Source organism: Passer montanus, unplaced genomic scaffold, assembly GCF_014805655.1.
Source record: "Passer montanus isolate IOZ18808 unplaced genomic scaffold, ASM1480565v1 scaffold14, whole genome shotgun sequence".
Classification (NCBI taxonomy): domain Eukaryota; kingdom Metazoa; phylum Chordata; class Aves; order Passeriformes; family Passeridae; genus Passer; species Passer montanus.
This window is the reverse complement of record NW_024360941.1, coordinates 14,277,283-14,349,371: the sequence shown is the minus strand read 5'-3', so window position 1 is coordinate 14,349,371 and position 72,089 is coordinate 14,277,283.

Here is a 72,089-nt window from a genome sequence, read left to right as displayed (position 1 = left end):
GACCAATAGGACAATTCCATGAAAAGGAAGTTGTGTAATTAAATATTTGAGATGAAAAACTAAAAACTCTTCAGCTGCTAAATGTCCTGTATTAAAATTTAGAGCTGTAAGTCCCTTCTTCAGGTGAGGAAGTTCTGTGGGTCCAGCTGGAGTCTTGTGAGAGCTGTGGTAGAAGCTGATCTTCCTTGCTAATGGAAAATTTGATTTCTGCCACACACCATTTCTCTTCTGCAAAATCAAAGCTAATGGGTTTTTTTTGAGAAATGTATATTTTATTAATTGTGGTTTGTAAGACTGTTTTTAGACTACAAATCAAATTCTGCAGTTATATTACTATGAACGCAGTCAAAAAATGGAACTTTTCTGTCTTAGTGGATGCTAAAATAATATTTAGTGTTTATAGGTGTGCCAGGAAAAAAAAAATCAACTAGTAAGTTTATCTAGTCTAGTTACATGAATTGGCCCCTTCCTTCTATGATCTACAATCAGAATACCTAGTGATTTTTCAGATACGTAGATGGTCCTGTCTTCTCTCAGCACTTCTGAAAGAGAATACACCTATTTCTCTGTATATGATAATGACTGTTTATATATGTTGAATCTGTAGAGTGTAACTTTTTTTTGTGGTAGATTATTTTTGAAAAATCTGATCCCATAGCAAAAAAAAGCATATACAATAATGTTTTAAGATAAATATCCTCTATAGCAGCTTGCTATGAAAGCTTTAAACTAAAAACATGATGAAAAAATTGAGATAGAAAAATGATTTTTTAGGAAAATTGTTTATGCTCAGAAGGAAATATTACCTGATTTCAGAAATTCTGTTGATGTCTGCTGCATGTGTACATTTCTCATTCCCTATTATAGCTTTCATTCTTTACTTATGTTCAGTTTTTATTATGACTATCATTTGAGACTAATAATACAAAGTAATATTTTTTCTGCAGTTCTTGGAAGTATCACTTTTGATGCCTAAGCCACCTGATTTTTACAGACTGAATATTTTATGCTGGGAATGAAAAAAAAATATGCAGCACTCCCAATAATGAGTTTCTACATAAAATCATTGCCTTAGGTCCAATTTATCTTTTCTGTTTTAAATGTTGCTTTTCTTTGTCTTTGATTACAAATGTTTCTCAAGTTTTTTCAAGGGCTGAAATTGTGCTTCAGAAGTAACAATATAAAGAATGTCAAAGTTATATTTATTAAACAAACAAAGATCTCAAAGAGTTCTACCATTTCCTTTTTTTTTTTTTTTTTAACTTGCTTGGCTAATGCAGTAATACTGGAGATTAGCACAATTTTACTGAAGAAAACCAATTCATAATTGTTTTACTAAGGGAAGTTCCATAACATTACAAATGCTAAAAGCTTACCTAGAACTGTTTTTTTCTCACATAATTATCAGTTAAAAATTTTTATAAATAGTTATTTATGTATAATTAGATACTAGAGACATTTTGAGGACCCCAGATGATAAATTTTAAATTGAACTCTTGGTTTCATTGCCTTTTAGGGGTCCACTACTTTGTGGGTTTGGGCCAAACACAATGCTTGAGATGAATTATGTTATTTCAGAAACAGTAGCTGCTGGTAAAAACAGTGAAAAGTGAAATTCAAGGAACTGTTCAGTGACATAAATACCAATAAACTACAGAATTACAGCCCATTCCTCTGAGACTCTATGCACCAACAGTTAGTCTTAAGTGATTCAGTCGTGACTAATTCCGTATTACCAGTCCTGATCTTTAACACTTCAATCAACCTTTAGTTGTGCTGTTTATAATTTGTCTCTGTTTATGGCTTTATGTGATAACTGTGCCAATCTGCATTTCATTAAAATTGACGTGGAGGTGATGGAGGCTTTCTCACATAATTTTTTTTTTAGGTGCATCTCTTTCTTTGCTCTACCTCTTCATTTTTGCTCTGCAGATTATTTTACTGACAGCCCCATAGTTCAGTGGCTTTTGTTGAGTTGCTGTGAGGGAAAAAGGGGAAACCAAACATCTCTGCAGTCCAAACATGACCAGTTGCATTGGACAGCCTGGAGCAGTGTGAAGTGCTGAAGTGCAGGATGTAGATGTCACCAGCAGCAGGACAATGGACACTGCAGCCATATCAGCCTTATGCTGTATTTGAGCTTATGCTGTATGCTGAGAGGCAGGGTTTGAGTATTTTAGCTCAGTGTTATTGTGACAGTGCTTTCTGAGGTTTGGGAAAAGATTACATTGTGCTTCCCTAGCCCTCTGAAACATGCCAGGCTTTTGGAGACTGCTCTGGGATCTGTGGATCATCTTCATGTTGTGGAGCTGGCTCACTCTTCAACCACCAAATCCATGGATGTGAATTCTACATATGGAGTCCTCATAGATGTAGATGGGAAGAGCAAGATACCACACAGGGACACCAAAAAAGCCACTAACAGAAGGGGGGATTTTCAAAAACTAGTAACACCAAATGCATTATTAAATGGATTCTCTGAACTACAAAATCAGAATTGGGCGCTTTCTTGCAGGTGGGAATCCTCAGACAGGGTTGCCCCTCTTGGAATTAATCTTCTAAAGCATATCTGCCTTTTTTCAGTAGTCCATGGCCTAGAGAGCAAAAATTTATGTTTCTTCTTGTGGGCAGTATCTCTTTAAGTTCATGATTTGTTCATGATCTCTAGCTTTTGGCTGTGGTTTGTGCAGGTAGTATCCTTTGCATCCTTAATAATGTCACAATTCCACACTTGTTTTGGTGATATATCTATATATATCGGTGATATATCAGCCGATAGATATAATGTACTAAAAGTGTTTGGAGTATACTGACAAATTCAGACTTTTTTTTGATGACTAATGATCTCTAGCTTTTGGCTGTGGTTTGTGCAGGTAGTATCCTTTGCATCCTTAATAATGTCACAATTCCACACTTGTTTTGGTGAGGCTCATAGATATAATGTACTAAAAGTGTTTGGAGTATACTGACAAATTCAGACTTTTTTTTGATGACGTAGCTGTTTCTAGTTCAGTCAAACATTTAGAGGGGCCTCTGGGCTGTCAGTTTAATACACAGTTTAGTACGCACTAAAAGTGTTTGGAGTATACTGACAAATTCAGACTTTTTGCTGAGGTAGCTGTTTCTAGTTCAGTCAAACATTTAGAGGCGCCTCTAGGCTGTCAGTTTAATACAGAATAACACACAGAGAATATTCTGAGTTGGAAGGGACCCACAAGGATCATTGAATCCAACTCTTAAGAGAATTGATTTCTTCTATGGCACGACACAGTTTATTTTTTGTGGGAAAGGATGCTTTAAAAACACCAGACAGCAGCAACAGAGTGGTTTAGGTATGTTGGGGTATAGCACTGAGTCAGGACAATCCTGAGTTGAAATCTTTTGTTTGACTTCAATCACATTTTCTTTCATTTGTGGGTACAAAACTGGCTCTTGTTTATTCTGGACAGAAATTGCTGAGTGGCCTGCTATGATGACTGCTTTTGGCAGCATAAATCTCATAATGCAGGTGTTAAACTTCGCTGTTTAAGCAATTTTGTACTGTGCTCTCTCCCTATTCATGAACTGGTGTCTTGGATCTCTGCTTGTTTAGGGATCTCTGTGCTGCAGTCCATTTCATAACACAGAGGTGCTGTCAGGATTGTCTGTCTCTGCAAATCCAGCCCAGCATGACTCTTTAAAACATTAAGTCCTTATGTACAGCCAAACCTTTGGGTTAGATCCCTTTTAGAATCAACAGTATCAGCTGTGAATATGTCAGCTGGAGGATGAACCCTGAAGTCATGTGCTGCATGTTTCAGGCTGAATTTGAGTTTAATTGCATGTGGGGAAAAAAAGAAACAAGAAACATTTTCAATTTTCTGACCACAAAGATAACCTCCCACTAGAGGTCAAAACCATGCTCATTAATCCATGTTTATATACTTGAGTCATTGTTCTTGATTTTAAAATATCTTCTAAATCATCAGCTCTAATGAAAATGGTTGGCTATTGAGAATTTCCAGATGTACTCTGCAATGTAGTTTTCTGGTGATAGGTCTGATATCCTTAAGAAAAAAATAGCCTATGTTTTTTGCTGGCTTTGACTGTGAAATTGCAAATTTCTTTTTAAAGAAATTTCAAGAATTTTTTAAAAGAAATTTATCAGTAATCATACGGTAACAATTTACTTGAAGTAAAATGTTACCGTATGATTACTGATAAAAACATTTCTGATTGTGTTGGGGATAGAATCACAAAATGCTTTCTACTTGGGAGTAACTCATGGTTTCTAAGGTTGTTCTAAAACCAGTGTGTTTTGACCTCATGAGCTGTTTAAGCCAAATGACTCTCAGCTTTGACTTAGCAAGAGATAGGAAATTATTCCCTTGTGTAAAAAATGATATGGGATCCTGCAAGCAATGCATTTTGAGGTGTTAAAATAATTTCTTAAAAGCAGTAGTTTGTGATTGAGCAGATCTGTCAACTGCTGCTTTTGTGTGAAGGGAGCTTATTTTAGGTTGCTTTCACTTCCACATCCCTGGCCAAATTGCTGTGCTGAAGAAATGCAGGAAGCAAATTGTGGTGCTCGACTTCCCAAGAATCTCTTGGACCTTTCTACTGGCCTTTCAAATTGTAGCAAAACTGCAGCAGGGCAGCACTAATTTTTTCTTCAGCATTTTACATTTATTAATACTAGACTGTACGTCCATATTTTTAGAGTAATATGAATTTAGCTGCTGAAGTAGCCGGTTGTTTTTAGAAATACCAGAGATGAGTACTAAATGCCGCAGCATACCAACTTTTAATTTCTTTTTCTTATGCATAACTTACTGAAAGAAGTAGTACATAATCTTTGGATCTTAAGCTACATTTATTTTCCTTCAAAAAAGAGATATTGATACATTTTGCATATATGGGAAAAGAGATAAAACACGTTGTAAACAGTCTTCATTAACCTTCATCACAGTCTGTAATAGTTGGTTAGGGTGTCAAGTTATAGAAAAATGCATTTTGTTTAAACTGATTTTATTTGACTAAAGAATTTCATCCTGTGGTAACCAAGTGAATGTGTAAGAACTTATTTTTGCAGGGAAAGTGGGAATCTGTTAGAAATTATCTCTAGATAAGGTGCATGAGCTGTGTAATGAAATGCTTTCAATACCAGACAACATTTGCTTTTAATATAAAAGTAGTTGGATATGAGAATTGTCTCCCTAAAGTAGTTCTTGCACAAGTGATTTCCTGCCAGTAAAAATGTTTTCTAAATTTTTATTGAATTAGTTTCCGGTTCCTGCAAACTAGTTATTATAAGATATGAAAATCAATTCTGACATTTTCATTTTTAACATTTACTTTAGTGTCTATTTTGTAAAGAGGAAACTAGCAAATTGTTCATGCAGATCTCTAAAAGTTGTACCTGGATGTGGTGAGTAGTGGATGCTTAGGAAAATAAATGAGAAGCAAGACTGGTGTGGATTTGCTTTGGCCTAGCAACTTCTGGCAAACAGGGGGAGATGGCAGGCACACCATTCTTTTGGATAGCCACCAGTAGACATGCTATTCATAAAGTTGTCTTGCCTTTCTTATAACGCATGTCAATATTTTCCACAAAGTTCTTTGGCAATGAGTTTTGCTATGGAGTGCAGGTGATGGGTGATGAACTCGTATTTCCATTTATTTGCTTGTCCTTGAGTGCTCTGTATGTTTTGCTGAAGAATGAAAGTTGTTCTCTGTTCACTTTCTCTGCACTACTCATGGATTAGTAGTCTTCCTCCCTATTCACTCTTCATTAGTTTTCTGTCTAATAAATATAAGAACATTAATCATTATGGGAAAAGGAAATGAGAAGACTCAGAGCATGCAGTGTAGTGCTTTGGGTTTGGAAAAAAAATTAGAATATTCTGGTGAGCAGTATAACAAAACACCCCACAGCTGACCGTAAAATCTACTTGTGTTGTCTTTACTGAGGTAATTTCTTGCAATATTAGATTTGACTGATATTGGTCTGTAATTGTAGTGCCATTGTTTTCTTAGTAATTTTAATCACATAGAAATGTTTTGAGAGACTGGTAAATTTGGAAAATTGTCTCTTTTCATATGAGACTGAGAAACAGAGGTTTCAACTGGCAACAGAAGTTGCCTGTTTAGAGTGAATGCATTTAAAAACCTCCACTATGCAGCCTACCAGACTTCACTAGAGAAGAATCCTAGGCCAGATCCAAAAATTCCATAATTGCCCCCAGAAGGACACTGAGTTAAAAAAGACCAGACTCAAACAGATTCGCTTCTCAGTCCTGCAGGGACTTATCATGAAAAACTTTCAAAAAGTCTTGCTCAGAACTGAACTAACAAACCTTGAAGTGTTGCAAAATTAAGCACAGTAAAAAGGACTATTCAGGTAAGGACAATATTTTTAATAAATTAATTTATTACCTAAATTAATCTCCTGATAGGAGTTTTAAAAAACTAATATAAAAGACAAAAAAATCCTCCCTCATGAATCTTTGAGATTTTGTATTTAAATGCAATCTACAATTTTTCTTCCACAATGAATTTATGGCCTTTCTTCTTAAACCAGGAGACCTACATAACAGGAAGGAAGGTCTTCCCTGTTAGTAAACTAGTACCTTTGCTGGTGACCTAAGTTGAGTTCGTGCTAGCATCCTTCTAACACACATGTTACAAATCCACTAGGATTTCTTGACCACCAGTCACTTCCTGATAGTCTACAAATAACTCTCCACACAGATATTCGGACTTTTAGACTTTCTTTTTGTATTACATCAGTCTCTATTTGGATGGTATGTCTCAGAATATGAATCTTAAGTCTTCATCAACCTGGAGAGTCAGAACTGTGGTCTAGGTCACTGGCCTAATATTTAATGAGTGCCAGAGTTTACACTCTGGAGTGAAAGCTTCAGGTGAGGTAGAGACTGACCTTTATATTTGAATGCAAATCAATTAAGTTGGGTTAATTTATTCACTTAGACATAGCATGCCCTGTGTTGTTCTGCCCTTAGTTCTCCAGCTAGACTCTTCTGGAGATTCAAACTAGAGTTCCAGGTGCTAGGAAACTTTAAGAAAATTACAGGGATAATAAAATTTTTGTAATCAAACAGCAACATCAAAAAAATTCTGATAAACAATATTTTCTCTAAAATCATTTGGAAACACAATATTTTTCTATTAATGGCTGGGTCTTGAAAGGGATCCATTGTCACTAGAGACCTGATACAGTTAATATCAAGCCCCGTGAAGAGAAAAATGTTGTTTTCAAGTGTATTTGCCTCCAATTTCTTGCCAGGAAGACTGAAAAAAAATCCCCAGCTTCCTGATTCTATCAGACATTCATTGTTTTTCTACCAGCTAGCCTTCAGGGTTGAATGTTGTGTGTCTGTTGAAATCAACAGAATATTCAATGCTTATTAGAGAGCTGCTGTTTTGTTGTATGAATTAATGTCTGTGCAAATAGTGACTTAGTGTTTTGAGTTCTCATGCACAAGAACGAAAGAATAGCTTGGCAGATGGGCTTCTCAGGAGGTACATTCAACAGATAATCAGTACAATACAATTCCTTTTATCTCTGCACATACACAAAAATATAAAACACTGTTCTGATAATGTTTCCTCCCTTTCCTCAGCTCAGCAGCTCTGTGTTTCAATCCAGTGTCCAACCACACAAGCCCCTGGCAAGTGTTGGAATATTTCACTACAGGCTGACACAGCTATTTTAGTGGATTTTTATGCTTGAACTTTAATAATATATAATGATGTTGCTAGAGTGGATAGGAACACAGGAATGTTTTGAATCTCCAAGCCATTGAATCCAGTTTTCTGCTGCTCCAAAAATAATATAATCCAACTGTATCTGATTTGAAGACATTTTGTTTAATCCTACTTCCTTCTTCTGGAAGTTGTCCTGTCAGCTCAGTGTTTAATGGTAAAAAGACTCTTGTCTGCCCTGAGTCTTATTGGTGGTTTGTGGATGGTAGAGTGTCATTGATCCTGACACAGTAGTGCAACTCAATTTTTTCCCCAGTTGTCTCTTGGAAATACCTCTCTTACACATTCCACATTTGACATTCCACATTTGACTGTTGCCATATACAAATAATGTCACCGTTTCACAGTCCTCAAATACTGTATGTTATACTCAGGTCTTTTTCCTTCTTGTGCAGTTTCAAATATAAGATTGACCAGCTTTGAATGAATAAGTATTTCTTATTCATTCAGAACTGTATAACCTTGTGTGTTTTCTTGTTGTATTTAATCCCATATTTCCTTCTCTATTATTCAGTGTAATTCAGTTCTTCCTTTGTGTAATTCAACTCTTCCTTTTTGCCTTTTGGGTATCTTTTTGCATAGGCAAAGTTTCCCTAAGATGTCACCACATCTCCTTGGCAGATTTCTCTCTTATTCCTTTTTGTAACAAATACATTAGTGAAATTATGAAATTAGGAGTGATACCCTAATTACTAACCTAATTATTACCGTACCCTGCTGTATTCTTCTAGCCATATACATCTTATTTTACCAGTATTTCTCACCTCAATAATTTCCATTCTTTTCTCTTCCTTCTTTATTCCATTAATCAGTCTGTTTTCCTGCTAAATTAATTATTATCTAATTTAATTAATAATATCCTCTCTCTGGACTTGGCAGGTATTTGACTTCCAGCTTAATTATTAATTAATTGATAGCTCTACACCATCTCTGATGGGATATGAGTTGACTTATCAAAGAAACTCAGTTTTCCACACAAAGCTTTCAGATGAGGATTATGTGATTAATTTCCAATAGATACTTGCTACCTTCTGTTCATCTAGTGAAGCTGAAGAGAGCTCCTTCAGTTCATCACTTCAATATAGCTCTTACAGATTATGGACAAGCAAGGGGAAATGAAGAGAAGAAAAGACTTGTTAAAACTGAAGAGACATTATACTGAATTCCCCTGTTTTGTATATTATTTATGAATTGCAAACATGATATTTCCCTCTTTTTAAAAATTCGATATTTCATGGACATTTATAGAATGATTGTTGCATTCTTACAGAGTAGAGTCCATTCAGATAGAAATCTACATATATTTTTCTCATCAAGGTGATACAGTCAATGTGTTTTTCTCCTCTGTACTTTGATTTTAAGACATACCAGCCTAAGTAGCTGTGAAGCGTGCAAGTCCTGAAAGTATCACAAGCACAGGATGTTTTCTCAGTAACCTTTAAATGTAGATGGCATTCCTTAGTTTTGGCTTTTCCTTTTCAATCTGCTCTAATTTTTACTTCTGCATAATTATCCTCACATGAAATAATTAGTTTCAGCTGTACTGATCCCTCCTCATATATGAAAAAGCTTCCTGGCTACTGTAAATCTTCATCACCGAGGCTAATTCCCTTACAAGTATGGAGCTTCTGTTTGGATTAAAGCACTGAGCAAAGATTAAACCCATTTATATTTATTCATTCTTTTGACTTCTATATTCCAGTCCAGGAGGCAGCTTTGGAAGGCTGTGACGGTTTTGATAGCCTGCCATTATGTTGTTTTTATCCTCATGTACTTCAGTGCTTAATCTGATTATTATTTATATCAAAACCAGCAAATCATCAGCTTTGTGTTCATGCTTTTAGGACAGCTTTTACAGCCTGATAACTCAGTCGGTATTCATGATTTCCCTCTCCAGAATGCCTTTTCAAGTGCTTATTGAAGGAAAAAAAATGTAATGATAATGGTAAAATTTCTGCTGAGATAAGAGTTCTGGATATGTTTGTTTAATACTTTAAGGTGCTGGACCATGTGACTTGCATAACTCAAGGAGATTTAACACAGCTCCCCAAGAATCCAACACCTTGCAGGACTGGAACCTCAATGAGTGTTTTTGGCTGGCTGTATTAGGCAATTTGTTCTCAAAGTTTTTGTGTTCTTCATGGTCTTCTTGTGTGGATTACCTCACACTGCACTCTCATTCCTCTTTTTTTTTTTTCCATATAAGCATCTGTGCATCTCAGTAAATAATCTATTGACATAATCATGTCAGCTAAGACTCCGAAATTGTGTGATCTCTGAAGCTAACTGGAACTGTTAGAATGAATGTGTTACAACAGAGGAGAGTTAATTTCACAGATATGTGGGGCTTGTGCTGTGATACAAAGCAGCGGAGTTTTCTTGGCATAGTTACAGTCATGCTGAATGTGCTGCCTTGGTATAGGGTATTGTTGTAATTCCTCATCTATAAATTGCAGTGCAGTCATCGTTCTGGTGGTTCTGCCCAAACCAAACAGATTGTCTCCATAATCTGTCAGAAATTACTCCTTCAGTCAAAGCAAAAGGCCCAGAGAATTTTGCAAGCCTGGCTCCCTGAAAAACACCATTCTTTTAAAGACTCATTGATAAAGACACTGAATGTGTCACATCCCAGAACAGATCCCTGTGGTCCTGTTTGTCACTGTCCTCCAGTATGACTCATTAGTCACTGCCTCATGAATTCTACCTTTCCAAATGTACTCCAAAGTCCATGTACAGAAAAAAAACTAAATTCTTGTTTAATTGCAGGGTTTCTGGGAGACCTTGTCCAGTTCAGTTACAAAAGTTTAGGCTAATAAATAAATGTTAATCCATCATGTGTTCTTCATGGCAGATGGAAAGGATCAGAATTACACAATTACACCTACCATTAAGCTGTTCTGCTGGAATGGGACTTGATTCTGAATAATCACTAGTAGCCTCATGTCAGTAGTGAAAGTTGTCACTTCCTAATGTCTTTACTTTTTGCTACCTACCTTAAAGAGGAATGTAGAAAACTAGATTTCATCTTCCTTTGGAAATAGTGTGTGTTTGTAGATGAAGGATGTTTCAGAGAAATGGTTGTATTGTTTAGTCATTGGCATACATCAGGCTGTTCTCTTCAACTTTTGTTTGCCTTTATGACCTCAAAAATCTTAATTTTTGTCTTTATTCCAAAACATTCTATGAAAAAATAGGAATGCTTTTGGCTGCATTTCCTGGGGGAGACTATCCACTGTGGAACATGTTTAAAATATGCATTACATTCTTCTTGACATGTTAGCTGATAAGTGTTGTTTAAGATCAAAGGTGTCTGATTTAGAAAAAAGTCTTGTAAGTGCCCTTGACTGTGGGTTAATGGTACTATCACTTAATGCTACTTGTCAGTGAAGGCAGCCCTAAGGATTTGTAAGAGATGCAACTGACCAAGAATGAAGGCCAGAGTAAATATGTGTGTGGAAATACTTGAAAGATAAACTATCTTTTTGTCATGGGAAAAGAAACAACCTGTTTAGAAGCAAATTGAATAAATCTTCCTTTGTGTCCAGAGAGAGCTTCTAAGATATTTTACTTAGAAAAATATAACAGGTCTGCTCTTTTTGGTTTTCAAGTATAAAGAAAATTAATAATAGGAAGGACATCCTGTTGTTGAAAAGAATCTGGTTATATGGTGCATAGGGTTTATGGTCTAAAATAATGGAGATATATTTAGCTGTTTTATTCCTTTAATTGTAGGATATGCAGGGTTCAGCTGGGATAATATGAATCATGTGGCATAACATTTCTCACTGTTCTCCATGCAGAGTGTCTGGATGTGCTGTCCATTGCTGCAAACTATGGCTGTGAGTAACCTGACAACATGGGCCAGCTCTGTCTCTGGAATAACTCTGCTGAAACTAATACAATCAGCTGTTGGGTGAGCCTTTCCATTGTGTGCAGCCCATACAATTACTTTAAAGGTGATAAGAGCTTAATTAACTCACTTTGAATTTTCAGTGTAATTTCCCTTTCACTTAGAATGCTTTTCTGCTGATTGGTAACATACGTAAACATTGACCATGTATTGTCAAACCCTTTCTCTTTTTCTCTTTGTTGCATGGCATCCCTTTTGTATGATTTAGCAGAAAATCATATATCATTGCTACTAATGTGATCTCTTTGTCCTTTTGTTCCCTCTCACACAACACTTTTGGTACATTCTGTCCTCCAACAGAGAAGTATGAGGCATAAGCATCTTCTTTAGCCTTGATAGGAGAACAAGTAATACCCATTAACATTAAAAGGATTTCAACATATGGCTTGAAGTTTCCCCAGAGATACTATATAAATTTAATTGAAGTCATCATTAATAATGATCCTTTCCTTCACCTAAAACCTTGAGTTAAAACAGCAGAGCCTTCTCTTTGAATGTATGGTTTCTGCAGATGTGTATATTTCAACTGTCTTTTAATTAATTTCTCCCTGATGAAAAAAGTGTGAGTTGCAGGGAATGGGGCAATTTAATCTGAGCTTTTGTAAGGACTGTGTGGCACCCTGGGTAGTCAGCAATTACACTGGAGGTTTAGCTGCAATGATTTGGAACTTCAATGTTTCCAGCTGTCTGTTCTGCCCTTCTGTCAGACACCCCATCTTGGTAGAAGTGGGAGAAAGGGCTATATGCCTGTGTTTTGACTATTCCAGACTACAGTTCAGCACTTCAGGTTGCTTGTGGGCCCTGTTGGACTGGGATGTGTCCTGGTCATGCCAAGGTGCAGTCACATCTGCCTCTCTCAGAGGGAGTTCAGAGTAGTGTAGCTGGAAGCAAGAATAGCTAAGGGCTCTGCCCTGGTCTGCTCTCCTCTCAGACTTTAATGTACAATTCTGAGAGTAAAGAAAAAGGTATTTTCTTAATTTGGGTCAGCCAATCTGAGCTAGATAACTTGAGCAAAACCAGCAGAGTAGATAAAGTTTAGAGTAGAAGTGTTAAAATTGATAGGGGTGTTTTGGGGGAAAAAAGTTTGGCTGCTAGCTGAAATTAAAGCCAAGTTGACCTTTTTTTCATTGCTCTTTTAGCTATTGCTAGTTCACTTGGGTTTTTCAGGAATTTAAAACTACTTGGGTCAAGACTGAGGAAGACTTGTTTAAATATACACCAACATTTGAAGAATTGTATTTTCTTACTTTATGATGCTGAAGTTTTTTTGCCTTTTGTGTAAAAAAAATCTGATTGCCATTGTATAGGTATCTTGGGGCTAGAAAAAGTTTAATATGAGAAAGATCTTTAAAACAGAAGAAAAGTAAAAGCTCAATGAAGAAAGCTGAATAAAACCATTCAAATTAGAGAAATAACTTTAAAGGAAGGGTATAACTACTGGAACAAAATGCTGTGAAAACTGATAGTTTTCATGTCTTGAATCAAAATTGGATTTTTACCTGACAGACAAATTTTATCCCGACAGAAGTTATGTTTATTCCAGTGTGGGTTGTGGACAACATTTTTCATTAAAATAAGCTAATTGGGTAAAATTGAAAGGCCTAGTATGTAGAAAAATTCACAGTACATCATTGACTGAGTTATTTTGACATCATGATCTGTATGTGTGTGAAACTAAGAAAATGGAGCAAAGCAATGAGATAGTAATTACAATTTTATGAATAAACACCTACTTATGTTGTGATAAGCCTCTCAATATATGTGCAGCTGATCTCTTTCTAAGCTCATTTACACCCATTAAATGAACCTGACTTACCCTCTGGTGAAACCAGTGAAAACCCTGTTATTCCCTGCTGATTTTAATGAACAACTCCTACCCTATTGATGTTGTTGATATAATATTGTGTATTAGATAGGCAGGGGGCAGTTGGTACTAGTAGTTTTCAAGTAACACTTCCAGGAAGGCAATTTCAATAAAAAGTAGAGAGTTTGCACACCATGATGAAGGCAGAGCAATCAATATTTATACTTGCTGGTACTTTCCTCTCACTGTTCAATATTTCTGAATTTTCATAGGTCTCTGGCTCATCCAAGATTATACTTATCAGTAATGCCACCACCCCAGATAGTGTTTCATTTTCAACTTTCTGGGTTGTTGGAGTTGACACTTTCTATTTCATTTTTAAAAAAGCATATTTCATCTGATTTCATCCACTGTACCCTGTAGTGTGCTGCTGCTGCCTGGCAAAGCACACAACTGGCTCCTAGATGTGCTCTCTCATCTCCTACAGTGACATTCTTATAATGAAGTAAACATTCCTCAGTGGACAGGTCCTTCTAGTTTCAGTTCCAGAGTGTCACTGGTTGACACATCACAGCTCTGCCTTGGATGCCAGCTGGTGATGAGGCTGGATACTGAAACCCTCACTTGGCTGTAACTCTTACACAGCATGTTGTACAGCATAGGCTGAGATGTGTAGGATATTTTTTATTTACAAACAATAACCAAGTTTGGGTATTTAGTATTTCTAGTGGAATAGCTGTCATCCTTTTCCTTGCTTCATTTTCAGTTGGGTTAAGTGCGCTAATAAATGTAATGCTTGTAATGATTTCTAACTGGTTTGTGTCACATTTTCTGGTCTAAATTTCATGTAAATGTTTATCTATTTAAGAAAAAAATCTATCCTGATATTACAAAAAAAAAAAATCCCTGTTTTCTGAGATTCTGTCTTGAAAATCTGATCTAGTTTTTATAGCATGTTGCTTTGTAAACTTACTCTAAAGTTAATGATTTAGAGACTTGAAAGATCACAATTACATCCTATTTATCAGACAGCTATATCAGATCAAGCAGAAGTCATAGATGAACAGAAATAGTGATCAGCTGACAAAAGCATGGGCCATGCATCAGGCCAGGATAGGACAGCAGTATGCATGAACCTTGTGATTGCAGATGTTGGGAAGGACTTGCAGGTGAGCTCTGGTCAATGAAGTCTGTGGAATTAACCATGCTGTGATTTCGTGCCTGTTTCTGTTCAAGCTACAAATAGAATTTTGTCTGACTGGAGTTTACATTTCTAATTTGGTCCAAAACTCTTTTTTAACTTTCACTTAGCTTTGTGCTTGAAAGAGAAAGATGAAAAGGTAAATCTGATGGCACATTTTTGAAACAAAGGCATTAAATCAGGAAGGAACTGTGCTTTCATTGAATAAAAATATTCAATTTCTAAATCAACAACTAAGTGGAGATGCATCAAGTAAAATTTCAACCTTCCTTGCCTCAATTCAATGTACAGTAGGATAATTCTTTAGAACAAGTTATTTTAAAGGATTTTTGATAGTTTAATGTGATAAAGTGTCTTCTTGTCCATAGTGCACATAAAAATAAATAAAAAGTACTCAATGGGAGTTACCTGATCTAAAAGAAACTGATCTAAATGGTACCAATGGACCATGGTAGCTCTACATTTTTGTCATTAGTGAATCTTCAAAAAGCTTTTATAGCAATGAAAACTGTAGTTTTGCTGCTAGTTGTCCAATAGGAAATGTATTAAAAGGCTGCAACCTTCTGTATGGCCCCAAAACACTAATTTCAAGAGTGATCTTTTTTTTTTTTCTTCCTTGGATAGTGTCAAGCAGCAATGGAGTTAATTTCAAGAGTGATCTTTTTTTTTTTTTCTCCTGTGCATTCGCCTATTCATATTACCATATATCATGGTCCACATCACCATATAATTTAGTAATTAACTGCTTTTTTAGACAAAAATAGGGATATGTTTCTTGACCAAAGGTGTTTCGTTTGAACAGCTTCAAGGACAGTCTTGTATTAGCTGAGCAGGATTTCCCCGTGTCTATGTAGTAAAAACTAATTAACCCTTTTCACAAATGCCAGTAGCCTGCAAGTCTAATAAGTTAACCCTCCAAAAGAAAAAAGTATTTTTTTTAAAGAAGTAAATACCAGGATATTTTTTATTTCATTTGAGTGGCTGCTTTCCAATATTTTGCTGTTTCTGTGTTGAGCTTTAAGGCTATGGATTTTTTTCTTCAAAGAGCCAACAGTCCTTGGAGTGACTGGTTTTATAATAAAATGGCACAAATAATCTTTTATCTCTTGCTAATTTTTCTGATTTTTTTCTGGTGTTGTTGAGATCTGCTGAAGTGCTAATAACTAGTTAGCTGACTTAGCTGCTTTGTCAGCTGCTGCTCTCAGTCTTCACCAATGAGCTTCACTCAAAATGAGAACTGTAAAAATGAGAAAAAAAAATCAGATTATTTCAACAATTGGTTATGGTGAGTAAAATGGTTTAAAATGTCTGTTCTTGCTTCCTCACACACAGCAATCTTACTGTAGGATTTAATGAATAGATGTGAAAACACGCTGTTCTTGCTGCAGAAGTAAGTCTGGACAGGCTGCCAAAAAATGTTGGCAGAAAAAGTCTTTGTCTTTTGTATAGGTCAAAAGTCAATTCTTTTGAACATTGTAACACATTGCAAAAAGCTGCTGTCCTTTAAAATTTCTATTGAAGGACCCTGTTGCCTTAGATGTTTTAATGGTCTGAATAAGTGAGTAATGGCATAATAATTAATTACCTCTTATGTAAGGTATTTCAACCAGAGATTTCAAAGTCATGGTTATGTCAGAACCCAAGTACATTAAACCCCAATGTGGATTCTTTCTTTGAGTGGTAAAGTAGTTTGAAATTACCAAGGCTTAAACTAAGAAGGATTGAGCAGTAGAGAATCAAAGCCACTTTATTTGTCTCTGAGAGTACTGGGAGAAGGATATGTAGTGCATTTTAGCTTGTGCTCTTTAACTGCATACCTGCAGTGATCATATTTTAACACTCCTGAATGCCTTGTGGGACAAAGAAGCAGAATACTGTCTCAAAGTAGGGAGCCTGCTTCTTTTTCATCTGCAGATAATTCTGTAGCAAATTGTAGACAGTAAGCAGTTACATTCATTTTTGGTAGATTTTCTTTTTTGCACTCTCATAAAAAGGTTCTATGATTTAAGACCCATGAGTTTCAGCATGGTTCTAACAGCTGTAGGCTCATGAGGCTTGCTCATGCTAGATTAACTTAAGCAGTTACTAATGCTTTTGTAGAATCATTAGCAATGTGATATTAATAAGAAAATATGGAAATGTCATATTAGTGAGAACGTGAAACAGAATGGGATACATGATATGTGAAATAAAAAATTTCTGATAAAGTCAAAAAGTGTACTTTGGTTCACTTCAATGGTATTTGCTTTTATTCAGCTTAGTAAGTTAAAAATTGCTAAGACTTTAGTAATTCCTGTAAAATATCCTAATTAAAAGAAATAAAGTACTGGAGAAAATATCTTCTAGCTATTAATGGCTACCATGCTTGCCTGATAAGTATACATCAAAATTACACTTTACAACCCATGAGAGGATACATAAATCCATCAAAATTAGGTGAGGATTCATAACTCATCTCCTTATCTTTCTACTTCTGTTCTTTCTGAGAGCAGAAATGAGTCAAATACAAGAAACTAAACACAGAAACATAATTTAAATGCTGTCCTTTAGAATTTCTATTGAAGGACTCTGTTGCCTTAGATGTTTTAATGGTCTGAATAAGTGTTGATCTAAAATGTTTATTATCTCCAGAACATGAGCGTCTCTGAATGTCTGTGGCGAGTTCACCCTGCCTCAATGCCAGCTGCCCACCAAAGCTGCTCTCCCATTGCCCTCTTCAGCTGGACAGGGGAGAGAAAATATAATGAAAGCATTTCAGTTGGACAAAGAGAGATCACTCATCTATTTTGTCCATGATGGTAACTGACTTTACTCAGGGAAATGAGTAATTTGTTCTTAGTCAGTCAGATCAGGATAATAAAATATAAACCCACATCTTGAAAATATCTTCCCCCACCCCTTCCTCCTTCCTAGGTTTATTTTTACTCACAAATTGTCTACTTGTTCACCCCTCCAGTGGCACAAGTGGACAGAGAATTGAGATTCTCAGCTCACTGTTTCTTCTATTCCCTCCTCCTCACGAAGAAGGATTCTTCACACTCTTCCCCTGCTCCAGCACAGGGTCCATCCCATGGGAGACAGTCCTCCATGAACTTATCCAACTTGAGTCTTCGCACAGGGTGCAGTTTATACAAACTGCTCCAGTGTGGGTCCCTTCCATGGGGACACAAGTCCTGCCAACAAATCCGCTCCAGTGTGGGCTCCTCTCTCCACAGATCCTACAAGGAGCCTACTGCAGCGTTGGCTTCCCATGGGATCACAGCTTCCTTTGGGCACCCACCTGATCCAGTGTGGTGTTCTGCACATGGATCTCTGCATCCCTCTGGTCTTCCATATGCTGCAGGGGCACAGCTGCCTCACCATGTATCTGCACCACAGGCTGCAGGAAAATCTCTGCTCTGGTGCCTGGAGCACATCCTCCCCCTCCTTCTGCACTGATCTGGGTGTATGCAGAGCTGTTTTGCTCAGTGTTTTAACTCTTCTCTCTGCCTGCTGCTGCTCAAGTTTTCTTTTCTCCCCCTCTTGTTAACTACATTATCCCAGAGGTGCTGCCACTGTTGCTGATGGGCTCAGCCTTGGCCAGCAGCGGGTCTGTGCTGGAGCCATCTGGCATTGGCCCCATTGGACATAAGGGAAGCTTCTCAGAGCTTCTCAGAGGAGTCAGCCCTGCCCCATTGGACATAAGGGAAGCTTCTCAGAGGAGTCAGCCCTGTAGCACCATCTCTACCAAAACCTTGCCATGCAAATCCAATAGAATGCATAACATGCCTTTTGTAAGGGAAGCATATTTTTGAAGAAAACACATGTTTCTGGGAATACAGGGTTATCCAAGCTTCCCCCGCATAGTGCTGCAAAACAGCTTAGCTTTCTCCCTGAAAATTGTATCCAGCTACTGCCAGTTATCTCTTGGCAGCATTCATGATACTGTGGTGATTTTAAAAGACTGAAACAATATGTAGTATTATGTTTTTTTCTCTGTCCTACTGTGGAGAGACACAATTTTCATATTTGCAGAGAGATTTTTAAACTTACATGTGGAATGCCTGACTTCCTAAAACAGATGATTTGGCTTTCTTTCTGTATAAAACAGAACAATAACATATTAAATCTTTGAGTTTTCTTGAAAGCCAGGTCTAGGTATAATTTGAACATATTTAAGTAGACACTGATACTAAAACATGATGGTCCCATTTAAGGTTGCAGGGCTATAGCTTATTTGAAAGAATAAGAAGTCCATCTCTTTTGATTTTTTTCCACTCTAAAATAATTTTATTTCAGATGCTAAATATATGTGAATCCCATTAAGCTTAACTATGGTTATTCTGTTCAGAACACCATCTTTGCCAGCATAGGTCTTCTCTAGAAATGGAAACCCTGTTTGAAGATAGTTACAGCATGCTTTTTCCCAGCTAATTTGTTAAAAATGCAACCTCCAATATGCAGAGCTATGAGAATTTATGGCAAGTGTATTTGGAAGTGCCTCTGAAAGAATTGCCACAAGGGGTTTCAGATTTGATATTGTTTCAGCCTTTCACTGCCTTGTGTGAAGTTGGCAGTACTGAGACAATGCTGAAGGGATGGGAAGGAAAATGGTATTAATTTGTGTAGTCCTGAATGCAAACTTCCCTGAACACTTTGTAGACAAGTGTATTGACAATTCAAAACTACTTACTTTTGCAAAGTTTTCATGACTGAATATCTGTTGTTTAGGAGCAGAAATCAGTATGACTTGGGAGATGTGTTCACATTCACTATATTTTGCCATTTAAGAGAACACCAGCAGCCTCCTATCAATACTGTATGTGTATTTGCCTACTTGACTCTATCTCTCTTCTTTCTATGTGCTTGTAACCTCTTGGTTGTCCCACGGGGCTCCTCTTTCCTGACACATACACCAACAGATGGAGTGAATAGAGGAGATAGGGTTACCATTGTAGTAACATCCCTTTTTCCCAAAATATATTCAGAACTGTTATATAAAACTTACTGTGAGCACAAACTTCATACTCATGTAGCCTTTCTTCTGAATTATACTTATCTGAAGCAAAGCAGAAAGCAAATTCAGTGGTTTAGCAAAAGGACATTTAATTAAGCATGGATGTTATCTGGTCTCTGTCGGTCTGAATCATGAACAAAGCTGTTCCACTACACCGTACAAAGTTTTCAGCTTTTTTGAAAAACCCAAGATTGATGGTTTTGTTCCTGTCTTAGAACAAGAAAATGTCAGGGTAGATTATTGTTTAGGTTACAGGGGAGAAAAAGTACACATAAAGCTCTTATTTTGATATTTGTTTCTGCTTTAATTCTTCCTTTTATGAATGTCATACTGCAATTAAATAACAAGTATCTGCTGAATTACTGAAGAAATATTGCAGGAACTTGTATTACATCAGTGATTTTCCCACAATTTCTTGATAATCTCAGAAGGCTTTGGAAAATAATCTTTGATATATTATACTAAGTAAAAATTTTGGTGTTTACAAAAAATTAGGTATCAGGGAACTTCACTATGGCAGATACTGACTGCTAGAACCATGTGTTGTTACTCTTGTGGAAGAGCATCAAGATTCTATTTATCCTTAATTTTAAAGCACTTAAAACTTTACCTTTATGCTCCAAGTTCTTCACACTTGAAGGGCACATACAACAGGTAAAGTTAACAGTAAAACAAAGCCTGACACCATATTAGCAAATTCAGGATCAAGGGCCTTCTTTATAAATTGTTATTCAGTCTACTTCCAATGAGATCAATGAGTACTAAAATTATTGTCTTTACAGTGAAAAAGAAAATGTTTTTTTTCCCCTTGGCTTTCTCAAAGCATCATTGTCAAAGAACAGTTCAGGGAATGATGTGGGACGTATACAGGCTTCTTTTTTGTGTTCACTTTAATTGGAGTGTGTTGCAACCTTGAATGCTGCAATGATGAACATGCTACAAAACATGGATATTAGGGGGTTATAGGTTTCCAGTAAATCAGACTTCTGTTTAAGCACTAAATTTGTAGCCTTCCTGCTGGACTGAGTAAAAAAAGCATCTGTTAGTGCGAGCAGAAATCATTTTTGTTTTACCAAAACTTAAGACAGAGTCTAACTAGGCTAAATCAGGAAGCAAACCAAGTTGTCATGTGCTTGCCACACATCAATCAAGAGCTTTTTGTGGTTTTTGAAAGAAGCATTTTTTGTTTTTCTTATAAACCAAGCCATTGTTTTTGGTCTTCTGTAATTCTTCATTTGTATGGATTTCAGAAATCCCAAAATAATATGTATAAGGCTTGACTTGCAATTTTAGTTAGCCTCTGGTAGGAAGCAGTAAAAACCTGATGTAGAGAAAGGGTTCCATTACTTTGATAATTATTAAAGCACACTGGTGAAATATGAACACATCTAGTTGTGCAGGGTACTTAGAGACATTTCAGTCCAGCCTTGGCATTGCAGGTTATTAGCTTTTTATAAAGAAACCCAGTGAATGTATACATCCTATAGACATGTGTCTGATCATAAGTTATTAGCTAAGAATAAAATAGGAAAACAAAAATAGAGGAGCTCTTGGTTTAGTAGCAGGGTTTGAGGAAAGTTTGAGACCTCTTAGGCACTTCCTCACAGAGGAATTTGAAGGAAGATTAGTCACTGGGTTTCCTCTGCAGGAGGGAAAATAAAAGCCCATGAATGGATCATCTGAGTGTAGGCATGCAAGGAACTCTGCAGACAAGGATGACAAAGTAATTTTTAAAACTCTCAAAGCACCAGGCAGTGCAGCTTACCTAGCAGAACCTTTTGAAAACTTGAGGAGAAAACTGAACAGTCAAGGGAATTAGTAAATTAGACTTGTGGGTGAGAAGAGCTAATTTCAGAATTGAAACAGATGATTTCTGATTTCCACCAACCTGTGGTCAAAGAAGAGTTCTCTTGTAAGCTGTTTTTGTGACTGCCAGGAAAAGAAAAACTTTCCTTTGGTGATGATGACTTGTAGTAATGTCTGTTTATAGTAATGTTGTCCCTCTTATGCTGTTTATTCAGACCAAACTGGATCTGCAGCCATTTTCACTTAATTGTTAACCTTGTTATCCTTTTGTGTAGAATAAACTAGTTGGCATACCTGACTCACCAAGGAATGGTACAACATTTCATATTTTTGAAAACTTCTTGAAACATCTTTATTTTCTTGAAAAACCTTCTTGAACAATAAAACAGTATATAGGATTCTTGCTTAATTAGAAATAAAGTTGCAAAAAATCTAGCAGAGTGTAGGGGAGATAAAGTACAACTATTGCTCTCTGGTACTTGAAGAACTAATAGATGAGTTTGGAAATGGTTGTACTCAAAATGAGCAAATTCTGATAACTGTAAAACAATTTTTGTTGGATTTAAGTTGACAATTATCAACTACTCTAACCAGCTCTCCAGCTGAAATGAAGGCTGAGATATTTTAGATGCATCTTGCATTTAAAGTTTACCAGAAATAGAAATACCAAGAAGAAACCAGCTGGGGTATATGACCTGTACATCAGGCATGCCTTGTGAAGTTAAGATTTTTTTCTACTTAATTTTCTTTTACTTTGACTTAACTTGTCCATCTCTGTCAAATCTGTCTACCCATTTGACATAACCTTGTCTCTGATGTATTGGAGGAGCAGACACTGCAGCAGATGATGAGAGTTCCAGTATATTCCCTTAATGCATATCACATTAAAACTCAAGAACTCTTGAGAAACTGCTGAAACTACATGCTTGTCCATGCTGGATCAGAGAGCATATGCAATTTCCTGGCATTGCTCACTCACTCAAAAGAGCAGCACCATTTTCTACTGACAACAGACTAGGTACCTTTTGCTACTCCATTTTCAGTTCATGTGAATTAAATTCTTCAAAGTAAATTGGTAACTGTAAATTAAAAAAAAAAAAGCATATTAGATAATAGTACCAACAGAAATAAAATTCTAGTGATTTATGTGAATTTATTTGTACAAAAGAAATTGCAACTTGAACCATTATATTTTTTGAAAATTATTTTTAAGAAATTAATTCCCCATTTATCATATCCCATTATTTTTCAGTTTTGTGGAGCTTGTAATCTGTCTCTAATAAAGACTGTGTTCATAGAAACTGAAAAATGTCTAGAGAATTTCTATCTCAGATCAAATAGGAAGAAGAATGTGAAATAATTCTCAAAAGGCTTGGGAAATTTCCAGCTCAATTTTTAAACCTTACTGTTTTCATGTGTTTGGATGAACAGTTGGAATTTGGCATTCCAGATGGACCAAACTGTAGTTCTGAACTTTTCTGCAGTTCATTTTCAAGGAACCAGTATTTGGCCCATAGTGTAAACCATGTTTTAATCTTATGAAATATGGATTTTTTTTTCCCTAGCCTTAAAATACATCTTCAGATTGAGAAAACTAAAATGAGATTGAAAAAAATCTAATGTTTTGGGTGGGAGAAGAAATATGTGAGGAAGAAGAAGTGGCTTGATGAGGTGCATTGCATAAAAAATAAATACATTCTTAAAAAAAACAAAGCTAAGATTAATGTTTATATTTAACATCCACATAATAATTGAAACAGTGGTATTTTTAAAGATGTAGGTTTACCATTTTATTCACACATTGTAACATTCCATATCATCAGCTCTACATATCTATGAATATCTCACTTCCGTGTTACAGATAAAATGCTTACACACCATTCATTGAGGAGTTAGTCCTTATTTACAAAAAAGCTCTTTATAAAACCACAAAAATTATACATAGCATTTCTTCACTACCTGGTCTGATTTCACCAAATCTGTTGGTAATTCCTGGCATTCTAAGTGGGTTACTGCTCCTGAAGGGAGCTGGGAAATGGTGCCCAGGAGTAGAAAAATAATATTGTTAAGCTGGCAGTTAATCTATTTTAGTATGCTGATTTTTGAATTTTTCTACCAGACATATATTTCTCATTTAAATAGAGATGGTAGAAAAGTCATAATCTCCCATTCTTCCCTTCACCAGGCAGTATTTATGTGCCTGCTTCTCATTCTCTTTAGGGTGCCCTGCATGTCTCCAAATATTTTGGAGATCAGGTCCTCATTGCCTTCATGCTAGCAATATGGTTTTTGATGAAGGTGCTCTGTAGTCTCAGAGAAGATGACTTCAGTGAGTGGAAGCAGATCCTTATATCACTGCAGCACAAATAAAAATCATAGCTCAAAAAGTGAAATTGGAATCTGTCTAAGGCTGAAATTGTGGTTGTGCCTCACTCTTATTTACAAGCAATACTTTCATTTCCTATATGTTATTAAATAAGATTTTAGTAATCCAAATGTTCTATATGGAACATTACTATGTAATCCATGCTTATGACCTGCTCTGTATTTCATATGTCATAAACAGCTCTACTCCTTTTCTATAAATCACTGAAACTGCAAATAGTGTGGAAGAAAAATGGGTAGCTTGTCTAATTACAGAGCACTAGGAAGATCAGAAGAGAGCAGCTCTTTAAATGAACAGACATAATGCTTAATCCCTGATTGTAACAACGTAGCATGACACACATTTGCCCTTTCCTCCTGGCAGTCATTGTAAAAGGGATGAGAAATTGCAGAATCATCATCAATTCTCATTAAACTGAGTGAACTTCTGTATACTTTCTGTGAGTGCAGTATTCATTCACCTACAAATCATTGCGTCAGCCAATTTAATGTTTGAATGCCAAGTTCAGTAAAGAGATACCTTATTTTAATATGACAAGAAGATGATAATTAAAGAACAACTTTAAGGACACACTTTTTTAAATTTTCCCATTAAAATCTGATTTTCTCAAGAACAATGTAAGAATGGTCTGTCATTTTGTAGAAGATTTGCTGTTACAGAATTGTATGGGAAACTGTAATTCTGTAACATATAATGCTTAGATTGTGATAAAACAAAGAACAGCGGTTTGAAATTGGACTATGACCCATGCTCAGGAATTGCTTGTGGTTAGAAGTAGCTACCTGAAAATGTGAGACTGTTCTAGTAAAAACCCTGAGGGTACTCCCCAGGTTGGAACTTCTCTTGCTTTCTTCCCTCTGGTGCAGAAGAGTTTGTTTTTTCATTGCAGGAAATCAAGTGATCACTTGTATTCCCTACGGAGCCTCAACAAAATTCTGTGGTTTTGTAGTCCTGGAATAACACTGGCTTGAAATGCTTTTTTGTCCAAGTGTAGACCTCTGGCTGCTCTGTATTTGTGAAAAAAGACAAGTGTGGCTGCTCCAGCTGGCTTCCTCTGTGTAAGCAACTCAGGTGCTCTTTAAGTGGAGGGATGCTTAAAAAGGCCTCCAATGTGCAGGTTAAAAAGATTTCTGGAGGCCAATGGTTTAAGCACATAACAAAGATGAAGAAAAATGGGAGAAATAAACAGTGGCAGAGGGAACATATACGGTGAGTCTGTAGTGCCATTTTCCTGTCTTACAGGTTAATGGTAATCTTAGGTTCTTATTTCTGATAAAGGGCTAGTTTATTAGCTCATAACTGCAACAGAACAAACAGCTTAGACTCTCTCCCTTTGTGGTTCCATTTCTTCTTCCCATCTGTTCAATTGGCTATTGCTTTTTCTGTAATGGATCCTCTGCAGTATTATAGTTCATAGTTATGTGAAGCAAATGAAAGACATTATGAAAATGGCAAAGCAATGAACATTTCTCTTGGCTAAAACAGTTTTAGCCTTCCCTTCATGACATGAAAGAAACTTGTTTTACTTTAGTCTTTTTTTGATGCGTTGAACTTATGGTACAATATAGGAATTAAAATTTGAAAATAAAAATAGAAAGATTCTTTGATCAGTGTTGGATTCTGAGTTATGAGTGCTTTGGATATGGTGAAAACCTTTAAAATTTATATTCTTATGACACTGTCTAGATATTTATTTCTGAAAATACCACACTCAAAGTACTCTTTCTTCATGTTGTTAAACAATCCTAAAATACTGGGGTTTTATAAGTGATTCCAAAGAAACAATGTTTTTTTTCCATGTGAAATAAAGTTTCATTGTGGTAATTCTACAATACTGTCATTTTCAAAAAAGTGTATCTTATCAAGGTACATTTTATTGAAGAGTAAAGTGTAAAGAATTGTGTTTCTATGTGATTTTTTTTAATGGTGGAACGATTTATTTTATTGTTATGACACTATGTGTGGGAACAGGAAGTGCCTTGTATTTGCTCTTTGCTACCTGTCCAGAGTTAGTCTGCTGGTCAGATCTTCTTTCATATAGATTAAAAAAGTTATTTTGTATTTGCCATAGGCTGGAATAATACAGCTGACTTTTGAGGGTTCCTTAGGGTGGTTGGGTTTTGCCATTAGGCTTCAGGACATCCTAATGTTGTATGGCAGTGATTTGTTTATGATGCCAGACCCTGTGTGAGTTCCCAGGTCTCCAAGAAAAAATAATGTAGAAGAAGGAACAGAAGACAGTGCTAAGAAAACCTTCAGTGATATAAGGAGGCAGAACAATAAATCTTGAGATTTATAGATGGGACAATGTCACCTTCACAGAAGTACCTGACCTTTCCACAGTGCCCTCCTCTTCCTCTGTTCAGTGAATTCACTAAGTTTATGGTCACACAAACTCCCTCCTATGAGATAAATTGTGCTGCTGTCTACAAAGAGGTACCTGTTTGCATTTAATGCCTTGCAGATACTGAGAAGTAGTTGTGATGTATTATAACTACTTAGCAGTTTATCACCATGTGCTATAACTATCTGTCCAGGCAAAGCTGATAATAAAAAAAGGTCCTCCAAATATATTTTCATATGGTATGATGACAAATCCTGTCATTAGGAACCTCTTTTTCTTTTTGCCTAGAAACCTTATATGGCAACCTTCTCTCCAAAACCCCAGGTAACTACCACTGTATTCAGTGAAGTGAGGTAGAATAGTATCAAGTTGTAATTGACTGATATATTGAAAATATTAACTGAAATGACATAAAATCAACAGCTTGTTGAGGCAGAGCAATATACTCCACTAATGAGTTACACACTTTAAATTTGCTGTATGGCAATATCTTTTTAATTGGTCATTTCTAATAAATGCATACTATCAAATTTCAGCTATTCATATAAATGTAATCATGTTTTCATAGTATGCATTGTTATGAGCTTAAATTTTGTGGTTTGCTGTGAGTACTTGCCTCTGTTGGATAAACTTTGAGGTACAGTACCTGGTTTGAGCTGTAGTCCCCTGGTGGCAAATTAGTTTATTTATGGTTTGATTGTTAAGCATTGAGAATGTGCACTAGGTAAGTTTTCATGCTGATTCAAATAAGAATCTATATGACGATTTCTCAGGAATGAAGTTAATGGAGATCAGTTGCATCTTTGAAATAATAACAGGTTTCAGAGATTTATCATTTGTGTTGTGATATTTGGACAATCACAGTCCAAGTTCTCAAACACATGTTATTTATTGGAAATGCTTCCAGTAACTTTGTATGGAATAAATCCTGGTCAGCTTCAAGTCTTCATATTTTCCCTGTTAGTCTTCTCAGTATTGTTCTTTAGCTTATTCAGTGCTCCTGAAGACCTGAAATGCCTCAATTTCAAGAGAGGGTCATCTAGATATTTAATAATTTGCTGTTAGCTCTGTTTCAACACTGGAATTTCCAGGCAAGGTGAAACTAAAAAGAAAACAGAGAAGTTCATCTAGCTTTACAGTCAGCAAGCAATTTGTAAGGTTTTGATTAGAACAACATAGAACAGAATAGGTCCTGTTGGAAGAGACCTAGAGCAATCACTTCTGGACTGAGGCTTGAAACATCAAACACCTCTCTAGTTAGCCTTTCCCAGTAACTACAGTGCACTGGTTCATAGTATCAAGCCTAGTTCCAGTATATAGAGTCATTTTGTGAATCAATCACATTTGCTTCTGAAGGATAATAGGGCAATAGTATTTTAATTGCTTAAGTCATGTCTCCTGGAGACAGAAGTAGGAGACCATGCTTACATGGAATGCTCGTGAAGTCTATTAACAAGAAAACTTACAACATAGGCACAAGGTGTGAAGAAGCACATAAGGAAGCACATTCAGCTAACATCCTCTAATAAGTCTGGAATAATGGAAAGAAGAGTTTGACCTGTTAACTTCGCAGATAAAATTGGGGAAGATAAAAACATGATTTTCTTATGCAAACAAGTGAGTTCTGTGTGTGCAGTTTTGGGTACCACAATATAAGGATATAAAGCTACTAGGGGGCATCCAAAGGGTGACTATGAAGATGGTGAAGGGCCTTGAGAGAAAGCCATATGAGCAGTGGCTGAGGTCACTTGGTCTGTTCAGCCTGGAAAACAGGAGACTGGGAGAAGACCTCATTGCAGATACAACTTCCTTGTGAGGGGAAGAGGAGGAGCAGACACTGATCTCTTCTCTGTGGTGGCCTGTGATGGGACCCATCAGAATGGCATGAAACTCTATCAGGGGAGGTTTAGATTGTATATTGGGAAAAAAATTCTTCATCCAGAGGGTATTTGGGCACTGGAACAGGTCCCTAGGGAAATGGTCACAGCACCAAGCCTGGCAGAGTTCAAGAAGCATTTGGGCAATGCTCTCAGGTACACGGTGTGACTCCTGGCATGTTCTGTGCAGGATCTAGAGTTGGACTCGATGATCCTGATGGGTCCCTTTTAACTTGGGATATTCTATGATTCTGTAGTACCAGGACATTAATTTATGTCTTCATGCACGTACATGTTATACAGACAGTATCAATCACCACTCTCCACCTGCACTTTCTGTATATTGTGATGTAATCTGGTTTACAGTCATCTGTTTTTCACAAATTTTCTGTCTCAATTTGATATCATAATCTTTAAATGAAATTAATTTTGTCTCTTTATGTAAAGAAATTGCGCAGAACAGTTAATTCTCTCCCACCTTGATTTCCTCAAATTTGAATGTGAAACAGCAAAACCATTTCTACAAATTCCAGATTTAGTGCTTGTAGCAAAGGAATATCCCAGATAATAATTATTTCTTAACTGCTAAAATTATACTTTAAAAGCATTGCTTCTACTGTTTAGATTTACAGTTTTAAATACATTGGTATGCCCTGGGTAATTCTGAGATCTATTTGACCTTTAAGTTTTCGGTAGAAATGTTAATCAGATTTTGGAAAATGATGCCCAACAATGCTCTCTTTCCCTATTCTTGCCAGTTTTTTTGACATACCAGCTGTGCTTTGAACATATCTTTAAGGAGCCATGGAAACCCAGACAAGAGGAAGGAGGGTGGTCTTTAGGAAGCTGTAAACAGCAGACAGATGGAATGTGAGAACCTTGGGGATCATTAGAGAGTCTTTGCCAGTCAAGAAGTTTGGCAGTTACATCAAGATCAAGGAGATGCTTAGCACTGTCCCAAGTTAAGATGTTCAGCTCTGATGCACTTAAAGAGCAATTTTTTTTTCCTACTGATGCCATTATTTGTATTTTTGTGTATTCAGACTGTGGTACTATGGGAGCTTGGGATGCCTTTGGAACAGAGCTATCTGATATTTCCAACCAAATCCCTGATATATAAGGAACTAACTTTCTGCTGGCTTTATGTGACATATACCAAAGGGCTGAAGATATTTCAGCGTGATGAAGCTTTTAAAAAAAAGAAAAGGGGAGGAATAATAAATAACAGCATGAGAACACATCATACCTATAGCCAAACAAGAACATTAAAGGGGAGACAAATTTAAGAAAATATTGTCTAAGAATTACAGACTAAGTTTGCTCAGTGAGTAGCTGGCTAAAATCCTGAATTTCTTTTTTGTTGTTTTTTTATTTTTGTGTGTTTTGTGTGTGTGTGATACTTTCCATTTGTATGGAAATTCTATTATAAAATCACAACAAGTCTTAGGGAAGTTTCTTACTGCCTTGTACATAGACACAGAAGTTACAAGAAAGCATACAGGACCAGATGTTTTAAGAAGCTTATTGCTGATTGACAGAAGCATGTAAGAGGAGGAGGATCATGCTGCATTTACTTCATGTTCCTCCCGTGCATGTCTCTACTCTTGACACTGGTGGAGACAGAAGACTGGGGTGTTGGGATCATTCCTATGAGACAGTGTGTCTTGTCTTATGTTATTGAGCAGTATATTCCCCATAGTTTCACAAAAGCTGTCATTTTTTCTGGAATCATAAATTGTGATTTTTAAAGATTGTGAAGAGTAATTTGTAAATGGAAGTACTATAAAAATACAAAAAGGTTGTTTGAAATTAAGCGATCCTTATTCAAGTCCAGAATGTGCCCTTTTGCTCTTTGCAGAGAGAGATTAATCTACTGTGATGTACCCACTGATGATAAGAAAAAGAATAATTCCTGAGAGAGATTTCATGAAAACAAAAGGGTACAGCTCTGTCTGCAAACCATTCAAGAGACTCCATAAGCTATGGCAAAAAAAACTGTGTATTTTCTACAGCTTCAGTGTTTGATGAGGATTTCTCTATATTTTTAAAACTGTATGATGAGGACTTCATTAGGCCTGGTGCACAAGGCAAAAAATACTGCAAAACCACACATTTGCTTTACATGCTCATGTCTCTAAAGATATCAAGGTCTATTTATTGTTGTTGTTGTCCTTTCTCAATTTCAGGAATGGGATGACAATCACTGATACAGAGTAAAAACTTCTTTCTGCTTTCTCTGTGGCAAAGGCATGGTAAAATACTGCGACTAACCTTCTAATTTGCCTTTGGTCAAGCAAAGTGCTGCTTAGTTTTGCCTGGGTAAAGGCTACATAGTTGTCCTTGGTTACTATGTAGCCTCAATCTGTCATTTAAAAACGTCTGAGCCTGAAATGGGCTCAGATGAACAGAATAAATTACAGGAGAAATGGAGAGTGGCTGAAAAGAAGACTCTGCCTTTCTCACTAAAAGGAAAGGCAGATACCAGCATGCTCTTTATTAAGATTCGTGTGTTTTCTGCTGAGGGAAGATAAGACACGGAGGAAGAGAGAGTAGAAGTTTAAATTAGAATTGATATCAGATGCAACGATTAAGTATTGACGATTTTTCAGGCTTTGGAATGGTTCCCATTTGCAGCTGCAAGGCACTGCAGCAGCTTTAGTATTTACGAGCTCTCAGTGAGTACTCTGACAGGTTTATTATTTGTTGGCTTTCTCCAGCATTGCACAGTAAAAATTGTTTTCAAGGAGTGTTCAAAAGTATAGCAGGCTGCCACTGTATCAAACCCAATCAATCCACCAATGTATTTCACATTCTTGATTGATAACTGGCTCAGCAGTTTGGCATTTCAGGGAAGGAGTGGAAGGGGAGCAGGTCTCGACAGTCATTAATCCTTTTTCCCTGAGCCTCCCTTGGGCAGCTGCTTGTGCCATTATCCACATTTCTTAGTGCTGATTTCCACAATCCCATGGCTGCTAGAACCACCACAAATTCACCGCTGTCCCTTTCACTTACTGTGGGCCTTTCATCACACTGGACTCAGCAGCCCTCCTGGGCTGACAGTGGTCAGTGGAACATCTCTCTCGTTTCTTTTTTAAACCCGGGCCATTAATTTGGTTTCTTACCTCTATTTCCTTTCCTCCCTCTAAATTTATGTTGTTCCTTACTGAGCAAGAACATGAGGATAGGAATGTACTTCCTTTAAAATATGTTTTTGTGGGTTGGGTTGAGAGATGTCTTATGGTAAATAGAGATTCTCTCTGTCTGCTCTTCCATGAAGCTGAATAAACTATCTTAGCTGCTGGGGAGATAAGCTATTTATTTATTTATTTGTTTGTTCATTTATTTATTTAAATGCTGCAAAATTGTGAACAAGCTCACAGTGTGCTGACTGAAATGTCAGAATTAATTAAGCTAAACTGTTTCCAGTGGGGGGGTGGGGGGGAAGTCATCTTAATTAGGATCTGGAACCGTTCGAGAGAAAGGAAAGAGAGACAAAGAGAAAAAAAACCCCACATTTCCCACATTTTTCCTGTGTTGGCTTCATTGCACCAAGGGTACTGAATACTCCAGATGGGTTTTAAAAATACAGATTTGGGCTTCCCACTGAGGATTCAGGATAAAGTCTATCTGTCATTTGCCAGCAATCTGGTGTTATGTGTAACTGTGCTGCTGGGAGCACTGTCTCATGTGTATTTACTATTATATTAAAGCACAAATGTCTCCTCCACCTGTCCTCTAAAGAGCAATGTGTCCTGGACAAATCTGTTCCATATAATCTATATTTAACTGCCCTTATCTTTGAAGGCAGAATCCATGTTAGGAAGGAGTGAAATACCAAAATGAAAGGAATTAATTGTACGAGGAAGGGGAATTCAAGTGAGGAAGGCAGTGTAAAGAATTTAAAGGAGAGGAAAGAGAGACAAGGAGACAAAGAACCTCACTGGGAAATTTTGTAAGATAGTCAAATATTATGAAAGAGTTGAGCATGCATGAGATATCCTCCAAATTGCAAATAAAAATGTTCCCCTGAAAACCTGTCTCCTGGAAGCTTTTACCCATGTCAAAGTCTCCAGTGAGCCTACTATAATGACCATCCCCTAAATTTTGTGTTAATAGTTTACAGGTCTGAGGCCAGTTAACTCATGAGATCCTTATTTCATCTGAGAAAATACCATGTTTTTTGAGGAGAAATAAATAAAGGGCAAATACATCAGATGTTAATGAATATGGACAAGAGGAGGTTCCATGTTGAGTCTGGGTGCTGCATCAACTTGGGCAAGAAATTAAAAAAAATAATCAGTATTATAGAATACTGCTTCTATTGAAATAATCTTGATCCTGTGCTAAGATAGAGCTTGATTCCCCATGCTAGCAAAACATCAGACTACCTGGGAAAGTGGGCAGGTTGTACCTGAACTTATTCTAGAACTGGAATGCTGCTCCAAAAATAGGTTGTGTTGAGGCAGTGCTGGTGGGAGATGGTTCTGTACTTTCTTGAGCAGCATTTGCAAGCAGTATTGCTGCAGATATTTGGGGCAGTTTGAAAGAAACATGGTAAATTTAGCAATTTGCTAAAAAGCCCCCACATTTTCTTTCTTCTTAGGAGTGGAAAGCTTGAAGCTTGACTTCCTATGGTTTTATATCCCAAAGTGAAACTGTTGTGTATATCCTTTTGTATCCAAAAGGGATGACCTAATTTTGTAGCCTGTCTGCCAGTAGAGGCACTTCAGAGTTTCCATTTCTCATCCATCCAATTGCATTTTACCAAATTTACAGGGATTTTAACACATTTGGGAGCCTCATCTCAACTTAATTTGAATTGGTGAAAGGGTACCAAAATTGTTGGGGAATAAAGGGTGAGGAAGCTTACAAAACTGGACTAAAATAATGTTTACATAATAATGGGCAAAAGGATCTTATGGGGATGTGCGTCCTATTGACTGATTTCCCTCTGGTCTTTATCTGACATAAGTCAATACAGCAAGATGAGACCTTATTTATTTTTTTCCCCTTAGGAGAAAGTAACACAAAAAAGGATCTTCATTCTTCATATTGCCCTCCCAAACAGCCTTTCAGAATTCTGGCCAAGCTGCTCTAATACTCAAATTCCCTTGTTAGAAATTCCTTATTCTCCAGAACAGTCCTCTGATCTGAGCTCTGCTATTAAATAGGCCATGCGGGGAGGGATGATACAGAAGACCTTAGTTGTTGCCTGGACTGCTTTAGAGAAAAAAGTAGTGCACTGTATCAGTTTGAATACATTGCAAGATTCTAAAAGGGCTTGATTTAAATTAATCTGTGTCCTTCAGTAATGAATTGTATGAAGATACAGTCCTCTCAACACATGCATACATTACTTCCCAAATATCAGTGTTGGAGAATTGGGCTTTGTTTTTAGTCTGCACACTAGTAAAGATAATGAAGAAATGAAACATTTGACTTGGCTGTGAGCACCCAGTGAAAGATGCCATAGTTACTGAACATTTATTGCTAAATCTTAAGCCTTTAGCAGTGTGCTCTGACTATCAGGATGTGTCAGAATATTCACAGTTTATTATTGCTAATAGTACTGACAGGTTCATCAAACTCATCTTCGTAGGGCAAGAGCAATTTATTACAACTTTTTAACCCAAAGGAGTTTATATAATTGATGGATTTGGGTTACATTACAGATAGAAAATAACCTTGAGAGATTTGGTGCTCACTGCTGGAGCTGAATTTGATAGAGCTGAAGTGCCATTCACCTGGGGCTTCAACAAAACTGATAACTCAAAGTTCTGTATAACTAATTTAAATTGTTTGACTAAAGTTACATTTTATGTCTTTAATATAGGACATGCTGATTAGATATGAGGGAGAGGGAGTGGAGAACATGTAACTTAAATAAAACCTCCTAAACCAGTAGAGATTTCTCCCTGAGGTTTTTTTTTTCTTTTTCCTTGTATTTTGAATGTTAAGTGATAATGTTTCTAATATTCAAATAGGATCATCAGAAACCAAACTCAGCATTCCCACAGTAGAGGGCCTTTATTCTCCAAGATGAATGGAGTCTATGCTGCCATGCGTAGATGTAAGCCTTTAAGAGAGCTTTGTGTTAAAATAAAGACTGGATATTATCATGCATGTGCAACAGCTTTTATTTTAGGGTAAAATGGTTCTTTCCAAAGGACAGCTGAGTAACTGAGAGGTTGAGTGGTTTGACTAAGCTCCCACAGTATGTCACTGGCAAAGCTGTGGCTAGGCTCTAGACTCTGGCATGCAGATTTGTGCTGTTTATAAAGCCCATTTCCTTTTTTGCAGTTCTGATTGTTTCTTCAGTCTTGGCTGTGTCTTCTTACACTGGAGTATGTGGTAGAAACTAGATCCAGAAAATAAAGAAGAAAAATTAAAAATTGAAAGCAAAATGTAATAGCATGGAAAGATAAGGTCACATTTTCTGGTTTATTATTCAGGTGGAGTAAATAAATTATGGTGATGTTCCTACCATAAAAGCAGGTTTCAAAAGAATGTGTATGGTGGTGGTGCTGCTGATTATTATTATTGTTATTGTTGTTGTGTTGTTGCTGATATTTTAAAGAAATGTATTAAGTTCAGTAAGGGACTGGAGGTGAAGAGTGGGACAAGAGTTAGACTGAGGAGTGTGAAGATGATTTCAAATGTTCTCTGGTTTTGAAGGAAGTTTAAGCAGCCAAAGGGGCTTCAGCAGAACAGAGATTACAAAGTACATGAAGATTGAGGCAGGCATAATCTTGTAGGAAATGGAGCACCCTGCTCAACACTGCTAAAGATTGGTGGGAGAAAGATGCTGTTGTATGACTCTTTGTTTCCCTAAGTTATCCTCCTGCAAGCATTCTCACACCTGCTTGTTGTTACTTTCCACCCAGAAAAACCCACACATGGGACTCACAGAGCATGGTAGAGAAGCAACACTTACTGGGTAGTATTTTCTCTAGGTGTGAACTCAGGTTCTAGATTTCTTGGAGTCTTTGCCTGAAATATTTGATCTTCTTCCTCAACCTTATTATTGAAGACATCTTGAACATGTTTTGGAAATGGCTTGAAAAAATAAGAGATGAATTGATTGTTCTGAGTTCCTCCAGTCATTAAAAAAAAATAGATGAAATTTTGAGAATTAGACCTCTTCACAATAATGTAAGGGATTCAGATAGCCAGCAAGATATATCTTCTCCATAATAGGGAACAACTGAAGAATTCTCAGATACTTTTATTTTCTTTCTTGGATATTATTTCCCAATCAGTTTTTTTAGGTGCCTTTTTTATGTTAAGAATTTAAAAGCAGTGATGATGATGATGATGATAACAACCTTTTCACTGTGACATTAACACAAACTTATCTACACAAATATTTGGCAGATCTTATGGAAAAAATCCCAATGTTAGCTTTGAAATGGTCTTGAGTGTGTTTTTTTGAGACAGCATTAGATGACTCTCATCAGTAGGGTGGTAAAATAGGCTCCTCTTCTGAAACATCATTTCTGAAGGAGGCAGTGTCAATATGGAGCTGAATATGAGGGAGGTGATCAATTCTGTTGAGTGATATTACCCAGAGGGATTTACTTCATACACATCTAAAATGGAGAGGTAGCAAATATAATACATCTGGTTATTAGTTTATGAATTCCATATTCATGTCACTCTGCTGGTATGTGCATTTGCAACTTTTTATTTGGGAATATAAACAGCTTTGTGTTCTGTTCTATGCAATTTTGTCTAGAATAATTGGTAGCCAAAAGCCTTGTATTCAAATAAATAATGTCTCTTGCTCTGATACTTCTTAATGTTATTGCAGCTTTATTCCAAGACTGGAGACACTTATATGTCTGTCTGAATATTCTAAATAGAGGTCTATTAAACATAAGACATGTTAGCATAAAGCTATATTTTCTGATGGAGTGTAGCACTCATCTACATTAATACAGCTGTATATACATGTGTATTTATATATATATAGATATGTTAATATTCAAGTTGAACAATCATTTGTTTTCAAAACTCCCTGATTTACTATAAATGTTATATTATTATCTCTTTGAGGACTGTGTTTCTAATGTCTAGTCATTTTCCACACTCCTCCTCATATTTTTTGCTCTGCTGCCTCCTCTCTGTCTTGTGCATAAAGTAAATATGTCACACCACATCTCTCACAACTGTTATGGGAGTCTGCTAGGTTAAGTGGTCAGAAACCACAGATTTGTCTCATTTTCTCTTTCATGCAGAAGCAGTCCATAAGGGTGCTTTGCATTCTGCATTGCTGCCTTGGAACAGCCACCTGTAGTGCTGTTCCTGCCACTGCTTGCTGCTCTCAAAAGCTTGTGTGGCCAGCCAGGCAAGTGGCTGCTGTTTGCACATCCTCACTTTGATATAATTGCAAAGCACTTTTCTTTTTCTATGTTGTCTTTACTACCCTGCAATCTGTTCTATTGTGTGACTTTTCTTTCAAAGGTCATAAAGGTAATGTAAAGGGAAACATTTTTCAACAAAACAGAATTTGGTAAAACTGTGATTCAGCACAAATTCAATGAGATGGAGACTGTCTGACTGGTATATATTGTGGAAAAGGTACAAATTTTGTTTTTGGTTTTACCAATTTATATATTTTTTCTGTTACTTTCACAGCTGTGGTAGGTTTATGCTGGTTGCCAGTTGTTTTCTTTTTCCTTTTTTCCTTTTTTTTTTTTTAATCTTTGCTAATTATGTCCTGGGAAATAACCTTTGGAATTTTTTTACTAAGTATGTATTTGAACTTAAGCTTACTGTAGGGTTATATTTGGTTAACATTATCTTTCTTTATTTAGGAAAAAAAAGTGTTTTCATAAATAAAAGGACACTAATGCTGCATTATATAAAATTCTGATAAGGCTGTGATTGCCATGCCAATAAACAACTGAGTGCAGCATACTTTTAGCTTTTAACTGCACCAAAGAAGTTTTACAAATGATAGAATGATGGTCTTGATGTTCTGACCAAATTAGATCTGAGAGTGCTAAGTTTTTCCTGTCAGTGCTCTCCTGTGGCTTCAGTTCAATTTTCTGACAGTTCTGAGCAAGTCCAATGGCTTTTGACCTTTTCATTCGTATTGGATTTTTTTAAAATGAATTAACTGTACTTGAATCATGCTGCTTTTCAGAGAAGTGTTGCCCAATATTTTTAAGTGATATAACTGTGAAGCAGTAATTGCTTCTTGCTTTGCTCCCTGTCATTTCTGTGTGTAGATGTACAAATACAGAGATGGATGGTATGATTTCAATCTACTTTTTGATAATATGCTTACTAAAGAGAAGGTCTTCCATACAGATGAGATGAACCTCAATATAGATTGACAGATTTATTTCTTTGCATTTTTTACAGTACCTGGTTGTCCTGGTACACTGGTTTATAAAATCTTGTGCTGCTTCATGGCTTACAGGGCAGGGAAAATATTACTTCTTGTATAACACACAAATGCACACATTTTCACACTCTGTGCACAGTCTTTATCATGCATTGCTATTTTAGAAGTCATTTAGCTATCCAGAAAATACCTTTTTTAACCTAGGACAAAATTCATAAGTATTGTAACAGAAGAAAACATTCTTACTGACTTAAGTGAGCCTTAGACTGAGCCTATAAAAGCAAATCTTAATAGTATCTCTAAACACCAAGAATATAGTACAAGTGGATACTGTACACAGACCTACAGAAAAAGAACTGAAGTATTCTTTCATACATTTTTACAGTCAGTTTTGTTGATATTCCTTTGTCCTCTGCTATTTACATTTGTAGATGAACTTTGAGAACAATGTAAATTATTTGGTTAGCATCTTGTGACTTCCCATCCACTTTGTGGGTAGCATTTTTATTTCCTGGTCTCAAAATGCTATTATTTCTGGTTCCATCTATTACAACCATAGCCATGTGATTCTTGGAGAGGTCAAACCCACATTTTGGCATTTTCCTCCTTCAGCTCTTTTATTCAAGTTTATGGTACTGATCTGTTCATTGTCTTCAGATAATGTACAATCCTGTCAACAGAACAATGCACAGTGAATATGTTGTCTAATATATCATTGAGCTTTTAGTTCTCTGGCTACAGAATTAAATGCTAGGCTCTTAAAATTAACCTGTATTTCAAAGTCAGTATTTCAGTGAAGTCTTTAGATAGTCACTAGAGCTCTGAAATACTGAGTATTGTAATACAGGGGAATTTTGGTTAGCTGTTAGAAAGATAACAGTACTGCCCTGGTAACTTACAGGGTAATTCTGTCTGCCACTAAGCCCATACAACTGGGTACAGATACTGATAGAGTGTGTTGATTTTTCTCTTTAGATACTTGTGTGACTTTTTTTGGTAAGCAAAAGACAAAAATAATTACTTACATGTATAAGGTTAAAATTGCTGCTGTGCCATGAAGTACATGATGTGGCAGGTACTGTAACAGCTTTTTTGGGCCTATGTAAGCAAAGCCAGTCAACAAGTGGATTCTAAGCTACTGAATGTCTACATTGATGTTTGCACATATGTAATATAGTTGGTGCTGTATCCTTGTCTGATTAGTGAAAAAATCTGTGAGCCCAAGTTGCCATTGCAGGTATAATTGCTTCCAGCCACTGTAAGCTGCAACCAGACTATCAATTTCTTCCTGTCTTTTCTGAATTCTTCACTGTTTTCTAATAAATGGAGCATAGTGAGGGAATTACAGTTCATTCTTCAAATTTTAAATGTCAAAATATTCTTAATTGTGGTTAAAAAAGGCAACAGTATTTGTTAGTGTTAAACAGTTATTTCTAGTCTCTTTGGAGATACTCATATTTTATTTCTAAATCCCCAATATGTATCTATAATGAAGAGCTCAGCTGTGTTCTATGATGTTACTTTAATTTTTACATGCTTACCGTGTTTTTATGTAGCCATGTATTTGTCTCTCATTTCCCTCTCCTTCATAAACAATATAAGAAATTTCTATTAGATCCTATTGGAATACTGTGAAAAGGACAACACAGAAAACATGCTGGTCATGTTAGTCTTGGATGGGTATCCATTCTATATGCTCTGTAGTTGGCCCAGTTCATCCCGTGTCCCTTTTGAAGAACAACTTAATTGTTTGTGCTGGGTTCCAGTTTGAGAAAGACATTGACTATATGGTCTTGAAATGGTACAAAAGGAGCTCAGGTAACAGTAACATGTGAAAAATATTTTTACCATGCATTAAGTATTGGGGAAGAATAAGTGTAAACATAAGTGCTCCATCTCCAAATGTCTGCTAATATGAATGAAGAGTATGCTGTTGGGCACTAGATAGAGATGTGCAGAGGAGATGAAGCAAGTATGAGAATGAGCCCTCTAAACAACTGGTTTACTGTAGCACCTTTCTTTTTTCTGAATTACGGGAAGACACCACTGCTGAGCAGTGTGCTTCAGCTGCTACATTTTATAAATCCAATAAATCCCCCCTGCTACAACCTTTTTTGAGAGAATTTGAGTAATGAGCAGGAAGTGAGAGTTGAACTCTAGTTACTTATTGCAGAAAGAGATATAAAAGATAATTTATAGCAACTCTGGAAAATTAAGAGGAACATTTAGCAGCTTTCAAGAGGCGCATCCACAGAAGCAGCTTCAAATTTGGGAGTGCAGGCAGACTTGGTATTCTTACAGAGCAGCTTGCCACTGTACCCTCTGCTAATGAACTTGGCAGTCTGTCTCCAGGGTAATATTGGACAGTTCAGCCTGACAGCTGAACTGTCAGGAGAAAATAATACACAAGCCTGAGTTCAACATTAAAAAATGCAAGATGTATAAGGCATTGATGTCTAATTATTGCAGTCCATAAGCAATGAATCTCTGCAAATAACCTATTTCAGATAACTTTATACTTTGCTCTTCCTGTCAACCTCAACTTTAACATTTAAATTCACATTGCAATTTATATCTTGCAGAGCAGCTATGAAATGGAGGTCACTGGGTTAGGACAATTTAAAAGAGAGGACAACAGAGGGACAGGTAAACTACAGGCAGAAGTTCCAGCACAGCAGAGATAGCAGGGCAGCTAAAAAGTCTGGAATAGAGCTGGATCAATCCTTGGAAATAGTTAAGGTCAGAATGTCAATGTGTGAAACCTGGCATTGATATGGAAAGTATATTTTGCATACTGTTTTCTAGTTTTATTAACTGACTTAGAGATTCTTGTGTCACAATGAAGGTGACTGACATGAGCATGAATACATCCTCATCTGAGGACACAAATGCATCTGCACATGATGTGATTGGAAGTGGTCATGGTGCTGAACAAGAAGAAATGACCCTGCAATGGCAAAGAACTTTAGGATATTCCACATTTGTGTCAGTGCAGGTATATGAACTACTGCTATTTGTTTAAGATAAACAGGGTTGGAGACCCAGTAAAAATTTTGAAGTAAGGAGAGGCTGAAGATATATGAGAAACTGTTCCGAGGAACCAGTTTTCTGATTTGTTGAAAGGGAAGAGAAAACTGATACATAAGAGATGCAGTTGTATGATGCATTTCAGCTTCCTATCAAATGTTGATCTGAAGGTAAAACTATCACTTGCATAATCTTTTATGAATACTTTTGAAACCTTGGTCTTGCCAGCACTACTTCTACCTATGGGTTAACATAAAGCAGTCATTAAAAAGTCACTTGATGGGATTGAGTTTAACCTGGCATGACTCACATGCTTTGACATTCAGAAAGCTTTTTTAGTGAGTTCTCTGGTGGATTCATTGGTAGTGCACTATTTACAGAAAAGAAAGTTGTTCCAAGAGGAAAAAAGCCAGGCATTAAGATGCATATATATTCATATTGTAGGCACATGCAGAAAATTTCAGTAGTACAGTGTGCTTTATGAGTGGTGTCTAAGTGTCTGGAGGAGTAATGAAATGATCTGTTATTCTAGCTTTAAAAAGACTAAAGTTCTGTTCATGCGCCTGATACAGTGTAGGCGTAAATAAAGTAGGTTTTCAACATTGTTCTCTCAAATTAAGGAGGTGGCAAAGATAAATTAATCTCTGTGTTCTGTCAAGAAGCTCATGCTTACTCTTTTCATGCCTGCTGTGTATAAGGACTGTGACACAGGCTGACAAAGCCTGTGTCTTTGCAGCTATAAGAATGGTATCATTCGACTATTTTCTATGAGAAAATAGAGACAATATCTTACAGAATTAGTCAGATTAACCATTTGAAAAATGAACATAGCTCAAGTTTTGGGGTTCACATATGCCAGGCATTTTACTAAAAGTCTGGTGGGACTTCTACTGGTTGGCTCCAGTTCTACACCAATATTAATTACATGGGAAGCCAAGCCATGATACCAAGACACACAGCGAACAGCAAATAATACCAGTTTCAGGCCACATTGTAACTGAAGCTATTCTGGCCATGTACATGTGCTCCCCTGGGCATCCACTACTCATTTGTATGGACTGAGACCTTCACGGTCAAGAGCAGGACCTCTTCCACTTCTGTGCAGGGGTGTGCGAGCATGGTCACCCTCTCAGGGAGCAATTATAGATGCCAGATTATTGCAGTGTGTGGATGGCAACCTGCTGAAGTAAAATGTCTATTTTATATGTTGGACCAATGCAGTCTTTTAAATGAGCTGCCCAGCAGACACATGTCAGAGCTGTGGCAAAAATAAACCTTTATGGCTTTGACATCTCTATGGAAACACTAAATAGAATATTATAAACAGTGTAAGAATACTAAACAGAATATTATAAATGTAGGGTACTTTAGGTCACTTTAGAAAGCCAAGAGTGAGAGTTCTTAGCAGAAAGGAGAATAAGAAGGAAAATTAATAGAGCAAAACACTGTGCATTATCTTTGATTGGAAGGATAAGACTGCAGGACTGGATTGAATATGTGTCAATAGTTAAGAAAGTTTTGTTACCTAATTGGAACAAGATACAAGAAAGTCTGTGTATGCTGACAAGTCCAGTACCAACCTAGTTAGCAAATGGTTAATTTTTTGGGTTATTGAGATGAACTGATGCAAATGTTTGGGTTATTAAGTGATGGAAGAAACAGTAAAAACCTTAAAGGGAAGTTCACAGTACTGACTGTATTTCCTCAAGTTTTCTGTTACTGCTTAGTACAATGATGTCTATATCTTGCTAGATGGTATCTAGCAAAATAGAAGTCTGATTGATAAATAAGGTTTCCAAAGCTAAAACAGCTTATATAGTATAACATACTTAGCCTCTCTAAGGAGGTACTCTGTAGTAGAGTAGCAAATAAGGTGAAAGAAATATTTTGTCCTGGTAACAAAGACGGAATACTTTATAAAAATGTGTGGGGCGATCTTAGCTACCCTATTCACTTTTACATAGTTTCTATTATAGAAGAAAAATTATAACCTTTTAGCACTGACATTCTTTGTTAACTGTCCCAGAATGCTAGTTCATAATAACTTTTATATTAGCTCTTTATTTCCTCTAAATTTAGTTGTAACTATTGCAGTTATACTTCTGTCTAAAAAAATAATTCAGAAGTATTTTTCAGCAGATGGTGAGTTGGAATATATAGTTTAGGATGCTCTGGCATCTTCCTAGTAAAATTTAGTATGCATATTACATACATACTAATAAAAATTATGAGAAGTCTCCACTTAACATAAGCCTACTTATATTACTGGTACACATATCTGTACGCAAGTTTGAATCTTGCAAGTTTTCTTTGGAAACGTGGTTGATTTGGGGAGAATGGGAATATGAGGCATCTAGACTACAGCTTCTGTATGATATGGAGTCAGTCCAGCTAAAGGCAGAACAAGTGATCTCATAGAGCATAACAAAACTTTTTAATAAATTTCTCTTAAGAAGAATTTCTCTTATTGAGTTTGGGTTTGCTTAATAATTAATGTGAAAGATAAAACAGAAGAACATGGACATCTGTTTTACAAGGGAAACCTTCAAGGAGGTCTAGCTGTTACTGAAAAATGAGCTTCTCTGTTGAGGCTGCAGAGACTTATGATGATATTTAATTAAAAAGCATCAAAAGAAAGATCTTTTCTAATTCTTACATAACTAATGTCAGCAGTATGAAAAAAAAGGACTACTTAAACCAAATTTTTAATTTTGTTCTATGAAAACAACAGGTCTTCTTGATTAATATACAATTTTAACAAATTTTTAGTGACAAAATTATGAGAATACCATATAAAAACAACTTGTGTCTGCCACATTGGCATACTGCTTGTCAAATATGCTGAAAATTATTAATAATTACATTATTAAATCAATACAGTATAGACGAGTGAATTAATAATAAATTACTAACAATAGTGTAATGTAGACACCTCTTTGTGTTCAAGATTCTGAAGGGAGATTTTCCCAGGTGTTACGTAAATAGTAGATAACTGGAAATCTTTATTGATACTTGCTCTTACTTTTTAAATGTTTTCAAATTTGCCAGTGTGACGATTACCAATTTCACAGCAAATCAGTATTTTTCAGTGCGATGAAGCAGAGTGCCTGTCAGCAGCTGAATCCTGTTTTGCGTCCTCTAACTTTTCCTATCTCTGTTTTTTAACTTGTCTCCATTGCTGTCCTTATGCCATCCCCTGTCCTTGAAAGAATTTCCCATGTGCCTTTTTTTTTAGTTCTTTTATTCTTGTCTTTAAAGGCCTACTTGTCCATATTCTGTCATTTATAGCAGATCAGTCACAACAAATGATTGGCACCACAGCAGAGTTTGGCACGGACAGAGACTTTCCAGCTAGCATCATGACTCTCAGCTGCAATGCTGTTTAAAATAAATTTTATATCAGACAGCAGATGGGTTTGCTGTCAGGGAGCTAGATCTAGTTAATAGGTTTTTAAAGTTTTTTGATACAACAAGTTTATTGGAGGACATGACAGTTTTCTAAGTCATGTTGGTAGCGTGTACTCCTGTGGAGCTACGGGGGTAATTACACCTTAGATCTGATGAATTACTGAGTAGGGGTAACAGAAAGGGGAATATCTGAAAACAGGAGAAGTTGCAGTTGGTGCAGCTCAGGATTAGCTAGTTATAGCCAGGATGTCTAGCAGGCTTCAGCATTTGAGGCACAGGAAAACCAGTGCCATAGGTATCTTGCTGCAATGCTGAATAAAAAAAATTCAAGCCTTTTTGTGCAGTGGTTTTTCCACAATGGCCAATGTTCTTCATAGCTTACAGGCTTAAGACTAACAACACTCAGCAAGCAGTCAATAGTAGGTACTGTTGTATTCCCTGCTCAAACAACCTCATAGCGTTATCAGTCACCAACTTTTTTAGGAAAGGGAATACTATCGCAAGATTATGTACGTGACTGAATCCGAACACAGCTTCTAACAGAGAAGTTGTTTGGATCAAATTTGAATGTTTAGACCATAACTTGTTTTAAGAAAACCACTTAGGGAATTTGGCTCCAAACTTCCTGTAAGTATTTTCTTTTTCTTTTTTAAAAAAAGAGTGAATATTTTCATATGTCTTGAGTAAGAAAATACACAAAATACACAAAAATTATGTTTGGGGATAATTACCTGACATCATGCATAGCCATGGTGCATATGTACTGCATCTCTTAGGAGATACTCAGTTCATGCCCTGCAGCAGATCCATGGCAGCAGCACCTTTCAGGAATTGTAGATGTCAGGCCTGACTTCATTTGTTTCATAATTTAGAGATACCTGATGTTGCTCAGCCTCAGGAAGTTGAGTACATCATGGGAAAGTGAACTAAAGTGAGACAAGAGAGAATTTGAGGTAATAATTGTTTCTTTAGGAGAACATGGGGGGTGTATTCCAAAATGAAATATTTAGATTTAAAATTGGTTGATATATATGGCTAATATGACAGGGTTTTTTTCAATGTTCATTATTTAATTTATTTAATTTAAAATATTAGTGCCACCATCGTTTGTGTGGAAAAAATATTTCCTTTTATATTTTTAAGTAGTTCTAACAAAATTATTTATTTTAAACAGCTACATCTCCCACATACTAATATGAGTAACATATAAGTAGTGATTTATGAAATAATTACTAAATAGTGTGAACAAAATACTGCGAAAAGGAGAAACACTGCAAAAAGAACAAACCTGACAACAAAAGCTATTTTTTCAGTGCTATTTTAATAAATTCCCTAAGTGTGGATACCTATGCACTTATCTGGAGAGCAACTGAATATCAGTTAGGATTCACAGTCACAGGCATTTTTGAAGAAAGAAAGCCAGTGTAGGTGAATGCAAACAAATGTACCTCTCTAGAAGTATGATGTGGTGGCCTGCAGGAGTTTCTTATTTTAACCTTTAACAGAGATACTTCTGCAGAAGAATAGGCACCAGGTACAAAGAGCTCAAATCCAGTTGCAGTGGCTGTATGGAGACATATGCTAGATAGAGTTCTTCACCTTATCATTTCCTGGAAAATGATATATACTGGAAAAATCCTCTAGACCAATCTTAATTATGTCCTTTAATACTGGCTAGGCTTGTGGCTTTTTAAGCTCTGTTTTCTTGGTGTTTCCCTTTAAGAGCAATATCCTCCTTTGAAGCAGGCTGACATCCATCACAACAAGTCCTGTTGTCAATGTCATACCAGTTTTAATTTCAAATGGCTGAAATCCCGATCCCCTAATAGAATAGTTACCACATGAATGAGCAGATGCTGACATGGGGAGCGTCTGACACTTTATAAATGAATGCCATCCAAGCAAAACATCAGCAGGATTGGATATGTTTAGAAAGTCAAACATCTGCAGAGGTGACTTGTTTGCCAGTTGTTAAGAATAAAAGCTTGTTAATTGTGAGAGAACCTTGGCATACACATGGCCACTCTGGGTCTAGTCCTCCTTGGGATTGTGTGTTAGCATCAGAGATGTCTATTCCCAAACATTTTTGGCAAGGTGAACTCCCTGACGTTTATGTTCACACAATAGATCTAAGCAGCATCAAAACACATGCTGTGAAAATCTTAGCCTAGACACCTCTAATTGCCAGGAAGTCATTTGAAAAGGTTCGAGTCTCCATATTTATACCACCATGTTCTAGAATGAAAGGATCGTGGAAGTGCTCCCTCTATGCAGGATACTGCAATCAGCCTTCCTGATGAATAGAAACACTTGTTATAAAGCAAAAATTATGCTATGGAAGTAAACATTTGGAAAATTTGTATGTAGGTTATGTTTCCTGATTATGTTATTCTGTGTCTCTCCCTAGAACAACACAATTATTTCTAAGCTGTCATAGACATCTGGAGACCCCTCACACCTCTTCCTGAGTGAGCTGTGACAGACCCCACATAACATTTTCTTGTTCAGAAAATAATGGCTATGGGCAGAAACCAGATCTGAGGCTTTTAGATGGGGGCTCTGGCACTGAGGTAAAACAGGAGGCACTGCAGAATTCTGTTTCTAGTAACTACTGAGTAAAAGTTGAAGACATACCAAACTCAAACTGGAATAATTAACCCAGGAAATTCTCAGTGGGAAGATGGTACACTGACTAATGTGTGAGCAAGCTTTGTAAATAAAAGGCTTTAAAACTGCCTGAGGTTGACTATAAAGAGTGAGGCATTGCATTTTGCAAAGGAAACCAATTTGCTGAGGGTTGCTTTGTAAGGTTGAAGGGGGGTGCTTCTTTTAGGTTACACATCGCAAATTAGAGTTGCCATTTGAGAAATAGAAGGTGTATTGATAGTAAACAGGTGGCTGCTGTTCCAAGGAGATTTGTTTAGTACCATTTTATGACTGAGCTGATGCTGTGACACATTAAGTGGAACTTGTCACTCTCCCATCTGGTCTACACAACTGCTGGAGGCGGAACCCATTTAGGAAGTTGTACATTTCTTGCAGCTGTTCCTGAATGTTTCATAAATAACTAGCAGAAACCACTGATTCGTTTGGCTTTATTAAACCTATCTTAGGGGAATCATGTCATTGTTCATGGAGAAAATTGCACACGTTGCATGGCATTTAAGGGACTTGTTACCAAATTACAGTGTTTTACAGCCTTACTTAGTGCTAATGGGAAAATTGTGAAGTACAGATCAGAACTTCTTTTGGCCTGATTATAATTTATCTAAATGACTGCACTTGATAAAGAGTCCTTCATGCTAAGTAAAATGCTTTTTGCCTGTGGAACCCAATGGTGTCTTGTTTTCATCTCCCTGTGGAGGCAGTTTATCCTTGGGTCTTATCTGGAAGAAGCAGTTGTTGCAGAATCCTGTGTTCACTTCATACATCATTTAAACTGGTTTTGTTATTGATGAATTGCTTTTTTAATTCACAGATGAAAGTGAACATTATAAACAAGGCATTCCCATATTAGCTTTTCAGTGCTTTGCCCAATGGGCAATTTAATGCGACATCAAACGCGATAATAGCTGAATGACAAAAAGAACCTTTCCCATGCTTGTTGGCTTCTAATAGCTTGATTTCATTTTTAATAGGCTGTTAATCTTCAGCTAGTGTTTTGCTCTGTATCAAACATTTTGCTGCAGTAAGCTGGGTTGTTTGTCTACTTTAGGTTTGTGTTGTGTTCAGTTAACACTCCCTTTGGAAGGCATTTGGTGCACATAAAATGCCTGAGATTGACTTTGCAGTGGGAAATTTTGACTCCCCTTAACAAAACTTTCCTATCTGTCATGATGTGACAGACTAATAAAACCACTCATGTGCTAAGTTATAATGATATCTAATATGTTGACAATAAAAGAGTATCACCTACTGAATTCAAAGTAAGCAGTGTGCTGCATAGAAAAAGAGACACTAGGCGTAAAGGAGGACCTAAAATGTATTGCTGTCTAGCTTAGGGAAAAAAATAAATACACTACAGTGAGCTGTGTGACCTGAAAGAGACACACTTATTTCAGTTACTGTCCAGCTAGCCTGTTATATCCACAGTATGTATGGAGAGGCTGTAAAAACTGTGGAGAACATTGTGAAATTTATGCAAATTCTTTTTCTAGATGAAGGAAGAATGTCACTGATGGGTTTGTGTTACTTTAAAAGATGTAATTTTTATTTTTGCTGGTCTGGAATCTGATTTATTTTGGACACTCACTTGATATCTTTAGATACTAAGCTCAGTTTTCTCTCAGAACTGTCACTAGCCAGAGATACCTGAGTTTGAACAAGCTCCATTCTGTTATGTCAGTATTTTCTTGACCGACAAATGACTGTCAAAGGGATAGAGAAAGCACCTCCCTTGCTGCTCAGTGAGAGTTATCAAAGAATCCGGAATTCTTATCTGGTGGGTCAGTGGGTAACATTCTGTTACTTCCTCATTAGGTGCTGATCTTCATATCTCCAAGACTACAGGGAGAGTCACCTGCTGATTCACTGGACCCAGCCCCACTTCAGCTGCATAACTGACAATCATAAACTGATCAATTTCCCTATGAAAAGCACCTATTTGGGGAGGGGGGGACAGAAATCATCTAGTGTCACAAAACAGCTCTAAAATATCTACTGTCCCCAGCTTCCTGATGGATAATTTCAAGCCCACAGTTATTGAATTATACCTGTTTCTGTCCTCAGGTGAAATAATTCCTCCTCCTGCCTGGTGCTTACCTAGTTAGTGTTAAGTAATCAATTTGCCCCACCACAGGCTTTCATAGTGAAATGTGTGAAGTGATCCTCAACCTGGTGGTCAGCTGAAATGGGAAGGTCACATAAGCTCAGATCTGTGATCAGTGTTGGATGAATTAATTATGTTGCTTTGGACCCAAGCTGAACACATGAACCAAAGGTATAGATATTTCTCAGTCTGTATGGCTGATGTTTTCCATACCCATCCAATTCCTAGCAGTATTAATTTCTTAAACACTATTACAACAATATCTGCTGCTGGATGACTGTAGACCTCTAGCTTTGCTATGATGGACTGTCTCTTATAAAGTTTTGTAAAACAAAATCAGTTAATCTCGATAAATGCTAGCTCTAATTTTTTTCCAATTGAAGCACTCCATTCAGTGTTTCCTTTACCTTTTCTTCCTAATCAATATACCTCCATTCCAGCCTCTTGTGTTTTTGCTGCCACTGCATAGTTAGTTAGCTGTTGGGCATCAGTAACATTTCCGTTTTGTTATTATCTTTTCATTGTATAGAAAAACTTCACATTTCTTTCAAAGATATGACATATTAATGAACCAGATTAGTTGGAATACTTGTTTCAGCTCACTTGCGTAGTATTACTGTAGTTTTTTATCCCTTGTTTCTCCCCTGTAACATTTCTTTATCCAGTGTTGAATCTCTATTTGCCCTGTCTTTTTCTTCTACTATATTTAAAACTTGTGATTATCGGAGTTACTTCCACCTTTTCTATTCTTTTTTAGTATAATAACTCTTATCTCTTAACTCTTATACTCTTATCTCACTATATTTCAACATGTCTCAACATGCAAGAAGAATTTAAATATCTTCCTCTGGGTCTCATTAATTAGTGTTCTCTTCTAAAAGTGTTTATACAGACGACAAGATTTCCTTGTCTTTCTGTTATGTGGTGGGACTATTGATAAGAGAAATCTACTTTGCTGGATATGAAGATTAATTTTATACATTCACTTTGCAAAGAAGCTACATGAAAGTAGTTACTAATTTTCCTGTTGGAATCTTAAGGGACCTTAAAAACTTGTCTTCTTACATAGTTAATCTAATGACAATCATTAATCTTACGGAAAAATTGGGGCACATCATACACCTCAATTTCTGTACAAGCAGTCAATTTATCATTGGTGTCAGAAATAGCAACTGTTTTTTCCTATTTCTTAGTTCGGAAACTGGTATAATTGTATAGGTCCCTAAGTTTTGTGATGAATGGACTAAGTGTAATGATGAAAATGTAGGTATTTAGTCTTCCCTTGGCATTGAGTTAATTCCAGAACCCACATGTCAAACGGCAAGATTTTGCTTCTACTTGGGGCCATTTTAGACTTCACTTTAAATCATGTATGGCATTTCAATGGGTCATAAAGAGTAATAGTTTTACTTGTCAAAGCATCTTTCAAACAAATCTGAAAAAGATAGAGAGCTTTGAAAAGGAAAAATGCAGAGCTGATTTACAGATGCTTGAAAAAAACACTTATCACAGGCTGAATAAAATCTGCAGTACAGAGACATATATGTTCTCCAGAATATATTAATCACTGATAATTCCTACTTTATCATTTCAGAATATTTCCTTGCAAAAGTGCAACTCAATCAATAATTGGTTTTTGTTTGAGGCCTAGGCTAAATATGGTTTTTTACATGTGCTCTGACCAAATGTATCAGGAACCATTATCGTTCATTTTGTGTGTAGTTCCCATAATGTTGCCTGTGTATGGGAACGGAACTTAGGAAATGGCTTTCCATAACATCTCCTGAAAAAGAAACTGAGCCAGACCATGTTCCCTTATTATCCTTCTCTTCTAATCTATGAAACTTAATAGTTTGTGTATAATTTACAAAATTATTGTCTTTGTTTGCAATTCACGTGTGGTTGTCTGTTTTGATTTCATTGATTTCTGCTAGATTTGGTCTTCATTCTGCTGTTTAATTATTGTCCTAATAAATGTTCTCTTTCTTTTTTCTCACTATTTTTTTTTTCTGGTTGTTTTGATGGGCAATAAATGACAAGTCAGATTTTAATTAAATTACTGATTTTGTAGGCAAAAGATAATCACATCATGTCACATCTAAAAATATAGATATATTTTGATTTCCATCCAATGGATCTGCAATTCTATGTCACTTATGATTTTCTTAGTCAATTTTGGGTTTTTCCTCATTTTCAGTATTTTTCAATATGCAATCATACACATTACAATGAAAAATTTAATATGTGGGAACAAAAATAAAAAAAAGTGTCCTTTCATGTGCTGTCCGATTAAATGCATCCTACCATTAAATGCTATCTAAAATGCTATGTAGAAAGCTATTTTAAAATGGAAAATATTGCCATTTTATATATCACGTTCTCCCAAAATACAACATAGAGAAGCATTTCGTTTCTTTAAGTGAGGTAAGTAACCTCTGTCTTTGAGGTGCTAACCTTACAGCTGCAGCAGATTTCAAGGACTATTATTCTTTCCATTAGAATATATTTGCTTTATATTTGTTACATGAAAAAAATAATGTATTCATTAGTAGAAGCATGGCATCACAAGTAATGCTTGGCTTAAAATCATTAAATATAAACAGAAAGTTAAATCTTCTTTGGCATTCTTCTGAGACTAAAAGACCGTTAAAGAGATGTTTTACAATGACTCCACAAGATTGCATCTTTAAAAAAAATTGAGCCAATTTCCATTCTAAAAGGTTTTATACTTTAAAAAGTTTTCCACCACCGTATATCTTCACTAGGTACAAAAATAAAGATGAAAGTAGGGAGGGGAACAAGGACTTGGACAATTCTTTTCACAACTCTGCTGTACTAATTACCTTTGAAATTACATGGAATTTGTATAGCCAAACTTTCATTTGGATACACTTTTTTCTTCATTACTCAGTTTCATTCTTCGTTATCTCAGTGATGGTTGAAAGTAGTGCCAACTAGAAATGTAGGGGTCTGAAAGATACATAACCCACATGAGGAAATCACATTGGTTGTTTGTTCCATTTGTTCCCATATTTTGACTGTTGCCATGGACTATTCCCATCTTTGTCCATACCTCTCCAGTGCTGTTGCATGTCTACTTTCACAGTACCACTTGCTGGGTAAATATGACTGATAATAAAATTATAACTATGCAACATTTGATCTCAGCTAGACAAAGAGCCTAAAGTTATAAAGGTATAATTTCAGCATAGTTGTCACAGTCTGCTGAGGCTCATACCCCAAGGTACAAATACCTCTGGGTTGAAATGTGTAGGATCACCTGAGCTTTCAAATGCCATGCAGAAAAAGGCACCCTGGAAGCCGGAGTGTCGCAGTCCTCTCATAGCATTTCATCAAGATCTGTACATCCAAAACCTGGTAAGCTGTTGTAGATTTATCACAAAACCAGACATGCTTAATACTTTATCATTGCTGAAAGCCTTGCTCAGGGTGTACAGACACATTTTCAAGGGTGTCTGTACTTTCAGCTGGGGGAAATGAACTGTAGTGCAGTGGGTATAAATTTGTGTATATAACATAGCACTGGAAATGCTGTGCTTTTGATGAAGCTTATCTTGATATAGGATATCTATCTCACAATATGCTCTGCATTTTGGTCTGTGACCACTGATGTTTTCCTGTCTTTTTTGTGAAGAAAGTTGCTGAGACTGTATTTATATCTCCTTTCCATTTACAGGAGCTTGGGATTTTTTCATATAGCCAGGCAGTAAATGTGAATTAGGAATTTCAAAGTCCTTGGTCCTCTGGTCATATCAATAGAACAGCTTCTGGCTTATGCTGGTGAGAATGCCATAAGCATCCAATTTAGACCTCTATGGTACTCTCTGTCAGTTACTAAATGTGGTCAGATTTTTTAATATATGTTATCCAAGGACAAAACAAATAAAACCCCCAAAAATAATAAAAAAACCCAAACAAACACCACCATGACCACTAACAAAAAAAAAAAAAAAAAAAAAAAAAAACCACAAAACCCCCCAAAAATAAAAAAAAAAACCACAACCAAAACCCCCAAAAAATAAAAAAAACCCCCAAACAAACCCCCCCATGACCACTAACAAAAAAAAAAAAACCCGAAATCCCCCAAAAATGAAACAAAAAACCACAACCAACCAAACAAAAAACCCAACCAAACAAAAAATTTAAAATTCCCAAACTGTATTATTTAAAAGTCCTGGGCTACTAATCATTATTACTTGACTAAAAAAAAAAAAAAATATGTGAAATCTTAAGTTAATTAGCTGTATTATTTAAAAGTCCTGGGCTACTAATCATTATTACTTGACTAAAAATAAAAAAAAATGTGAAATCTTAAGTTAATTATGCAAGTTGCTATTTCTTTCATTCTTAGTAGTACAAGAATGAGGTATTTAATACTCAAGATTTTGGAAAAAGAATGTAGATAGTAGTTGCAGATCAGCTTTCTTCTAGCCTTGGTGCCTGGTTTTGGCTGCTGGCTTAAGTGTCAAGGTAGAAAGCACAGTTACATTTTTGTGATGAATCCTGTAATATCAGCAGAAAAATCAAATCTAGTTGCTTGCCGTGTAATCCTAAAGGAAAAGCTCTCAAGTTACAACACAGTTTCAGTAAAAGCAGTTTCTTATCAGTGGCGCAGCTACTGGAAAAATGCCTTATCATGTATTAAAGGCATCCAGAAACAGAGTCAAGGTAGTTCAGCTGGTTTCCCTCAAGCTGTGTGGATGAATATTGTGAGCAAAAGTCTGATCTTTCTTGTAGCAATGTAGCTCTGGGTAACTTGTCAGAGTTTTGGGAGAGCTCTCTGGATTTGACTGCAATCACATGCTGGTGTCCTCAGCTGTTCTATTTCAAGAGATCCCTTGTTCAAGTGGCCTTCACCAGTAGATGTTGATGACTTTCTCTGGGACCTAATTTTGTTCCTAGACCTCTTTCTAAAAATATTATATCCTATCCAGTTACACTTTGCAGACAACTCTAACTGGTGTGGGAGTGTTGATCTCCTGGAGACTAGGAGAACAGGCTGGATTCATGGGCTGAGACCAACAGTATGAGCTTTAATGAGGCCAAGTGCTGGGTCCTGCAATTGGGTCACAAAAAGCCCCTGCAGCACTACAGGCTGGGGGTGGAGTGGCTGGAAATCTGCCCAGCAGAAAAGGGACCTAGGGATGCTGGTTGGCAGCAGCTGAACCTGAGCAGTGTGTTTAGGTGGCCAAGAAAGCCAGTGGAATCCTGGCTTGTATCAAAACCAAAGTTGCCAGCAGGACTAGAGAAGGGATTTTGCCTCTGTACTTGGTGATGCCACACCTTGCTGAGTGCTCTGTTCAGTTCTGCATCACTAGCTGCAAGAAAGACCTTGAGATGCTGGAGCCTGTCCAGAGAAGGGCAACAGAGCTGGTGAAGGATCTGGAGAGTCAGGAGCAGCTGACAGTCCTGTGATTATTTAGCCTAGAGAAGAGGAGCCTCAGGGTGACCTTATCATTCTCTCTAACTATGTGGAAGGAGGTTTTCACAGAATGGATGTCAGCACATCTTGCTACAACTTTCCCAGGCCATTAGCAACAGGACAAGAGGAAGTGGCTTCAAGCTGTGTCAGGGGAGGATCAAGCTGGGCATCAGGAGGAATTTCTTCACTGGAAGACTGGTGAAGCACTGGAATAGGCTTCACAGGGAAGTGGAGTCACTACCCCAGGAAGTGTTCACGAAATGACTGAAGTGGCACCTAGTGCTATGGTTTAGTTGACAGGCAGTATTTGGTCAATGTTCATCCTTTAGGATCTTGGAGGTCTTTTACCTAGACGTTTCTATGATCCTTTCTGTATGAAATTGCTCAGCAATGCAGAAAGACAGAGAGTGGAGGTTGTGGTCAGTTTATCACAGGTGTCTCTTGCAGTTTCCTCCAGGGAGAGAAGTCCTTCCCCTACTCTTGCATGGGGTTCTGCCAAAGGAGAAAGTTCTTAATGAACTTATCCAATGTGAGTCCTTCCCATGGGCTGCAGTTCTTCGGGAACTACTCCAGCATCAGTACCGCCCATGGGGTGCAGCTCTTCAGGGACAGGTTGCTCCTGTGTGGGACTCCAATGGGGTCACAAGTTCTACCAGGAAATCCACTTCAGCAAGGGCTCCTCTCTCCATGGGTCTGCAGGCCCCTAACAGGAGTATTTTCCAGCACTGGCTTGCCATGGAACTACAGCCTTGTTTTGGGCATCCACCTGCTCTGGTGTGGGTCTCCTCCCTGTGGACCTCTATGAGCTGCACAGGCACAGCTGCTTCACCATGATCTGCAGGGGAATCTCAGCTCTGGTGCCTGAAGAACCTTCATCCTCTCCTTCCTCACTGTCCTTGCTGTCTACAAAGTTGTTCCTCTTACATATTCTCAGTCCTCTCTTCTCTAGATGCTGAATTACTTCTGCACAGCAACTGGGGTTTTTTTTTTGGGTTGTTTTTTTTTTTTTTTAATTTTTATTTTTAATTAAATATATTATCACAGAGGTGTTACCACCATCTCTAATGGGCTCAGCCTTGTCCAGTGGTGGGTCCATTTTGGAGCAGCCTGGCATTGGTTCTGGTGGACACAGGGGAAACTTCTGGGAGTTCCTCACTGAAGCCATCCCTGTAGCCCCCCCTACACTACCAAACCTGGCCACACAAACCCAAAATATGTTTCTTTTAATGTGAATTCTTTAGGAGGTATGATCTTTGGTACCTTACTCCTGGAATGTTTCATTTTCACAATACCTTTATAGTTGTAGAGCTAATGATATTATGACCTACAAGTAGGCATTGATGTGAAATCCTGTCTTTTTTCCACTCTCCATCAGATTAAACCCTAGACTTTTCAATTTTCAAGCCAAATTTAAAGGCTCCAAGGTTATAGTGTCAGAAACAAACTGTTGCCATTGCACTTGAATATATCACAGAATACTAATGATAGCTGAAATTGTTTGAGCTATTAAAGTTCACAGAGAGCATTTTTAGTCATTATGGATTAGTGTAGGAACAATAGGCTACATAGATCTTTGGCCAAGGTGTCTGCTAATGTCTTTTGTAGAGACCTTTATCACTGTCATATTTCAAAGAAATGTTTAATGGCACCTTTTATTTTTTTTGGTAAAATCTCATGATTTAAGTAGTGCTAATTGTGATGTTCTTGTTTCCTTTCAGTCACAACTGTTTCTTCCAGTTGTTATATCCCGTGTGGCTTTTGCCTTCTTGATTATGCACCTTAATGTCTTCCATTGTGTTGTCCAAATGTCATTAATCACAAGCAGCAATAAGAGTACCTTCTTGTGAATGAATTATGTTCTAATAATCTGCAGTCTGGCCACAAATTATTTAAACCCCAAAGCAAAATTTTAACCGTTCTGACTATTGTCTGTTCCTTCTGGCATGTGTCTCTTGCATGAGCTACTGTGTTAGCCAACATCTGAGGAATATTGGCTGTTAACACTTTGACCCTTGTTTGAGGGTGTAGCTACTCACTGTTCATAGCTATAAGTGCATGAGGATATGTTCTAAGTCTCACCTCTTGCACGGACAAAACCTGCACAGCCTTTCATCTTGACCTGATGCTGTGTTTATCAGGCACATTTAAATATAAAAAATAGCAAACCGTACATTTCGTGATCTGGCAACACTTGGTGGAGTGCAACTATTCAATAAGCAGGGCCCAAATCTATTAGTCTGCAATATACTTTGGATTTCATCTTCATCTTCTAATTGATTATCCTGTGTTTCATCATTTTCACTTAATTACTTTATCCATATTTAAAGCATGTTCTCAGATTCTTGCAATTAGCAGCACCATATGTTCACTTCCTGATATACAACTTTAAGCTGTGTTTGACCATTTTTGGGTCCACGTATCTTCATTGTTCAATACCACAGCTTCAGTCTGTAGGCATTTGTTGGTCCTTTTGTGGACTACAGTCAGTTCATTAGTCTTGTATGCAGCCACTGACCAGTCACACTAGTGAGTCATTTCAGCTGTGCAGCTACAGCTGTTTGATTTTATCCCATGAGCTTCAAATGCCCTAATGAATGTAAGATAGTAAAAAGGAGAATTAGGTTTTACAGAGCAAGGTCTGCTTTAATAAGTACCAGAAAGAAAGAAATAAAGAAAAAAAAAAAGAAAAAGCTAGTATTTAACAGTAGACAGAAAGAAATAGAGTGCTCATAAAATCAAAGAGAAATTCTGAAGTGGGAAAAAAATCCTCCAGATCTTCCCAGAAGTGCTTTGGGAATACTTTTGTCAATAATTAAAGGTTTTGGATTAATAACAGAATGCAGTGCATGTGACACTTCATGAATGCAAATGGCTTTACATTCTGTGATGTCTGAAACTTTTTCTTCATGCATCTCTCTTGACTTTGTGATTTTCTGTTTATTCTACAGTGCTTGATGAGCTCTCTCTAAGACCAATGGCAGGTGAATATTTTCTTCAACAAGTTTTAGGATCATTAATTATCATGCCGCAGATGGAGAAAGCACTAAGCCTTTCCACACATCTTTGGTTAACATTAATTAGATACTTTATGCACTTTATAGGATGCTAAAATGCATGCAGTGGACTGCAGCGCAGTGGGAAGAGAAAAGGAAGAGCAACTGTGAGTGAGGATACTCCAATGTGCTGAGAGAGTATGTTCAACATTTGCTGACAAAGACCTGTTCTGGCATCAACTGTGATGGAATTAGGTTTTTTTAATTAGTAGCTGGTATAGGGCTTTGCTTTTAATTTAGGATGAGAATAATGTTGATAACACACTGATGGTTTTAGGTGTTGCTAAGCAGTGCTTGTCCTAAGTCAAGGACATTTCAGTGTCCCATGCTCTGTCCCAAGGATGTGCAGAAGAAGCTGGAAAAGACCATAGCTGATTCCAGCTGGGCATGGGGCTATTCCATGTCTTTGTGGGATGCCCAGTATATAAATTGAGGGGGTTTGGCTGGGAGCTGATGATCACTGCAGGGGGATAGGCTGGTCATCGGTCAGTGGATGGTGAGAAGTTGTATTTTGCATAGTTTGTTCCTCTTGGGTTTCATTCCAATCTCTCTCTCCTTGTCATGGCTTAACTTCAGTCAGCAACTAAGCACCACACAGTGGCTTCCTCACTCCAACAGTTTGGAGTGAAAGGGAAGGGTGAAAGCAAGAAAACTCGGGGGTTGAGATAAAGAAAGTTTAATAGCAAAAGCAAAAGCTATCGTACACATTCACAAAAAAAACCAAGTCATTCACTGCTTCCCATGGGCTGACAGGTGTTCAGCAGGGTTCCATCATGCATAATGGTGACTTGGGAAGATAAACGCCAGCTCTCCATTCCTCCTGCTTTCCTCTCCTTCATATGCTGTGCATAATGCTATGTGGTCTGGAATGTCCCTTTGGTCAGCTGGGGTCACCTGTTCTGGCTGTGTCCCCTCCCAACTCCTTGTCCACCCCCAGCCTCCTTGATGATGGGTTGGGGTGAAGAGCAGAATAGTCCTTGACAACGTGCAAGCCCATCTCACCAGTAACAATTTGTACTCTTCAGTACAAATCCAAAACACAACCCCACACCAGTTACTGTGAAGAAAATTAATTCTACCCCAGCCAAAACCAGACCAATTCTTCCCATTGTGATTATTTTAATTGTCATAATTAATATTATTATTACATTTTTCTTTATTTCAGTTGTTAATCTGTTGTTATCTCAACTCCAGGGTTTTACCATTTTTTTCTATTCCCCTTCCCATCCCACCACAGAGGGAAGGTGGTGGGGGATGGGGGTGAGAGAGCAAGCAGCTGTATGGTATTTAGTTGCTGGCTGGGGTTAACTATGACAAGTCCTTAATTCAGAACCTTCACTCAGAGTGAGAAGGGTCAACAGGTGCCATTCTGTCAAAAGTGTGTGACAGTTGTACTGCAGCTTGCAATTGCCCATAAGGTGCAAGAGTGAATTCTGGCCTAATTATCTCATATATTTCACCTGTAAGATCCCATTAGACCTTTGAACAATAAATTTTGTTCTTAGGAATTTACTGCTGAAAAATGTCTCATTATGTTTTTATTTGAAGATCCTATGCAATAATGAGACAATAGTTATACCTCATCATCAGCTTTAACTACACTATATTTCATGGACTAAATTCCTAGAAGACCAGAAATAACACTGGAGTTTTGGGACTCTTTTACCTGCTTTTGTGATGTGTAGGGAGTCACAAAACATTTTCAGATTATGTCTGTGGGATTTGAGACTGGCTGATATGAACTGGACACAAGGAAAATATCATCCGGATCAAGGTTTCATGACCACTGGCTGATATGGACTAGTTTATTTACTGAGTAGGAAGTTCTGATGTACAAACACTAAAATACTCATCTGAAAGTATTTCTTGATCTGTTCCCAAGGAGTTTTAAAAAGAGGATTAAATCTATGCAGCAGAGAAATCTGCTTTGTTCTTTTCTAGTTAGGGAACCCATTCAGACAAAACAATGGCTGTCTCAACCTAAACATTTACTATATCCCCATGTACATTCTAGGCAAATATGATGTTTCTTAAAAAATGCTAATGGTATATTAATTTGGTGAACATCAGTTTTATGCCAGGAACTAAACTGAAGGGAATTTCTTGATGAAATATGTGACAGAAGGCTTCTCAGTGCTGAATTTTATATTATTATGTGGTTCTGTGGTTGCATAATCATGTTTCTAGTATATGAGAAACATATATATTTCCCATATATATAAAAGTCTCAGCTGGGGAATTGATTGTACCTTAAATTACAGTTCCTACTGCATTTCAGAAGGCCACAGGTTTAAGTACATTATTCTGCCATGGGTTTGATTTAAGCTAGTGCAATAGCTTTTGCAATTTTCATTATGCTCTTTGCCCTGAAAAAAAGATTTGTCAAGAGAACAGATTCATGTCATGTTAGTTTGTGTGCCTACTACAAATTGTGATAGGAATAAATGACCAGATTTTAACTACCCAATATGTTATATACAGTGTGCCATTTTAGCTTCTATCATGGCATTTCATTGGATAGACATTTTACTGTCACATACCTATCAATTACTGCTTGAATAAGGATTAATGGAATGGTTATAAAATCAGAAGGAAGCACAGAGAAAAGGTTATGCCATAGAACACAAAATTTTAATTCAGAGAATAGGACTGTATTATCTTTTAACACGAGGGAAATGACATGATCAATCCATTTCTCAAAACTAAGCTTGGTTAAAAATTGTTCTAAATGATAATTCATAGAAGAGATGACTAGCTGATAGCAGACTCTCTCCAAAGCTCTTAGCTACTCATGTCTAAATTCCTGGGAATAACTGGGATGAGCAAATTGCTCTGCTATTAACATTCAGAATTAACTATATCATGACTGTGATATATTCAGGGTGTAGTCAGAGTGAGAAAGAGTGGCTGAGCAACACGCAGAGGTAACAAGTGAGATAAATTAGAGACCTGAACAGCCAAATGTAGAGACAAAGGTGGACATTGGACACTTGCTGAGGTCTGGAGCAGAAGAAGTGGGATTGTAGTTTGCAAATTGGCTAGTGAGAAATATGGGGGTTCAAGTCTGTTTTTCTGGAATAGGTGTACACTTTACTTTAGTATTCATAGCTGTCCTGATAAGTATTTTGCCCTACACTGATGTTTTCTGTCGATTTAACAAATGCCTGAAGTGTTGGCGGTTGCAAAAAGGTTCAGCTTTAACTGAAATGATGAAACACATTGTATGTCAGGCTATGTCATGCATAGTAAAGAAGATACTTCTGTGGTTTATGCTTGATGTAGCTCCATGAGTCTAGATATGAAGAGACCCCGCAGTGGGAGAGTCGTGTGGTGTTGTGTGGCAGATTTAGATTTAAACTCAGATGGACTGATTGCTGTAACTTACACTGAACTGATTAAGGGATCTTAAACTCCAACGATGAATTTTGATGGCATATGTGTATAAAATGAATAAATACAGGTATGCATAGTCTTTGCCTTATTGATATCAATAGGCCTATTTTATGGAATTTTTCAGGAGCCTACTTAGAGAATTGAAGTAGGAAGGAACAGCTATACTCTCCAGTTATTTAAGAAGTTATATAAACATTTGTCTGAACTGCTTCTCCTACCTACCAACTTGTCTCCAAAGGACTAAACTATAGAATTATTTCTGCCTTTCTCATCGTAGTTGAAATGTACAGGGTGTGCTGGCAGTCTTTCTGATTCTGTATTACCTGAGATCTGTAGACAGCGTTTGGCATCTGAGATTTGACAGACGAGCTCTTCAGTCTCATATAGATTCATGATGTGTGTGATAGGTTATAATTACTGCCACCTTACACATTTCTGCTGAAACTGATCCTTCCTGTCTCACACAGTTCTTGATTCTAAAGCCTCACCGAAAATGTCATCTGTGATAAGGTACCACTAAATGGGTAATGCTCACTTGCAGCTCTAGCCACAATCCCATCTGCTTCTCAGGAAGTAGTCAGTATCTTTTGGGATTTTTAGGTGTGTATATCATTGCTGCAAAGTCAGATAGAGAAGAAAAGTTAGTGAAGCAGAGTTATTTTATTAGCAGAATTATATAAGCAGAAGTAGTTTTGTATTTCTTAGACATATTTTGAAAGCCTGATATTTGAGTTCAAAAGAAAGGATATGGCCACATTAGTACCTAATAAGTAGTAATTGCAGGAATTATGGCAGTTATTATAATCCAAATGGAATTTTTGCACACAGCCATTAGTAATTAACACATTTGAAATAAAACAGAAGATATGCAATTATTTGGCCTGCAAATGCGTTTTTGGATTTTCCTTATTATTCAGTATCATTAAGATACTATGAAAACATGTAAGCCAGAGAATTCCGATGTTTTAAGCATAGGTAGGCACATAAAGGAAAACTGAACTGTAGCATAACTCTCTGAAAAATGTAAATGTAAATAATTAGGAAATCATATTAATTTTACAATTTTTAAACTTCACTGCAGATAGAATACTGCTGAAAAATGCATAAGGAAAATTTAAAAATTAGCTAAAATATGAAATATATATTTCTAACTGAATCAGTGAATATCTTCCAAAGTGGAAAAGCCCTACCATAGGTAACACCATATAGATATTAATTGCATTTAAATTTTTTAGGTATTTCTTTTTAATGAAAGATCTGTTAGAGCTGCTAATACCTACTAATCCATCTGAGGCAAGCCTGTATAATACCTGAAAATGGAACAGCCTGAAACACCTATTTTTGAGGAGTGATGTGGAACCAGCATATGCTGGAAAGGAAGCAGTGGGGATTTTAAATCCAAGTTCAGTTTGTCTCGTTGCAATACATATCTGCAAGACACATGTGAAACATTCCTTTCAATTTATATCTGTCACTCTCCAATTTATACATATTGAGGAGAAAAGCATCTACTTTAATTGGTCTTATACCAGCATGGAAGCTTTTATATCTGAACATCAGAATAAGTTTACTCAGATAATCTTTCCACTGATGGCTGAATGCACGTGTCTTAGATCTTACCCTATGAGCTAAATAAATCCCTTCATTAAAGAAATAGAATTACATCAGGGGTGTATTTTGCTCTATGCACACTATTCAGGTCTATTTTAGATGAAATGTGATTTCTAACATGATTCTAACATGAATATGAATGCAGTCTTAAAACTTTTCATAACATGAGATATGAGTCAGAAAGCAGATGCAGATGATTAGATGATGAATCCAAAAGCAATTAAGCTGGCAGCATCTTCAGTACACCTGGACTGGGTTGGAGTCACCTGTAGTCCCTTCATCTGGACTCATGCTGGACTCAGATAATGTGCCTTTTCCTCCTTTACTCCCTCAAGTTTGTAATGAACATCATGTAGACCCTTAATGGACATATCTCATGTATCCTAATGAATTTCTTAAGCTGCTATATATGGTTGTGGGATTTACCCTCTTTCTCCCCAGTTAACATGTAGTTCATCATCATAAAAAGTCCTTGTTTTCATCCCTGACAGGAAAAAAAAAAGCAGCCATGTTGACCTAAACATAGCTGTAGATCAAGATCTGCTCATTATAGAGGAATATTTGCATGGGAAAGTGGTATTCTTTTTTATTTTAGCATAGTAGTTCAAGGTAAATTTTCTATCTAAAATAATCCCAGTGTAAATGAAGTAGAAGGCTGCTTTCGGTCTCCTTTGGTAACACCTGCTTTCAGATCCTGGGAAAGGATCTTTATGAACTGATGTACTGAAGTCTTCAGTGTATCAAAGTTTGGGACATATGTCAACATGCTGAAGATCTTGCCCATTAATGCCAGACTGGGGGAACGAAGAGGAGAGCAATACCTCAGAATTTTCACAGAAATTGCTTGTCAATTCTTGGGATGTTTTAACTTATTCCTTAATATTTTCATTTAAATGTCTTAATTTTGTTTTGATTATGTGCTTTTATGTTTATATTTTTGCCCAGTGTGCAGCCTTTCAATTCATTTTAATGGAAGTTAAATGTGTTCAGTCAAAATAAAATTGCAATACCAATCTGGAAGTGCCTAAAAAAAAAGCAAGGTGTTAGCAGCTTTTTCAGCACCAATCATGTTTTCATGTTAATAAATTGGCCACAAGAAAAAATCCCATTTCAAGGGAGTCACACTGTCAAACAATTAAATCACAGCATAACATATTAAAGCTGATTCACAATAATGAGAAAACTTCTGTCAGTTCTGGCAATTTTGGTAGTACAAAAACAGCAAGTAAAGGAGCATCTCAGTCTCTCTCATTTCCTGTTAGCAATCAAGTCCTGAGTGTTGAAACAGAAGGCTAGATATACCTTTGCAGTAGTAAAGCTGGTTTTTTTTTTTTTACTGTTGACAAAAGAGCAAATATTGTGACTGTTACAAGATTAAAGAGAAAATCTCCAAAGATGTACTCAGTTTGAAGGAAATTACACTGACTCATAGTGATACTTTGAAAAAAATAATGGCCATGTAATGTGATTTTAATGTGCAAAGTTCAAAGAAAGATGAAGGTGAAAGAGCCAAGAAAGGCAATGGAAATGAAATTTAAATAATTATTGCTTTTGCAGCAATTCTTGCTAGTAGAAATTTTTTATTAGACATAATAATTTTCAATTAAATATTTGTCCTCTATAATGCCTACAAAATTTTCAGGCATTTTTTACAGCTTTATAGAAGGATTTTAAAAATCACATTGTACACAGCATGCATAGGGATGTATCTTGAATTATCCCTTCTGTGTCTAATTGAGGAAGGGAAAATGTGTCTGGATCCATCAAGAAGGCAGAGCATGGCTTTCTGGTTTTGTTGCCTGACCCCTAAAGCCCTGTGCAATTGAAAATACCTAGAATACCAGGCAATATGGAGCCTAAAGAACTGATGCTGCAACATATCAGACCTTTTCCCCCCCTCTTAATGTGATTTTAATTCCATGAAGTCATTCTTCTGGGGAGAGAGACTTTTGAAATAGGAGCTGGGTGAAATATTTTGCTGAGTCCTCTGTCCTGCTGCACATGGAGAGAGAAGTTGATAAAGGAAATAGAAGAAACATTGTCTCTTGCACCATATTTACATGGTATGATTTTTTAATTGTTGGGAACTTGTAACATAGTACAGCTGTACTATAAAATCTTACGTCTCAAAATGATGAGTATTCTTCATAATTTTCCAATTATGATGATATTAAAACATTGATATGTAATTATGTCTATATTTTGTCACTGGCTATGTTGACCCTAAAGGTACATTACCCCAGTAAATTACCATGAAGTGCCAATTCACAGTACTCCCTTTTCAAAATGGTTTGCACATATTGCATTATTCATAAAATGTATTGTGAAAACCAGCTAAACCTGGGTTAAGCTGTTGGCTCAATATAGCATAAATACATAAAAATGTCAAAGTCCTGGAAAATTTGATTTATGTCTGGCACTTCGGGCAAATAGTGGCTAAACATATAGTTTTCAAATTTTTGTCTTTTTCTGCAGGGAATATTTTTTTAGTTGCTAAGAAACTACTAGCTGAGAATATATGGCACTGATGAAGATTTAGCTAGTTCTTATTAGCTCATAAAAGCAATCATGTTATTTTGGTCCTTGTGCTGCAGTGGGAATCATGAAAATGAGTTAATTTTATTTAAGCAATTGCATTGCCATTTCTATGAAATCTGCAAGTATTTTTGCAAGAAGAGGGTAGAAATCAGAAATAAGGATCACAAATTTTAATATTTATGAAAGCCTTGAAATTGGTGATGGTTTACATTTACAAAAAGGTGTTATGATACTGTTAAAAAACAGTTGATTTTTAATAATCCACCTACTAAAATCCTCGCTCCAATAAATACACCAAGTTTATTTTCTGTGTTTCTCTGTCTGAAAATAGCTGCACCTTGAGACAGGCTGGGAGAGACTCCCTTGGTTCTTCCTTGCACCCTGGGGACTCCGTGCTGGGCCCTGTGGGGCCATGGCCAGGGGTCTCAGCTCAGCTCTGCTGGGGGTACAGCCTGCACCCAGGCTTACCTGCCACCTCTCTTCTGGGGAGAGAAACTGAGAGATGAATGAGGGGTGGCAGGTAGAAATATATGAACCTGTGAATGTACTAGGCAGGTCAATTTAAAATTACCTTTCCTATAATACACCAACTGGGGCACAAATATGGTTAGGTGGAAAAGGAATGGTTTTTTTTACATTGTGTATATAAATCCTGAAACGCCTTGTCCTAGGATAATAGTTTGAAATATAATCCAGAAAACATCTTAAACAAAAAGGCAGAGATACAGTTTTTGACACTGCATGTTTCTGAGTAGTTTTTTAAAGGTAGAAGGAGCAATATTAAGAGAACTATGATTTCAGCTTGCTTTATAATTTTCCTAAGCAATTGCAGTTGGCCACTTGTAGTCACACAACTACTGTGGTCTGTTCAGTATGTTGTTCCTTATGTTCCTACTGTGAGATGATGCTGAAAAGCTAAACATTTAAATGTTTCCCCATAATTTTCTATAAAAAGACCAACTATAGTCAAATGGTTTTTTGACATTAGTAAAAAGTGAGGACAGGGAAAATGTCATCCTCTTGAATGGAGAAGGGAAGGAGTGCTTAGATAATTTGCATATCAGCTCTATTAAGACAGACCCCAAATGACACATAAAATAAATTGACATAAATAGAAGATAACTGGATTAAGGGGATATTGGAATAAAACTCTTAACATTTAGAAGAACAAATGGATTAGAGTGGTCCACCAGTACCACTGGTAGCAGTAAGAAATCACCATGCCTGAAGGACTTTTAGAATACCTTAGATAAACATCTGTCAGCACGTACACTGGTACAGTGGTTTGTGCATTAGAGCAAGCAGCTGTGTTGATCAATCAGCCTGTACTCTTTAAAATATGAAAAGCTTGTAAATGTAATGTTTGTAGCACGACAGCAAACTCCATGCAAATCCATCCTATAAAACATGAGTAAATTAAAAAAAACCAAAATATGAATAGCAGTCAAATTTTTATTTTTATCTTTCTTCCCACAAATTAAAAAATACAAGATGGTCCATAAATTTATTATCTTTCCCAAAACGTTTCAGCTAAAAGTATAATTAGGTGAGCTAAATAATCTTTGAAGTCCTTTATGAGTGTGTGATTCTGTAAACAATGTTCCCAGTGTCTGAATAGTTGACGAAGGAGCATGGTCAAACCCAGCAGAGAATGCAGCTGACCCCTAACACTTTTGTGACTGTCATTCTCCATTAACTATAAAACGAGACAGAATTAATGGCATTTAGAGCTTTGGCATTCAGGTACAGCTAAGGTTTTCACACAGGGAACCTGTGAGGAATACTATGGGTTGATCTACAGCTTTTTTCCATGGATAATTGGAGGGGTCTTGATTTGGATACATTAGGTACCTTGAACAGAATAATTTTTTTTCCAAAGAGAAGAAAATCTGTGGGCATTAATATTTATGTTGTATTATGACCGTTTTGTTAGTAATTTAAAGTACACAAATTGCATAGGCACCCAAGGAAATGGAAGGAATAACTCAGTCAAGGTAATTTAGTAAGAATACTGACTGAAAAGTTGTATTCCCGGTAAGATTGCAATGTGCAGAGAGTTTGCAAAAAGAAAAACGCAAGCAAAAAGAAAAAGCTAATAGGCAAAAGTGAGAACACTCAGGTAGATCTTGCTGGAAAAAGAAATTCCATAAAATATTAATGATAAAAGAGTTTCTTTTAGCAACCAATTCCAGTGTTGTGTGTGTGAGATGCGAAACAAAAAATTCCTATTGGGAATATAAAGAAAAGCTCCTAGAAAATAAGGGACTACCTCTTTTCCCTTTTATTGAATTTACACTTTATTTCAACCAATCTATATGTGTTGTTACCAGGTTCAATTCATACAATGATAATGGCAATAGACATCAACTTTATAAAGGGTAGTTGTGTGCTTGTGATTTTGCTAACTGAGAGTTTACGCCACTTCCGAGCTCAGTGCTGGAGTTATTGATATGCTGTTCCTATCATTCACAGTCCATTCTAAAGAAAACAAAAGCAGGTTTTGCAAGAGATACAGGCAGAAGAGCATGTAAAATTTCTGGAAAGAGAGTTTTGCAAAGGCTTTTAGAAAATTTTGCTGTGTGGCAATGTGGCCTCCACAAGTCCAGTCCCACTTTTTCTCTCAGCAAGTTAGAAATTGTTCCCAAACTTCACTCTCTCCTGCATCCATCTGGGCTCCTTGGGGCACAAATATGTGGGATGGGATATGTGGGATCCATTAAATACCCACGCTTGGAAGATTTCCCTCTTAGCCATATCCAGTGTTTGTTTGGTTTTTATACCATGTGACTCAAAAAACCAGATAATGGAAAACCTGACAGTTTGACAGTTATGTTTTCATTTTAGATTCAGATCCCTTAAGCTACATTTGGCACTATTAAGTAAAATTTTCACATTCAAGTCAAAGACTAAACCAGCAGGCATTCTGGAATATAAAGTGAGTAGAGTACTCCATAGCAGAAACAAATGCTTTCATAATGATTTACATGTTTACAATGTAACAGTGGCTAATGTGCAGTAAAGTCAAATCTCAGTAAAAATGAGTTAATTAAACCTAATTTTAATGCTGAGAAGAAGAAATAAGCATCATGAATGGCTGATATAAATATTAATTGCCAGCAAGATGACATATAAAAGCATAATATTCTGTTATAATAATGAAGCAAATCCTGAAATAGCAGACTGCTGTTCACCACTGCATACACACTGTCTGTACACTGTCAGGGCATGGGAGAGAGATGCAGATCTTGTAAATAAGGTCTTTTTAACTAGGGAAAAAGACCCCTTTTTGATTTCACAGTTCTAGAATATGTCATAGCACTGAAAATGCCTTTATTATCAGCTCTCTGTGTATTTGGTTGTGCATGTGTGGAATGAAAGAAACCAATTTCTCAGCATCTGTATTAAGCCACAAAATTATGGTCAGTTTTTTTTTGATACTGAGGTAAAAGGACCCTCTAGAAAAAAAGGTTTCTAGAGAAAATATAAATATTAAATAATTCATTGGTCCTTTCTATCAGACAAATCTTTCTGTCACATAATATCAAATGAGGGACACATTCTGTGCATTTGTCCTCTTGCAACTTCATTCATATTTCTTTTTATTCAGAATACCAAAGTCAGTACTTTTGGAATGTTGCTGAAAAACAAGAACATTACAAAGTTAGCTTCAGAGTTTCACCGCTTATCTTTGTCTGATACAAGTTGGTATTGGTCATTTAAAAATCATAGCATTTCTTTGGACTGGTGCAGTGATCTGCTTGCATGCCTAATGCCATGGGATGCTGGGCTAAATGCAAACCACATGCTCTCTCTGTAAGACATAGGGAAAGGCTTTTTCTTTTATTGCTCTATATTCTTAGTTAAATACTCATGCTCTGCTTCTCAGCTGATGTAAATTGAAGATTTGTTGAAGTCAATTTAGTGAAGCTCTGCCAACTCATAACTGCCCATGATTGTGTTCCTAAAATATTTACCAAATTATTGCATCAGCTTTGAAATTCTAGATGTGGTAGGAATGCCATACATCAAATGTAGACCAACTTCTTTTCAGAGCAGTTCTACTGATTTCTGAGGGTCTGCTTGAAGAGTGAAGTATTACTCTATGTGAATATGATTCTCCTGATTTAACTCTTAAGCCATTCAGATGAAAACAGGAGTGCATATCTGCAAAGAAAAAGACATGTAAATTCTTGGCAATTGGGATTCCTTTACTGATGAACTCCTCCTTCATGCCACTGGTGGATTCTCATGTGCGAATGAAAATATCAGGTAGGTGATTAAACAGACTTTGTTATTGTGTGTAGTTCCACAAAACAAATGATGCTCCTGCAATTGCATTCCTTAGAGGGTGATTCTTATCCTATTGAAAGTATTAGCTGTGTCTTCGATACACTAATTTCTTCTGCAAACATGTCCAAATTATTGTTGTATGATGTATAGTATAATTTTAATCACTTGTCTTCCCAGTGAATGCAAACTATAAAATGTTAAAGTGATCATAAAAAACATTTACTGATAAGGTTTTTTTAATATTTATAGTTGAAAATGTATTTTTGTTTATCAATCAATCTAATGAAAAATCATACTTTACTAAATGTGATGGAATGAAAAAAAACTAAGTGAAAAATCTGGAGTGCTTTAAGATAGAAAGATTCTAATAAACTACATTCAGATAGGTTTTTTCTTAACAAGACAGTCTAATACATACACATTATCAGTAGGTGTGGTTTTTGGTTTAATTTAGTTGGTTTTTTCTTTTCTTTTCTTTTTTTTTTTTTGTTAATATTCTCTGGCTTCTTGATTTTAAGATCATTCCATCTATGGGTTTCTTTTTTTTTGTTAATATTCTCTGGCTTCTTGCTTTTAAGATCATTCCATCTATGGGTTGGTTTTTTTTTTTTTTTTTGCTGGGCTTGGGGTCCAGATAGAATTTGCTTAGACTTTTTGATAAGGGATTAGTGAAGTACAGCTTTGCTGCTTTTCAGTTCTGCCAGAAAATACTCTTTTTTTTTCCGAGGTGCTTCATTAGACTGTGACTTGTGCAGATTTACAAAGGTGTGTGTGTGACTTTCATCAACAGAGCACACAAACACACAAAGTCTATAACATTGATGAGACTGGAATGATTAAATAAGTACAGGGAACAGAAGTACATGTGGATGGCTCCCACATTAGACATCTGAATAACAACAAGTACATGATTACAGCAGTAGGAAAAGAAAGTGGAGTATGGGTGAGAAAAATCTAGAGGCAAAGAATTAACTCTAAATGCACCAGTCTGTCAAATTATGTCTCTTCTGCAATATTTTCCCTCTTCTTAACCATGTGACAAAGATATAGAGAGTTGCCTTCATCTAATACTGAAATTTGTTAAGATAAGGATATCAGTGTCCTTAGATAAGGATATCTCTGTACCCCCTCCTCCATGCACTCCTCAGCACCATCCTCTCCCCTCCCGGTTTCAAAGCTTAATTCACTGTACAGCTTTTGCCCAACACCTTTTCCAACCAAGCCTGGCTTCTGGAGGCAGATGAAAAGCAGCAGCAAACACACACAAGAAAGTGTAATGGGCTTGCCAAAAAGTTGGTTGAAAATAACTAAACTTTGAAGTTGAAGGCACTAGTGCTGATGTGATTTTGCAGCTCAGGCTCACAGCTAGTCTCACTCTTTGTAAATTCAAAGGCTACTAAAGAGACAGAGAAGGTTTCTGTGAAAAGTAAATACGGTGCAGATATACTGTCTAGTTGACCTATGGTCAAAGACAATCAATGTGTGGCTTTCTTTTTTCCTTTCAACTTCTTTCTTTTCTAACCACATCAAAAGAAAGGGTTTCAGATATGCAAATATTTTGTATATTCTTAGATTAATCAATAAGTCCTTCTCTGATAGACATGAAAGATATATAATAATGAAATAGACAAACATAAAAATGTTTGTCCTGTCATCGGTTTCAAATCTTAAATATTTGAGAACAAACTGCTCTGAATAAATATAATAAGCAAGGGGTTGACTTGGAGTCTTTGGGACTAAGGAATCCTGGAAATGACAACCTCAGTTACTTCAGTTACAGAATATAAACATTCACATGGAGGTACAGGAACAAACAGGATTCTCTGTGCCAGTGATGGGTTGCTGTTCATTGTACTTCCAGAAATTCCTTTTCAAATGCTGATAAGCTGTAGTCTGCTGCTATTGCTCATGGCATTGGCAGTGCTACACACCAATTACCTGTCAAAGGTATTTTCAAAGCAAATGTGCAGCTTCTTGATTTTTGGCTTTATTCCTCCTACAAGCCAGAAAAAGGAAAGTAATAGCAGGGTATGTCTGAACCAAAGTGTATTTTTTTTTAAACGAAGAAAGATAATATTTGTTATTTCTCACATTGAACAGAAAGTTTAACTGTGCTTGCTTGAAATGTTTAATCTGCAACATTTGTACAGGGAGCCAAACGGTAGAGCATTTTTTTGGCATCTCCCCCACTCCCAAGGAGACGCTGGGGACCTGTGCCTCTCCCATGCAGCTGGGTGACAGTAGTATCCTGCCTCTCCTCTTCACTACTTTAGAAATCTGACCACGGAGAAAAAAAAAATCTGAGCCAAGACTAACAATGTAGTTAACATAATATGATTATTTTTATTATTGAAGTCAGATGAAGTCACATTTTTGGATACCATGGCATTCACCAAAAATTCTGTGCCTGGCTCTTAACTATCCTGCAGCTGTCACAACTGTTGGTAGCATTTGGCTGTAGAGACAAAGGACCTTTCACTTGCCTGTTGCTGTGATGCCCACTTATAATGACAGCAGAAATCAGCCAAGAACAGACTGAGTGTTTAGGTACCACCAGCATGTTCCTCTGGATGCCTCAATGGGACAGAGAAAGACAACATCTCACAGCATGATGGGCGAACAGCCACTTGTGCTGGGTTTATTCCAGCCTCTGCAATGGTGACCATCTTTTGGAAAGAGGGGAAAGAATCAATGGTGGCCCAATATGCTCAGCTGCTATTCAGGCTGGCCAGATAGAGGTGGAGTAACTTCAGTTCTCTACTTCCTTCCAGTTCTCCATGTGCAAAACAGCTAATCATAATCTTAAGGCATGTTTCTGAGCCAGGAGGAGAACAAATTAAAATGTTGACATTAGGATCCTAAAGCTGGATTTTGTGTAAAATTTTCCTACGTATGTAATTAATATGCCTCCTGGGGAAGTGCAGCTGGAAATTTCTACATGGAAAACTCTGTTTAAAATACACAGAGCACTGATATGCTAATCTAATTCAGGATTTAAAACTGAAATATAGATAAATTGATAATTATAGCTATATAAATAACACAGCTTTAATTGTGTGTGAATGTCCTAACTGGCATGTGAGATGCAGACTACTGCCAATTTTTAATTTCCAGTAGA